This window comes from Gopherus flavomarginatus, chromosome 20 (genome assembly GCF_025201925.1).
Source record: "Gopherus flavomarginatus isolate rGopFla2 chromosome 20, rGopFla2.mat.asm, whole genome shotgun sequence".
NCBI lineage: Eukaryota > Metazoa > Chordata > Testudines > Testudinidae > Gopherus > Gopherus flavomarginatus.
The window spans coordinates 2,405,797-2,462,961 of NC_066636.1; the positions used below are offsets into that span (position 1 = coordinate 2,405,797).

The following is a 57,165-nucleotide window of genomic DNA, read 5'->3' on the forward strand; positions in this document are numbered from 1 at the left end:
TGATTGCTCCTTTACTATCTTGATAATTCAGTGGCCCCACTGGTTGTTCAGGAGGCTTCCTCCTTCTGATGTACTTAAAAATATTTTTTCTATTACTTTTTGAGTCTTTGGCCTTCCTAATTACATTTTTACACTTCATTTGCAGAGTTTGTGCTCCTTTCTATTTTCCTCAATAGGATTTATCTTCCACTTTTTAAAGGTGTCTTTTTGCCTCTCAGAGCTTCTTTACTCAGTTGTTTACCCACAGTGGTTCTCTTACTATGTTTTTTAATTTTGTGTATACATTGAAGCTGAGCCTTTATTATGGTGTCTTTAAGAAGTTTCCGTGCAGCTTGCAGGGATTTCACTTTTGATGCTGTGCCTTTTAAGTTCTGTTTAAGTAACCGCCTCATTTTGTGTAGAATATAGATTCAAGGCCTGTCTGTAAAGCCTATACTTTAAGAACTTAGATGTATTTTCATAATTTAGCTAGTTATAGTCCCATCCTGAGGTAATATCTACCCAGTCAATATGGGGACCATTGAAATCCTCCATTATTATTGAGTTTTTTATTTTAATAGCATCTCTAATCTCCCTGAGCATTTCACAGTCGCTATCAGCATCCTGCTCAAGTGGTCGGTTATATATCTCTACCGCTATATTCTTATTATTCAGGCATGGAATTACTATCCATTGAGATTCTGTGAGACTGTTTGGTTCATTTAAGACTTTTACTTCATTTGACTCTACACTTTCTTTCACATATAGCGCCACTCCCCCACCAGCACAACCTGCTCTGTGGTATATTTTGTAACCTTGTATTACTGTCTCCTGTTGATTATCCTCAACCTCCAAGTTTCCGTGATGCCTGTTGTAATGATATCCTCATTTCATATGAGGCACTCGAATTCACCCATCTTATCATTTTGACTTCTAGCATTTCTATATCAGAACTTAAATGTCACTTTTGAGCTGTCTGCCACTACGTGATGTAATTGAATTGACTGAAGCTTCTACTGGTGAGATTTTTCAAAAGCTTCAATGGGAATTTGGCACCTAACTCCCTTAGCCACTTTTAACAGTCTAGTCCTGTCTCTTCATTGCCAATTCTGAGCCTTCAAACCTCCTGAGCCACCCTCTAGAACATCATAAGGTTGGTTTGAAATTACAGACATTTGGGTTCTTTTTTTTTTTTGCCTCCTTGGCAGGGGGCTGGGGGGAGACCATTTCAAGCTTTTCTCGCAATAATAAAGGGTGGAAATTTACCTAAAATGAAAAACAATGCAAAAAAAAAAAAGGCTGAAATTTCCACCTAATCATCTGATTCCAAGATCTGGGGTTTGGAGGAAAAGGACAAGCATGGCGAATGACACAACCAAATTGTTAGAATCGATGACGCTACAAAACTCCACCGAAAATTTCAGAAAACTAGAAATATCCAGCTCTGTTTTGGAAGGCAATGAAGTGAGGAGGTGTTTAAAATATTGGAGACTTTAAATAAAATGTGAGTGGCTGTGGCACGCTGTACCTCAAAACGGCACCCTGGAACCCCCATATTCACCACTGTCATATCAATATGAACAAAGTCTGCCTTGTGAGGTATCATTAAAAAAGTCTTGATCTATTGATTATCAATATCCTGTTGAATTGTATGTATGACAATGCAGGAGCTAGATAATGTTACTGGCTCATCAGCACCCATCCAAGAATCTACTATGTCAGGAACTGTACAAAATGGAGATTTCTCAGAAACAGCACTTAGACAATGGAGACTGTTTGACCCACATCATAGCAAAATATATTTCCATCAAGATGGAAGAAACTACAAAAGAGGGTAAGTGACATCACCACTTGGCCTCACTCCCCCCACAACTCAACATATGGAAAAACATCTGGAGGACAAAGACACTGAACTGCAGAAGTTCAGTATCGGGTTGAAAGAAAAGTCCAGCCTGTATATTGAAGGATTGTCACTTGCTTGTACCATCTGCCAGGTTGAGACATGGCTTGATTCAAATCCTGTCTTGTTTATTTAACTCGGATTGGGAATTTACTTTACTTTTCTTTTGTAACAAACTGTGATCTCTACGCTGGCTGCTGCTAATCTCAGCTCAGTTTACAAAAACTGGCGTTTGTGCTCTTCACATCGCGGGGAGGCTCAGACTGCGTAAGGAACTTACACTTGCCAGGCTTCTGACGAAGGCAGGATGGTACATTTCTGGGCTGTAAGGCCAGTGAGCCGGGGGGGAATTGACTGGATCCTCCCTACTGATGATCCATGAGTGGCTAGGAGAAGCATTCATGGTGTGTCACTGCCTGAGGATGGCTCTGGAAGTACAGGACCTGCCGGAGGTTTGCAGCTTGACACAGTATCACAGTGTGAGAGGGACACCCAGGTTGGTGGGACAGAGGGCTCAGCAGTCCCACAGGCCAGGTTGCAGGCCGGGAACCCCATCACAGTGGCTTTTTAAACCAGTGTCTCAATAAATCCTGATGTTCCCAGCCAAATTCATGAAGCTTTCACCTTTTGGTACGTCGCTGGCCGTTCTCCAGCATCCAACCAATACACCAGCCAGTCGTGGAACAGACACAATGTCGTATGGCTCACAGCCAATGACGAGATTCACCATCCACTTGCCACCTGTCAGGATGTTTGAGGGGTGGCCGGGGGCGAAGGGAGGCAGGGCCCACCCATGAATCACTCCTGACCCAGAGGCACTTCAGGGGCCCAAGCTGTGTCTGGTTTTTCTCCAGGTGTTAACAGGCTGAATTTTTGCAATGACGCATCTGCAGCTTAGCTTCTGCTCTCGGGCTGTGGCTGCTGCAGATGTGGGCAACCGTCTCTACAGACAGGATCCGACAGCCTTCATCATGTGGGGTCCCAGAGGTGAGCTGAGCTGTTTGAGCCTTGCTTGGAGCTGGCTGCCTCGGAGGCTTTGCAGACCCAGCTTTGTGAGCATCTCCCACCCCTGCTGAGCCACCCCCCCATGTTCACCCCCAAGACGACAGCTTCCTGCCCCCAGACAGCATCCGTGGGGTGGAGGGGTGAGCTGCAGGTGGTGTATGTGTATTGGGAGAATCAATTCTCAGCCCCCGTGTCTGATTCCCCCAGGACATAGGTAAGAATGTGAGATTAAACCTTCCACCTTCAATGCTAGCCTGAAATCCACAATGCCTCCCCTCACCCAGATCTGTGTTTCTTCCCCCACCCATTACTGCAGGTTCTTCTCTGCCCCCACAGCAGCCCCCCCCAGATCTTTAATTGCTCCCCATATCAGCCTCCTCTAATCCCTCCTGCCCCTCACATAGGTGCCGGACCCCCTGGATTGAAATGCTTTCCATCATACACAGGGTTTACAGTTCGATTCAGTGGCTCTCATCACCCTGTACTGTATACATTTTTCCAGAAACACTGACCCCATCCCACTCCCCACAGCAGCTCCCCGTCTATTCTTCCCTGTTACCTGTATAAACAGCCCCCATGCCCCACCCCAGAGGTGGCCACATCTCAGTGGGAAAAGGCCCTATAGACCATTAGCTCTCAACCTTCCCAGACTGCTGTAACTCTTCCAGGAATCTCAACTGTCATGTACCCCCAAGTTCCACCTCACTTAAAACCTACTTGTTTACAAAATCAGACATAAAAAGAAAAGTATCACAGCACACTAGTACTGACAAATTGCTATCTAATTTTACCATATAATGATAAAATAAATTGTTTGGACTATATATATATTATCCTTACATTTCAGTGGACAGGATATAGAGCAGTATTAGCAAGCCATTGTATGAAATTTTAGTTTGTACTGACTTGGGCAGAGTCCCAGCTGAGGTCTCTGATCCTGGGACCTCACCCGGTGGAGTTGGCTGGATGTGGCTCACTCAGCCCCTGCTCTCCACTGGGGATCCCACCCGCCTGTCCCCAGATGTGGGCAGCTGAATGCAGACACCTGGCTAGACACCTGCAAGGTGGTGGGGGCAGCTTGTGGTTTGTGTCACATCTGCAGGTAGCAGTGGGAGCCGGAGTCATTCCAGTCTTTGCAGATGTGATTGGACACAGCCACATCCTGTGATCGCCCTGCATTGTCCCCCCCACCCCGCCTGAGATATACCCCCACATGAACAGCTTCCTGCTCTGGGGCTGAGCCAGTCTGGGTGAGCTGCAAGCGTCGCATTGGGGACCTGGGCCAGGGTCATCTCTGAGATCCTGCATCCCCAAGACTGAGGTAAGGAAATGATCCAAACCCTCTAGCTGCCCCCTGGATCTCCCCCATCAGCTCCCCTCACCTGCTCTGAATAGAGCTGGTTGAAATTATATGTGGGTTCTGTTGTCAGAGATCAGGGTGCTGAACAGACCGTGACCGAGCTCCGGGGTACCATCACACCAGGCAGTGCACAGCCCCACAGGGAGAAACAGGCCTGGCCACAGCGAGCTCACACTCTAAAGTTTAACAGAGAAATGTTTGGAGGGGAAACTGAGTCACGGGGCCATGACGTGACTTGTCTAATCTACCCAAGCAGATCAGTGGCAGAGTCTGGAATGCAACTCAGGAGTCCTGACTCCATGTCTGTCCACTACAATAGACTCTTGCAATATCCTTCTGTCATGGTATAAACCCTCACTCTGAACCTTAGTGTCCAAAAGATGGGGTACCAGCATGAATTCCTCTGAGCTCAATTACCAGCTTAGAACCTGTAGCGCTGCCACCAACCAGGAATTCCAGTGCCTGGTACACTCTGGTCCCCCCAAAACCTTGCCCGGGGACCCCCAAGACCCAGATCCTCTGGATCTTAACACAAGGAAAGAAAACCCTTTCCCTCACGGTTGCCTCTCCCAGGCTTCCTCTCCCTGGGTTACCCTGGAAGATCACTGTGATCCAAACTCCTTGAATCTAAAACAGAGAGGAAAATGCACCTTCCCCCCTCCTTCTCTCTCCCCCTCCCAGAATCTCCCTGAGAGAGAAAGTGATCCTAACACAGAGAGAAATTAACCTTTCTCTCCCCCTTCCCTTCTTTCTCCCCACCAATTCCCTGGTGGATCCAGACCCAGTCCCCTGGGGTCTCACCAGAAAAAAAACCAATCAGGTTTTTAAACAAGAAAAGCTTTTAATTGAAGAAAGAAAAAACAGTAAAAATTATCTTTGTAAATTTAAGATGGAATAGGTACCGGGTCTTTCAGCTATAGACACTGGGAATATCCTCCCAGCCCAAGTATACAAGTACAAATTAAAATCCTTTCAGCAAAATACAAATTTGAACTCCTCCCAGCCAAATACACATTTGCAAATAAAGAAAACAACCATAAGCCTAACTCACCTTATCACCTAGTACTCACTATTTTGAATCTATAAGAGCCTGTATCAGGGAGATTGGAGAGAAACCTGGTTGCACGTCTGGTCACTCTCAGAACCCAGAGAGAACAACCACCAAACACTTAACAGCACACACACAAACTTCCCGCCCTCAAGATTTGAAAGTATCCTGTCCCCTGATTGGTCCTCTGGTCAGGTGACAGCCAGGCTCACTGATCTTGTTAACCCTTTACAGGCAAAAGAGATATGAAGTACTTCTGTTCTATTAACTCTTACTTATCTGTTTATGACACCTTCCTTTAAAGAAAAAATCTTTTGACTTGTTACAGGTCTCTTCTTCCTCTGTTTTTTTTACGGGGTGGCTTTTTAATTGCTATCCTTGTTTCCATAGGGGGGTTCTTTCGGTGGGGATTTTCTGTGCTCCACTAACTCATCTCCCCAAAATGGCCTAAACCGCACAAAAACTTCACTTCAAAATGAAGCATGCGTGTGGGGAAGAATCACTTTTAAAAATTCTATTATTGGAAAAAAAAGGTGGGGAATGATCATTTATTATCTTTTAATTTTAATAAAGACGGGAATAACCTGCTCCTTCGGGAAACTAACAGCAAGAAGATTATTTGGGAATTTTAGTGATTCTTCGGGGGGCAGGGGTGTGTGTCATATCTCTGTCTCTACATCTGGGACACCCCACTCCCCGCTGTCCACCTTCCCCTTGCTTAGAAATCTAACTTTTCAGCAAGAAGCAAATGTGAGTTTCTTTAAATATTTGGTTAAGTAAAACAAACAATATTATGTAAAAACAAAAAATGTTCAGGCAGGGAATAGACACAACAAGTTCTGCATATTGGCAGGGTGCTAGACTAGATGACCCTTGTGGTCCCTTTTAACCCGCTGGCTCTATGCTTCTAAGGTTTTTGAACCATTGGTACCATGGGCCTACAAAGATTTGATCCTATTTGTGTTTAGTTCAGGATCTGGGGAGTTTATAAACTCTGAGGAGATTATAAACTCTGTGGCTGTCTCTCTCTGTCCTTGTCCTCCCCTGGAGCCCTTTTAATTGTTCTTCCTTCCCCTTCTCAGCACGTCTGCACCGTCCACACTGAGACCTGAGGAGGAGGAGGGGAAATTGTGACTGTACCTCTTCCAAGAATGGAGTACCTCCCAGTTCTCTTCCTGGTGCTGAGTGGCTTGGTCTTCCTCGCCAGGGTGTTGTTGAATGACTACATAACCTTGGTCACCTGCTGCCATGAAGAAGACAGCCAGCATCATATGGTTCCTGAACAATGCCATGGCTGATACCATCTTCATCATCTTCCTGCCCCTCAAATTCACCTCCATCTTCATAGTGGACTTAGATTGGGCCAAGAGGCTGAGCAACACCGCCACCTCTTTCCATATGTTCTCCAGCGCCTTCCTTCTCATGGCCATCAATGTTGATCGCTGCATCCTCGTTGCACGCCCTGAGTGGGCCCGAAACCATTGCACGCCCTCACTGGCTTTCAGGATGGATTTGGGCATGTGGGCCCTGTCTGCTGGGTTCAGGTTGCAGTACAGTGGTTTCTGGGAATCCCTGCTCTCACCTGCCAGCATCAGGATGAATTTACAACTGGATGAAGAGAGAGTGAAAGTCGCCGTTGCCTTCCAGTTCCTGGTAGGTTCTGATACCATTAACCTTGATCTTGATCCCAACCTTCCACATTGTTCTAGCTGCCAAGCTGAGAAGGAATAGGCTGGTCCAGCCACTCAAGATCCTTCTTGGCTTGATCCCGACCTTTTTCCTATGCTGGCTGACATACCACCTCTTCTTCTTCCTGCTGATCTCAGCTAAGTACCCTCTGCCTATTCTGGACCAGGGAAGTGCTTATGTTTGGGTCCTGACATATTTCAGCAGCTGCCTCAACCCCATCTTCTACTTCACCAGGGAGGAAGAGTTTTTGAGGTACCAGCAATGTGCACGAAACATCCAAACCACCGACAACTCGGGACCAGAGCTGGCTGTATAGCGGAATGGAAGGATTTGTTGATATTTACATGGAGAAAGAATTTTGTTAGCTGGGATCCAAAGCGTCCTCTTGACTTGAATTGTCTTTTTTAGAAAGTTAATTTTTTGGCCTTACTCAAAGAAGAGCCTTGAGAATGATTGTGGGACAGAAGGTGCTAAGTCTATTTAGCTTAACAAAGAGAAGGTGAAGGGGTGACTTGATCACAGTCTGTAAGTACCTACGTGGGAAACAAATATTTAATAACGGGCTCAGCAGTCTAGCAAAGGAAGGTTTAACATTATGCAGTGAACAGAAGTTGAACCTAGACAAATGCAGATTGAAAATGAGGTGTAAATTTGTAACAGTCTGAGTAACTGACCATTGGAGTAATTTCCCAAGGGTCCTGGTGGATCCTCCATCACTGGAATTTTAAATCAAGCTGGGATGTTTTTCTAAAAGCTCTGCTCTAGGAATTTCTTGGAGGAAGTTTTCTGGCCTGTGTGATCTAGACAAGATGATCACAATGGTCCCTTGGAATCTGTGAATCTATCATTTTAATGAAATATCTAACATTTTGATTTTGTTCATTCTTAGATCATTTTGGAGCGGTTGGTTCTTTATGGTCTGTCCTTTGCTGGATCTTCATGTCATTATTCTTCTCATCATGTCATCTTCGCTCCCAGTGGAGATTTCTTTCCTGTGTTTGTTGAAGATCAATGGGTCTATGAAACAAAGGCTAACATTTTCAAAATTATAAATCCTATTATTAAAATTGCTTAGGCCCGTAGGAACCTCTCTGAGAGTCAATCATAACATAACATATCATAACCCTGTTTTAGTCTTGGGCTTTACAATATGCTTTGGCAAAAAGTTCCACATGTTGACTGTGTTGTGTGAAGAAACACTTCCTCTTGTTTGTTTTAAACCTGCTAACTATGAACTTCATTTGGTGACCCCTAGTTCTTGTGTTACGGGAAGGAGTAAATAACACTTCCATATTCACTTTCTCCACAACAGTCACGATGTTATAGACCTCTATCGTATCCCCCTTAGTCGTGTCTTTTCCAAGCTGAAAAGTCCCAGTCTTATTAATCTCTCCAGAGTTTATGCTGCTTTCTATTTTCCTCAACAGGATTTAACTTCCAATTTTTAAAGGATTCCATTTTGCATCTCAAAGCTTCTTTACTTAGTTGTTTACCCACAGTTGCACTTTTTTATGGTTCTCTTACTATCTTTTTTTATTTGGGTTATAAATTTAAGTTAAGCCTCTATTATGGTGTCTTTAAAAAGCTTCTATGCAGCTTGCAGGGATTTCACTGTTGGCGCTGTACATTTTAATTTCTGTTTCACTACCTTCCTCATTTTTGTGTAATTCTCTTTTCTGAAGTTAAAGGCTACCTACCGTGTTGGGATAGTGTGCTGTTTCCCCCACGGCAGGGATGTTAAATTTAATCATATTATGGTCACTATTACCAAGCTGTTCAGTTATATTCACCCTTTACACCAGATCCTGTGCAATACTTTGGACTAATTTCCTCTTCCCTTGTAGGTTCCAGGACTAGCTGTTCCAAGAAGCAGTCAACTAAGGTGTCAAGAAACTTTATCTCTGCATCCCGTCCTGAGGTGACATGTTGCCAGACAATATGGGGATATTTGATATCCCCCATTATTACTGAGTTGTTTTTATTTTAACAGCCTCTCTAATTTTTCTCGGCATTTCACAGTCACTATCACGATTTCTGCTCAGGTGGTCAGGTAGTATATCACCACTGCTATATTCTTATTATTCAAGCCTGGAATTCCTATCCATAGAGATTCTATGGTAAAGTTTAGTTTATTTAAGAGTTTTACTTCATTTTGACTCTATGCTTTCTTTCACGTATAGCACCACTCCCCCTCCAGCACGTTGTGTTCTGTTCTTCCGATATATTTTGTACCCCAGTATTACTGTGTCCCACTGATTATTCTCATTCCACCAAGTTTCTGTGATGCCTGTTATATCGATATCGTCATTTAATACGAGGCACTCGAGTTCACAAATCTTATTATTTAGACTACTAGCATTTGTATATAAGGACTTAAAAGATTCACTTTTTTGCTTTCTGCCATTATATGATGTAATTGAATTGACTTAGGCTTCTGTGAGTGAGTTTTCCAAAAGCACTTATGTGAATTAGGTGCTTAACTGCTATTGAATTTCAATAGGAATTTGGCACCTATCTCCCTTAGCCACTTTAAAAATCTAGTCCTGTCTCTTCATTGCCAATTCCGAGCCTTCAGACCTCCATGAGCCACCTCCTAAAACATCATGAGATTACTTTGAAAAGAAAGACATCTGGGTTCATCTTTTTTGTCATATGATTGTTTTGGGGTGGGGGGCATTTCAAACTTTTTTCTGAAACAAGGAAAGCTGAAACTTACCTAAAAATTAAAATAAATCTGAAATTCCCATCTAAACATATGATTCCACAATTTGGGCCACGGCAAATGCTGCAAGTAAATTGTAAGAGTCTACGATGCTACAAAATTCCACCGAAAGTTTCAGAAAACCAGAAATATCCAGCTCTATTTTGGAAGCCAATGAAGTGAGCAGGTATTTAAAATATTGGAGACTTTTAATAAAATGTGTGGCTGTGGCACTCAGTACCTCAAAACAGCACCCTGGAACCCCCATATTCTCCACTGTCATATAAATATGAACAAAGTCTGCCTTGTGAGGTATAAATGAAAAAGTCTTGATCTGTTGATTATTAATATCTGGTTGAATTGTACGTGCTGTCATTGTATGGGGAGTTATGAAGTTTTGCTATATGTGTTACTGAAATAAGTTGTGATGTTGGGAACACCCACAACTAGCCTTTCAGGTACGACAATGGAGGAGCCAGACAGTGTTACTGGCTCATCAGCACCCATCCAATAACCCACTATCTCAGGAACTGTATAAAATGGAGATTTCTCAGAGAGAGCACGTAGACAAGGGAGACTGCAAGCTGGAAAAAACTGTAAAAGAGGGGAAGTGACATCACCACTTGGTTTCACTCCCCCTACAACTCAATACCCGGCAACATGTCTGGAGGACAAAGACTTTGATCTGGAGAAGTTTGGTATCAGGCTGGAAGACCAGCTCAGCCTGTGTCACCTGCTTGTACTATCTGCCAGGGTGAGACCCGGCTTGATTCAAATCCTATTTAGTCTGTAGAACTCAGATTGCAAATTTCCTTTTATTTCTTGAGTGACCAACTGTGATCTCTACCCTCGCTGCTTATAATCACTTTAAATCTGTCTGTAGTTACTAAACCTGTTTTATATTCTACCTATTTTGATTGAAGTGCTTGTGCAATCTCAGCTCAGTTTCCAAAGCTGGTGTTTGTGCTCTCCACATCAGGGGAGGCACCGACTGGGTAATGAACTTACACTTGCCGGGCTTCTGAGCAGTGCAGGATGGTACATTTCTGGGCTGCAAGGCCAGGCACCCGGGGGAAATTGACTGCAGCCTCCATATTGTTGGTTCATGAGTGGGTGGTATTATGGTGTCCCATTGATTATCCTCATTCCACCAAGTTTCTGTGATGCCTGTTATGTCAATCTCCTCATTTAATACAAGGCACTCTAGTTCATGCAGCTTATTAGTAGACTTCTAGAATTTGTATATAAGAACTTAAATGTCACTTTTTCACTGTCTGCCATTACATGATGTAATTGAATTGACTTAAACTTCTATGGGTGATGTTTTCAAAAGCACCTATGTGAGTTAGGTGCTTAACTCCTAACTTCAGTGGGAATTTGGCACCTAACTCCCTTAGCCACTTTTTAAAATCTACTCCTGTCTCTTCATTGCCAATCCTGAACCTTCAAACCTCATGAGCCACCTCCTAAAAGATCATGAGATTGGTTTGAAATTACAGACATTTGCGTTCTCTTTTTGCCTTCTGATATTATTTTTTTGGGGGCGAGGGGCAGCATTTCAAGCTTTTCTCTGCAACGACAAAGGCTGGAAACTTACTTAAAAAAAAAAGACAGAAAGCTGAAATTCCCACATAATCATCCGATTCCAGGATCTGGGGCTTGGAGGAAAAGGACAAGCATGGCAAATGCCGTGACCAAATTATTAGAATCGGCAACACTACAAAATTCCACCAAAAGTTTTAGAAAACAAGAAAAATCCAGCTCTGTTTTGGAAACCAAAGGAGTGAGGAGGTGTATAAAATATTGGGGACTTTAAATAAAATGTGGTTGGCTGTTGCACTCTGTACCTCAAAACAGCACTCTGGAACCACCATATTCTTGACTATGATATAAATATGAACAAAATCTACCTTGTGAGGTATCATTAAAAAAGTCTTGCTCTATTGATTATTAATATCCTGTTGAATTGTATGTGCTGTCATTGTATGGAGAGTTAGGAAGTTTTGCTATGTGTGTGTTACTGAAATAAGTTGTGATATTGGGAACACCCACAACCAGCCTTTCAGGTACAACAATGGAGGCGCTAGACAGACTTACTGGCTCATCAATACCCCTCCAAGAATCCACTGTCTCAGGATCTGTAAGCAGTGGAGTTGTCTCAGAGAGAGTACGTAGACAATGGAGACTGTTTGACCCAAGTCATAGCAAAGTGGATTTCCAGCAAGCTGGAAGAAACTATAAAAGAGAGGAAGTGACATCACCACTTGGCCTCACTCCCACCACAACTCAACACCTGGAAACACGTCTGAAGGACAAAGACTTTGAACTGTGGCAATTTGGCAACAGGCTGGAAGATAAGCCCTGCCTGTGTATTGAGGAACTGTCACCTGCTTGTACCACCTGCCAGGATGACACACAGCTTGATTCATTTTCTGTCTAGTTTATTTAAGTCAGACTGCAAATTTACTTTTCCTTCTTGTGTAACCAACTGTGATCTCTATGCTTGATGCTTATAATCACTTTAAATCTGCCTGTAGTTAATAAACCTGCTTTATATTCTACCTAGAACTGTGTGTTTTGATGGAAGTGCTTGTGAAATCTCAGCTCAGTTTCCAAAGCTGCTGTTTGTGCTCTCCACATCTGGGGAAGCGCAGACTGGATAATGAACTTACATTTGCCAGGTGTCTCGCCAATGCAGGACTGTACATATTGGACACCAAGGCCAGGGAGCCAGAGGGATTTGACTGGAGCCTCCCTATTGGTGGTTCGTGAGTGGCTGGGAGGTCAGTCATGGAACTCAGCGGGGTGTGTTCCTGCCTAGCTACGGCTGTGGAGTGTAGGATTTGTGAGAAGTTTTCAGCTTGACACAGCATCACAGTGTGAGAGGGACACCCCAGGCTGGTGGGGCACAGGGCTCAGATGTCCCACAGTCCGGGTTGCACGACAGGAACCCTGTCAAAGTGACTTTTTAAAACAGTGTCTCAATGAATCCTGATATTCCTGGTCAAAATTCATGCAGCTTCTGCCCTTCTCGACATTGCTGGCCATTCTCCAGATTCAAACCCATCCACCAGCCGGTTTTGGAGCAAACACAATGTCATGTAAAAGCAGCAAAGAATCCCGTGGCACCTTATAGACTAACAGACATTTTGGAGCATGAGCTTTTGTGGGTGAATACTCACTTCACCCACAAAAGCTCATGCTCCAAAATGTCTATTAGTCTATAAGGTGCCACAGGATTCTTTGCTGCTTTTACAGATCCAGACTAACACGGCTACCCCTCTGATACTTGACACAATGTCATGTGTGTCACAGCCAACAAATCACATTGTCAGCCCTGAGCCTTTGGATAAAAGTCTATAGCAGTGGTTCTCAACCAGGGGTACATTTACCCCCGGGTTTACACAGAGATCTTCCTGTGGGTACATCATCAGCTCATCTAAATATTTGTTTAGTTTTACAACAGGCTACATAAAAAGCACTGACATAGTCAGTACTAACTTAAATTTCATATGATGACTTTTTTATACTGCTGTATATACTGTCCATTGAAATGTAAGTGCATTATTTATATTCCAGTTAATGTATTTCATAATTATATGGTAAAATGAAAAAGCAAACTATTTATCAGTACTGGGGAAACTTGTATATTTATGTTTAATTTTGTAAATAATCAGTTTTAAAGTCTGGAGAAACTTGGGGGTACACAAGACAAATGAGAATCCTGAAAGGGGCACAGTAAAACACCTGGCCAGTTGATGGCAGCACACGGGCAATTCAGTTGCTTCTCAGAAACTGGCAATCAAGTCACCACATCACCTTCCTTTTCACTTGATCTACATAAGCAACTCAGTGCTGGAGATAGCTGAATAGGGGAATGGATGGAATTGTGGATATTTGCATGAAAAAAGAATTCATTTTACTAGGACCATAGGGTCCTCTTGACCCCAAAATTGTATTTTTTAGCAATTGAATTATTTGAACTTTTTCAGAGAAGAGTCACAAGGATGATTACTGGATTTGAAAACCTGCCTTAGAGTGAGAGAATCATGAAGCCCCATCTATTTAGCTTAACAAAGAGAAACTGAAGGGGTGACTTGATCACAGTCTGTAAGTACCTACGTGGGGAACAAATATTTAATAACAGGCTCTTCAGTCTAACAGAGGAAGGTCTAACATGATCCAGGGAACAGAAGTTGAACCTAGACAAATTCAGACTGGAAATGAGGTGTAAATTTGTAACGATCAGAGTAACTGACCATTGGAGCAATTTTCCAATGGTCCTGGTGGATCAACCATTACAGGCAATTTTAAATCAAGGTGGGATTTTTTAAAAAAACCTCTGCTCTAGGAATGGTTTGGGGGCAGTTCTCTGGATGGTGTGACCCAGATGAGATGATACACTGGTCCCTTCCAGCCTTGGAATGTAGGAATCTGTCATTTTAATGAAATATTTAGATTTTTGTTTTTGTTCATTTTTAGATTATTTTGAGGCATTTGTTCTTTATGGTCTGTACTTTTCTACATCTTTGTTTCATTGTTTTTGTCATCCTGTCATCTTTGCACCCGGTGGAGCTCCAGCTCTTCTTCTGTCCAGTCGTTCCTGAAGATCAATGAGTCTATGAAACAAAAGACAACATTTTCAAAAGGGTCAAAGTCTTATTTTTAAAAATGTTTTGGCCCGTAGGATCCTTGCTGAGAATCAATGAGAACTTAAGGTAAGAACATAAGAACATCCACACCGAGTCAGAGCAAAGGTCCATCTATCCCCATGTCCTGTCTTCCGACAGTGGCCAATGCCAGGTTCTCCAGAGGGAATTATCAAGAGATCCACCCCCTGTCGTCCATTCTCAGCTTTTGGAGAACAGAGACCAGGGACACCATCTCTGCTCCTAGTTCTTATGTTATGAGAAGGAATAAATAACACTTCCCTATTTACTTGCTCAACACCAGTCAGGATTTTATAGACTTCTATCATATCCCCCCTTAGTCATCTCTTTTCCAAGCTGAACAGTCCCAGTTCTCCTGATACAGAACCTGTCCCATACCCCTAATCATTTTTGTAGCCCTTTTCCAATTCCAATATATCTTTTTCGAGATAGCATAACCACATGTGCACGCAGTATTCAAGGTGTGGGCATACCATGGATATATATAGAGGCAATATGGCATTTTCAGTCTTATTGTCTGTCCCTTTCTTAAAGATTCCCAGCATTCTGTTCCCTTTTTTGACGGCCGCTGCACATTGAGTGGATGTTTTCAGAGAACTATCCACAGTGACTCCAAGATCTCTTTCTTGAGTGGAAACTGCTAATTTACATATGTGTAGTTGGGATTATGTTTTCCAATGTGCATTACTTTGCATTTAATAACACTGAATTTCATCTGCCATTTTGTTGCCCAGTCACTCAGTTTTGTGAAATACCTTTATAACTCCTCACAATCTGCTTTGAACTTAATTATAGTGAGTAGTTTGGGATCATCTGAAAATTTTGCCACCTCGCTGTTTATCCCTTTTTCCAGATGATTTATGAATATATTAAATACCACTGGTCCCTTTACAGACCCCTGGGGGACACCTCTATGTACATGTCTCCATTCTGAAAACTGAGTATTTATTCCTACCCTTTGTTTCTTATCTTTTAACCAGTTATTGAAGCATGTGAGGACCTTCCCTCATCTCATGACAGCTTACTTTGCTTAAGAGTCTTTGGTAAGGGATCTTGCCACAGGCTTTCTGAAACTCCAAATACACTATATCCACTGGGTCATCCTTGTCCATATACTTTTTGACCCCCCAAAAGAATTCTGTTAGATTGCTGAGACATGATTTCCCTTTACAAGCATGTTGACTCTTCCCTAACAAATGATGTTCATATATGTGTGTGATAATTCAGTTCTTTACTATAGTTTCAACCAGATTAGCCTCTTTGTTGCTTTTCCCAAAATTATTGCGTGTTTTATTTTTATAGCCTCTCTAATCTTCCAGAACATTTCACAGTCCTATCACCATCCTGGCGAGGTGGTTGGTAGTATATCTCTACTGCTGTATTCTTATTATTCAAACATGGAATTACTATCCAATGAGATTCTCTGGTACAGTTTAGTTCATTTAAGATTTTTACTTCATTTTCCTCTACACTTTCTTTCACACATTGTGCCACTCTCCCATCAGCACGGCCTGTTCTGTCCTTCCGATATATTTTGTAACCGGGTGTTACTGTGATTATCCTCATTCCACCAAGTTTCTGTGATGCCTGTTGTATCAATATCCTCATTTCACAGAAGGCACTCGAGTTCACCCATCTTATTGTTCAGATTTCTAGTATTTGTGTATAAGAACTTAAATGTCACTTTTTAGCTGTCTGCATTACGTGTCGGGAGGACAAAGACTTTGAATTGGGGATGGGGTCCCAGGCTGGAGGAGAGTCCCAGGTTGTTCACTGAGGCTGTGTCACCTGCATGTACTATCTATCAGGGTGAAACATGGCTTGATTCAAACTCTGTTTAGTTTGTAGAACTCAGATTGTGAATTTACTTTTATTTGTTGGGTAACCAACTCTGATCTCTACTCTCGCTGCTTATAATCATTTTACGTCAGTCTGTAGTTAATAAACCTGTTTTATATTCCAGCTAAAACTGTGTGTTTGGTTGAAGTGCTGGGAAATCTCAGCTCAATTTACAAAAGCCGGTAAGTGTCATCTCCACATCATGGAAGGGGTGGACTGGGCAATGAACTGGCCAGGCTTCTAACCAAGGTAGGATTAGTTAGATTCTGGTGTGCAAAGCTGGGGAGCTGGAAGAAATTGGCTGGAGCCTCCCTATTGATGTTCATGAGTGGCTGGGAGAAGCATTCATGGAACTCAGCTGGGTGTGTCCCTGCCAGGGGATGGCTGTGTCAGTGCAGAGCCTGCCAGAGATTTGTCACTTGATACACCTTTGCAGTGTGAGAGGGACATCCCAGGTTGGTGGGACAGAAGGCTCAGAGGTCCCACAGCCCAGCTTGCGCGCTGGGTACCCCCTCACAGTGGCTTTTTAAACTAATGACTTAATGAATCCTGATATTCCTGGCCAAAATTCACACAGCTTTCGCCCTTTGCAACGTCGCTGGCCATTCTCCAGTGTCCAACAAATCCACCAGCCAGTCGTGGACCAGACACTATGTTGTGTGGCTTACATCCAATGAAGCGAGAGATTCACAATCCACTCGCCACCTGGCAGGGTCTCTCCTGGATGTGGGAGGGTTGATCGGGACCAAAGGCACACCCACGAATCATTTCTGACCCAGTGGCACTTCAGGGGCCCAAACTGGGTCTGATGTGTCTCCAGGTGTTATCGGGCTGAATTTTTGCAATGATGCGGTCGCTCCTGTTCTGGGGCTGTGGCTACCCCAGATGTGGGCGATCGTCTATCTGCACAGAGTGTCTCAGACCCTTCGTCAAGAGAGGCCCCAGCGCTGAGCCGAGCTGTTTGAGGCTTGCCCCAAGATGGCCACCTAGGAGGTTTTGCAGACTCAGCTTTGTGAGCATCTCTCACCCCCGCTGAGCCACTCCCCTGGACTCTCTCCCCCAAGGAGACAGTTTCCTGTCACCAGACAGAGTCCATGAGCAGGGCAGGGGGAGCTGCACATGGTGTGTGTGTGTTGGAGCAATCAATTCTGAGATTCCGTGTCTGATTCCCCCAGGACATAGGTAAGAAAGTGAGATTAAACCTTCCAGCTTCAATGCTAGGCTCAAATCCACAATGGCCTCCCCAGATCTGTCTCTGCCCCGAACCCCACCTCTCAAAGCAGCCTCCTCAGATCTCTCCCTGTCCCCCCCACAGGTGCTGTACCCCCTGGCTTGAAGTGGTTTCCATCATATACAGGGTTTATGGTTTGGTTCAGTGGCTCTCAGGCCCCACACTGTACAAATTGTTCCAGCAACCCTGACCCCACCCTACTTCCCACAGCAGCCCTCCCCTGTTTCTCCCTGTCACCTATATAAAGAGCCCCATGCCTCACCCCAGAGGTGGCCACATCTCAGTGGGAAAAGACTCTTTAGATCAGTGGCTCTTAACCTTTCCAGACATCTGTACCCCTTTCTGGATTCTCATTGGTCTTGTGTACCTCCAAGTTTCTCCTCACTTAAAAATGACTTGTTTACAAAAGCAGATATAAAAAGACAAGTGTCACAGCACACTAGCACTGACAGATGGTTACTTCCTCATTTTGCCATGTAATTATAAAATAAATTGATTGGAATGTAAATGTACTTTCATTTCAGTGTACAGTAAATAGCCGTGCTTTTCAAACTTTTTTTCTGGGGACCTAGTTGAAGAAAACTGTTGATGCCTGCAACCCAATGGAGCTGGGAATGAGGGGGTTGGGGTGCGGGAGGGGCTCAGGGCTGGGGCAGAGGGTTGGGGTGCAGGGGTGAGGGCTGCAGAGTGGGGCTGGGAATGAGGGGTTCAGGGGGTTGGGGTGTGAGGGGGGGTCAGGGTTCTGGGCTGGGGTGCAGGCTCTGGGGTGGGCCTAGGGATGAGGGGTTTGGGGTGCAGGATGGGGATCTGGGTTGGGGAGGGGGCTCAGGGCTGGAACAGGGAATTGGGTTGTGGGATTGGGTCGTGAGCTTACTTCGGGCAGCTCCCGGTCAGCAATGCAGCAGGGGTGCTATGGTAGGCTTCCTGCCTCTCCTGGCACTGTGGACCGCGCTGAGCCCTGGAAGCAGCCAGGAGCAGGCCTGGCTCCTAGGCAGAGGTGTGTAAGTGGATCTGTGGGGCTCTTGCCTGCAAACACCGCCCCGCAGATCCCACTGGTCCTTTTCCAGCCAATGGGAGCGCGGAGCTGGTACTTGGGGCGAGGACAGAATGCAGAGCCCATGGGTCCCTCGCCTAGAAGCCGGACCTGCTGCTGGCCGCTTCGGGGGAGCAGCGCGGTGTCAGAACAGCTAGGGACCAGCCTGCCTTAGCCGGGACTTTTACCGGCCTGGTCGGTGCTGCTGTCCAGAGCAGCCACGACCCAGCGCCTGACATTCTGCGACCCAGAAATGGGTCGCAACCCACAATTTGAAACCCACTGGCATACAGAGCAGTTTAAAGAAATCACAGCCTGTGTGAAATTAGAGTTTCTACTGACTTTGCTCGTGCTTTTTATGTAGCCTGTTGTAAATCTAGGCAAATATCTAGATGGCTTGAGGTACCCCCAGAAAGACCTCTGGGTACCCCCAGTGGTACACGGACTTCTGGTTGAGAATCACTTCTATAGACTGCTGTCCAAAGGCCCAGGGCTGACGACGGCAGGAAAACCATCTGGCCCGTAGATGGCAGCGTAGGTGCAATTCAGGTGCTCGTGTAACAGCTGGGAGGGCTGGTCCCAGACTATAGATTATTACACTGACATTTACAGTGTAAGGGGCTATGGACGCAGGGCTGGGCTACCAGGGGGCTGTGGGTCAGGAGTGAAAGGCACCAACAGAGCTAGGGGTGGAGGGAGCCCAGGGCTGGTTTAGCACCTGGACGGTGGAAATCAGGTTGAACAAAGGGGGCAGCTGAAGGTCATGCTGCGAGGAAGTGTCTGGAGCGTTTTCTGGTCGTGTGCATTGAAAGCCGGTCACGGAGCTGCTAAGACAACGACCTTTACCTGTTCAGCACCTGTAACCCAACACCCGGCCAGCACAGACGGTGCCGAGAGACTGAAACCCAGCCGGCCTCTGGCACCTGCAGATAGCAACAACCTGTTAATTTCTCACCGTCTGGCCTCAGCGCCCCAGGCTGGCTCAGGGGGGCAGGGAATGGGGCATGGTGGCCTTTCCCCTCTAGGGAGCTTTAGCTCTCATCCAGCCCCAGGGCAGGGACTGGCTGGCTCGGGGGGGGGGGACGGGAAGGGGGCAGGGAATGGGGCATGGGTCCGTTTCCCTCTAGGGGGTGCCGGCTCCCACCAGGCTCCAGGCCAGGGACCGGCTGGCTCACAGGGGGGTCATGGGACATGGGGCCTGTCCCCTCTAGCGGGCACTGGCTCTGATCCAGCCCCAGGGCAGGGACTGGCTGGCTTGGGGGGGTGGTCAATCGGGCATAGGGCCTTTCCCCTCTAGGGGGCGCAAGCTCTGATCTAACCCCGGGGCAAGGGACTGGCTGATATCAACATTGGCCCATTGGACATAATGGGGCCAAATCCCCACCTGGGGTCAATTGGCTGTATCTCCACTGGTGTCAATGGGCCAGATTCAAGTCAATGGAACTGTCCTGATTTGGTCTACCTGGGTCATGTAACTTTGCATGCCCCGTGCCACCAGCCATATCCCTTCAGATGTTTACCCCCTGCCCTGTAGCCCAATAAAACATTGGCAAAAGTTGAGTCTGAGATTTCACGTGCAGACAAAACCAAGTCTGTCACAAGTGCTACTTATAATTCTTTACCTGAGAGACTGTGTAAACTCAGTGACTCTTTACAACATCCAGCTACGTGAACAAACCAGATCGCACATTTCATCTGAAATCCCCAGCTGCTGGAGGCATGTGACTGGGGAAAATCTCAGCCCTCACTACCACAAACAAACAGTTTCTAGCCCTCATAGTTTGAGGCGAGGAGCTGGAAAACATGAATCCAAAAGAACCAGAAATTCAATAGAAGGATCTCAAACTGATCATTATTATTCAAATCTCATGATTTTTAAGGCAATTTTGTGATTTTTTTCAGGGGGGCTGAGCTCATGATTTTTCATCCTTTTGGGTTGGCAACAGGAGCCGGTTGGAATTTGTGTCCCATGGGAAATTCTGATGGGTCCAAATTTTCTTTCACCCAAAGCTGAAATTTCAAAATTCCCCACAAACCCAGCATTAGTTCAGAAATAGCAAAACGGCCTTTACAAAACATTTTGCTTTGATCACATCGAAGTGCTTCATTGCAGTGTTTTTTTTTAATCTATTATATTAGAATCATAGGAAGAGGCTCCCATAGTCCATCCCCAGTGCTCAAGCAGGACCAAGTCAACTTAGACCGGCCCTGACCGGTGACTGTCCAACCTAGTCTTAAAATCCTCCAGTGACAGGGATTCCACAACCTCCCTTGGGAGCTGATTCCCAAGCTGAACTGCCCTGAGAGACAGTTTTTCCTAATATCCAACCTCCACCAACCTTGCTGCAGATTAAGCCCATTGCTTCGTGTCCTACCTTCAGTGGACATGGAGAACAATTGATCCCAGTCCTCTTTACAACAGCCCTTCCCACCACTGAGAACTATTATCAGATCCCTCCTTAGTCTGGGAAACTGAGGCACAGACTGGTGACTACTTTCCCCAAGGACACCCAGCCAGCCAGAGGCAGACGTTGGAATAAAATCCAGGTCTCCTGAATCCCTATCCAATATATAATGGTGTACATTTTTCACAGTGAGGGCAATTCACCATTGGAACAGTTTACAAAGGGTCATGGTGGAGTCTCCATCACTGGCCATTTTAAAATCAAGATGGGATTTTTTTTTCCCTAAAAGATCCGCTCTAGATTAACTACAGATCAATTCAGGACAGTTCTCTGGCATACGTTACAAAGGAGGTGAGACGAAATGACCACAACAGGCCCTTCTGGCCTTGAAATCTGGGAGTCTATAAAGATGTATTTTATTTAGGCTGAGAAGGATTCGGTTGTTATGGGCCATTGTCGGTAAATGTCAGTTTCACTGTACAGACACCAGAAAATATTTTCAGCCGTAATCATTGAAATGTACAGATGGGCAAAGTCAGAAAAACACTGCTTGTGATCTACTTTGAGTTTGGTTGAAGGCGATTTACTTTGCATAGTCTGTCATGTGATGTTGATTTGTATTTGAACGGCTGTAAAGCTTTGAACTTCGTGAATCCCATTATCTACTGCCATTAAATAGTCATTGTCTCCCCGCCCTCCCCATACTTCCCTGCCACGGTGAGATGCGAAGTCGATCAGAAAAAGTCTCACATGGGTATTTAAAAACAAACCGTGTCATAAAACAATAAAACTGGAATCCTCCCAACTCTCCTTGGATATTAATTATATAAAAATCAACACAATAAAGACACAGTGAAACGCCTCAGCCTTAACTGTTTGATAATTTTGCTTCAAAAATTCCAACAAAAATTGATTCCTGCCCCAAAATGTCTCCATGTTGTCAAATCAGTGATTTCTGATGGGAAACTGCTCCGCTGGAAAATTTTAAACCATCTCCCTTGGCAACAGTTCAGCTGTCACCTGCCTTCTACCAGTCGGGGTCCATCTATACTGCAGCTGGAGGTGAGATTCTCAACTCGGGGAGACACCCCCCTGCTAGCCATGTAGCCCAGTGATGTGATCCTGTCCCAGACCCTAGGTACATCCTCAGGGCAACCAGCCCCACTAGCTGTGGCTAAATCGTCTATTTTAAGCATGCTACCTCCATCGAAGCTAGCGCAGGTATGTCTACCCACATTGGGAATTACACTAAGGGGTACAGGGCAGCCCAGTACCCTGATTTTTCTGGGAACTCTTTGTTCTTTTGAACCCAGCGGTTTGCTAATATCCTGGGCCTGGTGGGGTTGCAAGTTCCATTAGGAGGAGAAATTGATGCTCTGAATCAGGTCCATTCTTTGGTATAATCTTGTTTATTTACTGAGAACACACACACACTCTCCTTATTCTCCAACTGTTGTAGAAACAAGGGGCAGCAGGCAGCTTCCTTGCACCACAATGCCCATGCCTGCCTCTCCAGTAGGCTTTGTGCCCAAGAAACTGCCTCTCTGTTCCCTTTCTGGGTCTCACATAGATCTCCTGTTCAAGACTCCCTGCCTCTCATGCAACTTGTGACTGTCTCACACACAGTTCCAACTCCACAGGAAGCCGTTCTGAAATAATCTGTAGATCTGAGCAGCTATTTCCTGGCCTGCAACATTTTAAGGGGAGATTTTGAAAAATTTGCCAGTGCAAAATGGAGAGGAAACATAATAAATCTCAAAAATATTCACAAACATGAAAATCAGGGGGTGGGGGATTTCAATTTGGGTCGATCAAAATATTTTGGTTTGATCATTTCAACATGTTTCATTTCAAATTTTGACCATCTGAAAACTTTAAAAACACAAGTGAGCCTAAATTTAAAAAGAAAAAAAAATTGGGGGCCAGAAATGTGGAATTTTCATTTTGGACATTTCAAAACATGAGCTGGCGACAACTTTGAAAGTTTTCTTCCAAAACTTTTTTGAGTCAAGAAACTCCACAAAACTGAGCCATTCACACAAGGACCAACAGTTTTGATGAAGCTGTCTCATAATCTCTAACATAGATAGACCCCGAATGAGATCAAAGCCCTCCGTTGTGCTGGGCACTGCACAGACACACAGTGAGTGACTGTCCATGCCCCACTGTGTTTACAGTCTGAATAGACAACAGAAGGATTACTACCCTTATTTTATAGATGAAGAAATTGAAGCAGAAGGTGAGAGACTGATTCGGAGATTGGTCTTAGCTCACACACATAACGAAATAACGAGAGACCTGAAAAATAGAATCCAGGAGTTCTGACTCCTCGCTCACCCTGCCCTAACCCACTAGACTCTGTTCCCTTCCCAGATCTGGGGATAGAACCCAGGAGTCCCAAGTCCTCCACTCTCAGCTAGTCCGTCTAGTGCTCTGCGATGCCTTCATCTCACTCGATCCCTCCTCCTCCTCAGCCAGGGCCCTGCGGAAGATGCCCAGGAAGGAGCCCCTCCGGCGCCCCTTGCTCCGGGTGAACCCCACCAGCCCATACAGTACAGGATTGAGACAGCTATGGAGGTAGGCCAAGGCGTTGGCCAGCTTGAGCGCCACGCCCCAGATCTCCTTCTTTTTCTGGTACGTACTGAGCAGCACCAGGACGTGATGGGGCAACCAGCAAACAAAGAAGAGAGCCACCACGGCCAGCACCAAGGCGAAGGTCCGCTGGGAACCCACCCAGCTTCTTCTCCTCAGCTTCCAGATCAAGACCACATAGGACGTAGCAATGATGGCAAAAGGGATCAGAAACCCGCCCAGGAACCGGCTCAACCTCAGGGGCATCTCGACGAAATGCCGCAGGTCTGTCCGGTAGACGCAGAAGGATTCCCCCCGTTTGGTCTCCACGTCCCTGACCACCAGGTAGGGGATGCTGAAGCAGATGGCCAGGATCCAGGCCCCAGTGATCAGCCAACACCCAAGCCTGGGCCTGTGGTGGTTCCGGACCCAGACGGGCTGAGCCACCAGCAGGCAACGATGGAGGCTGATGAGGGTGAGCACGAAGACGCCGGCGAAGACGACCAAGTAGCGAGTGAAGGAGTGAAGCTTGCAGAGGGCTCGGCCGAAGGGCCAGCGGGACCTCAAGACCTCCTGGACGATGGCGGGGATGCGCCCAGCGGAGAAGAGCAGGTCGGCCACAGCCAGGTGGAGGTAGCAGGCTGAGGGGAAGGTGGGTGGCCCGGCCCGGCCGGCCGTGGTGATCCAGATCACCAGTCCATTGCCGGCCAGGCCCAGACCCAAAACCAGGGCATTGGTGCTGATGGCGATGAGCCGCATGGCATCCTCCACAGCCCCTGTGGCGTTGTGGGGGGCACGGGAGCCGTTCATGGCTAGGAGGTGAGGGAGGCTGCTGGGGGTGTGTGAAAGAGTCCCAGTGAGACACTGGCCACAGGACCCCCTCGTTCCCTCAAACTGCCACATCTCCTATGGCCCCAGCCTCCTCACACTTCCACCCATCTCCCACCTCCCGAAAATCCCCCCTCTCCCTGGACTCCCAGTCCCTCCTCCCAACCCCCCCACTGCTCCATGCCCCCAACCCCTCATTCCCCAGCTTCCCAAACTCCTAGCCCCCTCATTCCCCCATCATGCTGCTCCTCCCCCGCAAACTCTATCCCCATCCCCCACCCACACTCGCAGCCTCCCCGTCCCGGAAAAAGTGTTGGGAAACCACACGGCTCTGTGGTCTCAAAGTCACCACCACAACATCCCTTCTTTTGGGCCTAGATTACCAGATTCCGACCCCAAGGGCACTGAGCCCACCCCTGCCCCCACCCCTCACAAGCAGGGGAAGGGACCACCACCCAGCTGTGCAAAGTGCACCAGCGCTCTTACGAAACCTGGGAACTGCCAGTTATGCAGGTGCTCTAACCACTAGGATCTCCTCCCTCCTCTTCCCTCCCAGAGCTTGGGAAAGAACCCAGGGGTCCTAGCTCCAGCCAGCCCCTGCTCTAACCATTAGACCCCACTCCCCTCCCAGAGCCACGGATAGAACCCAGGAGTTCAGACTCCCAGCTGCCTCCCCATGCTCTAACCACTAGATACCACTTCCCTCCCTTCCCAGAGCCAGGGGTCCTGACTCGTAGCCCTCTTTGCTCAAAGAGAATCCAAGCTTACCTCCCTATGTATTGGGTGGGCGGCAGGGGAAAGGCGCAACCTCTTCCCCTACCACCGCCGGAGCTGTTGAGGGCCCAGGGCAGCTCAGCTCCCTCGTGGGGTTGGGTCCCACATCTGAAGGGTTCCTCTGAGCAACGGGCACTTCCCCTTCCAGAGCCTGGCGGAAGGACCCAGGTCACACATCTTGGTTCCCACCACAGCAGTTTCCCAACCTGCGCTGCACCGGGCAGACGGCCTCTGCAGATCCCTGACCTGGCCTTGCCCTGCGCAGATCCCAGCTCCCCCTCGGCAGATCCCTCAACTAGTTTTACCCTTCACAGCTCCCAGCTTGTCCCCGAGCTGGATCCCAGCTCCTCTTCCCCCCACCCCATGCAGATCCCAGCGCCCCCCACCTCGGTAGACCCCAGTGGCCGATGTGGAACCAGTCCATTTCTGGAGCCCAGCGAGCAGGTGGCCAGCAGCTTCCCTTGCACATGGCTCTGCCCACAGCGGGGAGGGGGTGGGGGGAAAGTGTTCAGACACCTGCTTGCAAAAGAGACTTCCGGGCTCATCGCAACGCTGCAGGGTGTTGCACAAAGATAGTGTTACAGGGAAGTGGGGTGGGGCTGTTGTAGCAGAGGCTGGCCCTCAGTGTGTTGCTGGGATCAATGACCTGGAGAGGTCAAAGCATGGAATACAACACTCCCCTCTTAGAGCCAAAGACAGAACCCAGGAGTCCTGGCTCCCAGCCCCCCTTGCTCTAACCACTAGACCCTACAACTCTGCCAAAGCTGGGCAGGAACCCAGGAGTCCTGGCTCCCAGGCCCCCCTGCTCTAACCCACTAGACTCTATGACCCTCCCAAAGCTGGGGATGAAACCCAGGAGTCCTGCACCCCATCTCTGCCCCCAACCACTAAACCCCTCTCCTCTCACAGAGCTGGGAAAAGAATCCATGAGTTCTGAACTGAGGATAATTGAGCTATACTGATTTATATCAACACAAGATCTGGCTTGTTCACTCCATGCTTCCACTGGATTTTGGGATCAATTTCCCAAACTAGTGATTTTCAGTGTCTACATGGTTGGGGGTGGGGTGTCCATCTTGACACCACTTACAGGGGCCAGGTTTTCAGAGAATCACGACTCAGCTCTTTCTGAAAAGCAGGGTTCTTTGAAGGAGCTGCATGTCAGGAACCTCCAGAATTTACAGGCAACCAAAATGATGGACCACTTTAGAAAGCGGAGGTCTGTAGCCCTTGGTGTTTTTGTAAGAATCTCCTGCAATGAAGCCACAGAACTTGGACTTCTGAAAAAACACAGCTATAGAGAGATCATTGGTCCATGCACTTCATCAGCAGAATGGAGAGTCTTCTCTATTTTAGATACAGCAGCAGGAGGGGTTTTCTTTTAATTAGAGCACTGTTCTGGATATTTAAAAACATTGATAGACCTAGAACCATGAGGTTATACAACCAGACAGGAGCCTAGAACCCCACCATTAAATCATTGACTGGCTTTAGAACTGATGACATTCTAGAACAAATGGTATCTGATCAGGTTTTAATATTTTGAGAGCACAGAAGTTTCTAGAAACAGACAGGATTCTGGAACGCCACAAGACACCACAAAGGTTTAAATCATTCAGAAATCATGATTTTAGTACTAGTCAGAAACCTAGAGCCCACAGGACTGTACCTGGCTTTGGCACACTGAGAGATCTGGAACTCATGGGATATTATGCTGTGCAAAACTATCTGGATATATAAAAACTACAAAGATTGTAGCCCCAGCCTGGAATCTAGAACCCATGGGAGCCTATCGAGTTTAAAACCATTTGTAGACATGGCACCTCCTGGGTTCTAGAACCAAACAGGGACATGGAACCTTCTGGATCCTACTGGGTTTTTTAAACAAACACACATGATTATGATGCCAGCTAGGAATCTAGAACCCAAGGGACTCTATTAAGTTTTAAAACATCGAGACACCTGGAACTCATGTCCAGAATATCCAAGTCTCTAGAACCCACAAGATTCCAAGTTTTTCTCCATTTCCATGGTGTCAATTTCTGGCCCATGTCTCCCACTAGATTCTGGTCCAGACCCATCACTATTGAGATCCTCATCAACAGCTGCTTTGACCAGAGCAAACAGAGATGTCCTTGCTACCTGCTGGAACGTCCCCTCTACAAAAAGGTAGAGGACTGGAGTGAAACACGTTGAAGCAGAACATGATGATGATGACGACCTGTCATTGACTGTGGCACGTTTCTGTAGAACATCAAGCCATAGTAGAGGTGGTAGGGCAGCCAGCAGAGGAAGAAGGACACCCCCACAGCCACCATTACTTTGAAGGGCTTCCCACTCTGTGCCAGGCCTTTCACCTTCAGCTCCAGCCCCACGCAGACGTAGCAGCCCGCGACGGTGCAGAAGGGCAGCAGGAAGCCCAGCAGGAACCGGATTGTGGAGATGGCCAGGTGGAACTGTCTGCCCAGGTCCTGCATCTTGGCTCCATTCCAGTCTCTGGAGAGGGTGTAATTATTGATGCAGGTGATCCTGCCCGCATCCACATGGGTGTCCCGGAAAGCCAGGTAGGGAGTGCTGAGAGTGAAGGAGACCAGCCACACACCTGCAACCAGTTTCCGTGCCTGGGGCCAGAGTGCAGTGATACCGGGACCAGATGGGGTGGCAGGTGAGTGTGTCGCAATGAGACTGATGAGAGCAAGAAGGAAGACAGAGGAGAACATGTCCATAGAGATGCAGGAGCTTGCACATGGCCATGCCGAACACCTAGTGGAAATCCAGGAGGACATAGACAGCGAAGAAGGGGATCAGCAGGGTGAAGAGGAGGTAGCAGGAAACCAGGTGGAGGAAGAAGAGCTTGGTCACCATCCTCTTCATCTTCAGCCCGAGCACCTACAGGTACAGCCCGTTCCCCACCACACCCACTGGCAAAGTGGTGAAGAGCAGCATGGCCACAGCCAGGTGAGTGGCCCTCATGGCTGCTGGGGTCTGTCTGGAATTCACCCCCGTGATTGGTTGGAGAGTTGTGTTGCCCTGGTCCATGGTGCCCTGGGGAGAGACAGAAGAGGGGTTGGAAGGGACGACAGAAGAGGGGAAAAGGGGGAGGGGAAGAGGAGGAAGGGAGAAATAAGAGGGGGTTAGGAAGGCACCATTGGAGTGGGCCTCTCTGGGTACCCTCTGGTCCTCCAGAATATCCAGACTTGGTATTCTCAGCAACTGGGCCATGGCTGGTGGAACTCACTGCCACAAGATAGAGCTATGGAAGGGGGCTGGGGGAACAGAGTGATAGTGAAAACGGGAGGAGAGGAAGGAGTGGGGGAAGGGAAATAGTCTATGGGCTGAAACCCACAGCTACACAGAGAATGCTTCGTGTTGTTAATCTGGGGGGACTGGCTGGCTCAAGAGCATGGGGCACATGTTCTCACTTACCATGTAGTCCGGAGGTTATTTTCCCCAGAAAGTTGGGTTCCCCTCAGGGGGTTCAGGGTTCCAGGGCTGAGTAATGAAACTCTGAGGAGGGCTGCGCATTTCACCTAGAACAGGAAGTGGAAGCATTTCACCTAGGGACGCACCCACAACATGTTGATAACATACAGGAGCCTTCGATTCTCTTTTTCTGGCTCCCAGTCGCCCACTGCTCTAATCCCGTAGACCCCACTTCCCTCTCAGAGCTAGGGAGAGCACCCAGGAGTCCTGGATCCCAGCCTCCCCCCTCTTCCCCACCCCCGCTCTAACCACTAGACTCCCTTCCCCTGCTTGGGCAGGAGTTTTGTCCTGGTGATTCAGCCTTTGGTGAGAGTTTCTCTCTGTGCTCTTCTTCTGTTCCCTTGGGAAAGGATTTTCTGGAATTATGGGCCCTTTCTCTTCATACAGGCATGTCCCAGTAGATGAGCTCCTGGCCAAGAATCTAGTGGTTAGAGCAGGGAGGGCTGGGAGGCAGGACTCCTGGGTCCTATCCTCAGCTCTGGGAAGGCAGTGGGATTTAGTGGTTAGAGCAGGAGGGGCCGGGGGTCTGGAATCCTGGATTCTATTCCCAGCTGCACAATCTCCCCCATAGTCCCCGTGGCACTCTCCCATCATCCAAGAGGTTGCCAGCCTCCATGTGGTTTTCGAAGCAGTCTGAAAAAATTCAGAGAAGCACTTTGGGATGGGGGCAAGGGAAGCTGTATTAAAGGGCCTCTTGACCAAATGGTCCCAGAAGGTCCTAGTGCACTATCCCCCCAGTGCTGAAGAGGCAACACACATTTCAAGACAATCCGACTGCACCCGTGGATTCGAGAGGCCTTTGAAACATCGGATCTTCAAGCAAACCTTTGTCCTCAGGAGAGGAGGAGTTTGCAGAGCAAAACCTGCCCAGAGCAGGACTCAAAAACTCACAGGTCTGGGGCATTTCCAGGGTTTGAAGATGGTTGCACTTGCTGAGAGGATACAGCACCCCTCCCCTCCAGTTCAAGGACCCAAGGCTCTGCTAAGCTGCAACCTCAGCCGGGTTTTTAAGCAGCTAAACTTTCTGCTGTGGGTTTTGCTGCTAAGTCAGAGTCTGAGCTGTGGCTTCCATTTGTGGTTGACCTAGTCCAGATCCAATATAGCAACTGGAGGCAGGTGTGTGTGTGTGTGTGCAAACAAGATCCAACCATAACAAAGTGTGACCTCACCACACAGACGTGGGCTGGAGGGGACGGCGGCTTTTCTTATAACAGCTGGTTGGCAGCACTTGTTGCTGTGGTGTCAGAACGAAACGAAAAGTAAGAAAAGAGGAGAACGAGCAAGAACCGGCCAACGAATGTCTTCTGCAACGTCAGCGTTCGAGAAAACGGTGTTCCCGACTCTAATGGGTCCATCGTGGGTCACATGATCTGTATTGTTTTCCTTAAAGCCCCAGCTCCTGGCATCAGTGGATCTGTGACGATTTCAGCCTTTCCTCTTAAAAAAAAAAAAAAAACAGAGGAAGTTTCTAACCTTCATGGTGGTGGAGAAAGCTTCCAAGTGTGTCCCCAGTGCCCCCTAAAGGCTCAAAGAGCAGAAGGCAAATAAATAACCCCCCAATCTACTATGGTTACATGATCTCGTGATTTTTTGGGGTGCCCGACTCAGGATTTTTGGACATTTGGGGATGGCACTACGGAGAGAACCGGAGAAGAAGAAGCCGAGATTTGAGCGGGGCAATGTGCAGACAAAGAGATGAACGGCTGCAAACAGCTTGGTTTCCCCAGGTGGCAGGCGGGAGAGGAAATTGAACAGGTTTCAATTTGATAATGTGACAGAGAAAAATATACAACTCTTAAGGAGTGAGTGGTGGTGCTGTGCAGGGTGGAGAAGCATTCACAGCTGAAAGGCAGGAATTTTGCACTGGAAGTCAGCCAGATGGGGAAAGTATAAATCAGTCCGACATCTGTCTAGAACTGTCAGCGTGATCTTGTGAATGTGGAGACGTGTGGGACTCTCGCATTAAGGACTGGGTGTGGCATGGTGTGAGACTCGGCGTGAGCTAGGGCAGTGACAGAGACTAACTGAACCCCTTGAACGTGCTGGGGGCTGCTGAAACCACGGCAAGGCACTCGAAAAGGCCCGGTGAGCCAGAAAACCACGTGCGTAGGTTGCAGTGTAAATCTGCCTTTTGTAAGCACGCGCTCCTGCGGTCACGGGCTGCGGGGCGTCCTGCTACTCATAAAAGCCTGCCATCAAGAGCCGTGAAAACAGGAAAAGCCAGAGACAAGGAAGGGTTGTTATAAATGCCGTCGTAGCGAAATGGAACCATCCTGCGTGTGGGCCTGAATGCCCAGGGTGTGGCAAACACAATCATTTTGCCAGTGGGCAACTCCAGAAAGGAAAAGTCCCAGGGCAGATAGATGTTTTTCCTCATGAAAGCAGATGCCCAATCGCAAGATCTGTTCCTCAGTGTGGCTAATCCATGGGATCCCCCTGCTTCTGGACACAAGCGGCATTAACCTAGGGGACCCCCCCCCACCACTGGACACAATCAGGGTTAACCCACGGGATCACCCACCACTGGACACGAGTGGCATTTACCCGTGGGTCTCTGGTGCCTGCTACACGAGTGCCCCCTTGTGGCCAGAGGTCGCTCTGCAGCTCCCTTCCTCACTGCTACAAGACGGGATGGCAGGTGGAGAGGGGAAAGGAGGACAGTGCGAGTGGGAGGAGCGGAGAAGGGGGAAATACTCTACAGGGTCAAACACAGAACCACAAAGAGAACACGATGTGGCTCTGATCTGGCTGCTTGGCTGAATCAGGAAGGTGGGGAAAGGGACAAGGGGTCTTTCCCCTATAGGGGGTGCTGGATCCAGCGGAACCACAGCAAATACCAATGTACAATAGGAGGAGAACAGGGGGCTGAGAACCAGGTAGAGGAACCACTGGCTGGTCACTGCTCCTCATCTTCAGCCCCAACACCTGCAGGTCCAGCCCCTCACGGCAGGATGATGGCAAATAAGAATACACGCAGCTGTGAACTGATTTCCCCTCCCACTCACATGAGGATGGCCAGAGATGGATTCTCTGCTGGCGTGGGGGTCGATAGCAGTGTCAGGGCAGGGGAGATCCTTGGCGTAGGAGAGAGGGACCAAAAGAGGTTGAGGAAAGGAGGGCAGACAGAGATACAGGGACCCTCCTGCCTCAGCAATGGAAGAACAGTATCTTCTTCACCATCCAGCCAAAGACATCCACTTTATCAACAGAATAGAACCCAGGAGATCAGGCTACTGGCCCCTCCCCCATGTTCTAACCACTAGATACCACTCCCCTCCCAGAGTTAGAGAAAGAACCCAGGAGTCCTGACCCCCCCTGCTAGTATGTAGACCACTAGACCCCTGCTAGCATCCTGTGTCCCGTTCCGGTGCCCACAGTCCCAGGGGGATGGTGACCATCAGAGAGGAGTCAGAGAAGAGCCAAGAGAAGGATTAAAAGCTTGGAAAACCTCCCTGATGCATTTACAGGAGCACATAGAGAGCGGACAGAAGAGGGGTTGGAGGGACAACGGAGGTGGGGAAGAAGGAGACTGGGGGAGGAGGATGGGGAAATTAACAGAGGGGGTTAGGAAGGCACTATGGGATCGGACCTCTCTGGGCACCTTCTGGTCCTCCACAATGTCCAGGCTGGGTATTCTCAGCAACGGGCCATGGCCAGAGGAACTCACTGCTACACAGAGCTATGGGCAGCAGGGCAGGGAAAGTGGGATAGCAGATGTGTGGCAAGTGGGGAAAGGGACAGGGGGATGTTTGGCTCAACGGGGCAGGGAATGTGACATGAGGCCTTTCCCCACTAGGAGGCACTGACTCTGAAGTGGCTTCAGGACCTAAGACTGGCTGGCTAAGGGAGGTGGGATCGGTGCTGTTGGCTCCTAGCATGCTGCAGCTGATGCCTGTGGAACTCACTGCTACAAGGTAGAAAAAGCCACTCCACCCCCACCCATCTTGTGCTCATCTGCCTGTCACAGGAATTGCCACTACACCCTGACTCGAGAGAGTCTGCAGGATCCTTATCACCTCATTGTAACACAGGGAGCCACAATCCACCGAGCTGCTTCTCTACCCCACAGCCTTGCTGCAGCTCTGCACGAGGGACCTCTGGGCTATTGCCTCTGTCACAGAATGTGCCCCTCCCAGATTTGTTAGACTGGCAACCTCTGTACTCTGCTGAATGGCCTAATGGCTAGAGAAGGGGGTGTGGGAGCCACGACTCCTGGGTTTGGGGAGGGGTTGAGCAGGGATGGGAGGTCAGAACTCTTGGGCTGTGGGAGGGACATGGGGTCCTGTGGCTTAGAGATTCGTAAATAGGGAACACCTCATCTGATGAACATGAAACAAGGGAGAAAAATTCACCCAGGCACAGATCCAACCAATTATCTCTGTCTATTGAGTCCCCATGTTAACCCCATTAATACCCACTGGCAGGGAGTCCCACAGGCTAATCCCACCAATATCCAGTGGCAGGGAATCCCACAGGCTAATCCCACTAATACCCAGTGGCAGGGAGTCCCACTGGTTTGCCTTGGTAATAGCAAATGTCTGTGGCTTCTAGGTAGGTTTAGCAAACAAATTCCCCATCAGACCCAAGGAGGGGCCTCTGCCCATTGTCTCGACTCACCTGGGCAGCGCAGGACCCAGCGCAGAGAGAGACTCGGATGATGTGTGTTTGCCTAGCAGAGTGTCTGTGAGTCTGTGCTGCCCTGTGTGCTGAGGACTCTCCCCTTAACTCTGTGTCTTCTACACGCTCCACCTCCACCTGCTCTGTGAGCTGGAGAAGCTGCAAACCATAAATGGAAATGATCATTCAGACACTGTCTTAGCAAAGAAACCACCTAAGAAACAGCCATTGCTTTAAAATTAGCCCCCTCTCCCCCGCCAGAGCCAGGGATAGAGCCCAGGAGCCCTGGTTCCCAGCCCCCCCCACTTTCTCTAACCCTCTTGACCCCACTCTCCTCCCACATCTGGGTCTAGAACCCAGATGTCCTAAGTCACCCCTCCCCTGCTCTAACCACTAACCCTGAGGTCTTGGTAGAAAGCAAGAGCCCTTCAGTCCCAGGGCTGCAGCAGGGGTCTGGGCACTGGGGCTTTCCCCACTTTGCCAGGCACTTCTGCCAGGGAGTGGTGTTGGGGCACAGGGGTTTCCCCCACCTTGCCCACCTGGTGCTTCTGCCAGGGCTGTGGAATTTCTGCTGGGGTGGGACGTCCATTTTTCTGGGGGCCTCCAATTGTCCAGAGCCCCTGGGCACAGACCCCGTCAGTCCAATGGATTATCCACTACTGCCCAGCTGGGCTCCTTAGACCAGTCAGGCATGGAGGGCCAGGGATGCACAGAAATGTGGGGTCCAGCGGTATCCCCTGTCCAAATATCAATTCCACCCATCGCCCCTGGGAGGCAGTCACGTGTAAAGGGGCTGGAGCTTCGACGGGGCTCTCAAAGAGGCACGAGCCCCAGAGACTCGGTGACAGTGGCTGGCATGAGTGCGGCCGGGCTGATGTCCCGAGGTTGGACGTGAGTGTGCAGAGAGAGGAAAGGGCTCTTGGATTCAAGGGGCCGCTTGCAACCAGGTGCTGCAGACGCTGAGCTCAGAACTGGGAGCCCGAGTCCTGCCCACGGCAGAACTGCTAAGGGCACCCCTTCAAGCGGGGCTGCGGAGAAACCTCTTCCTGTCAGGACCGACGAGCTAAAGTTCTCTGAAATCCACTCGCCCACTCGGCTTGGCTTGAAATTGGCCGTCTCAGAGCAAGGCCAAGGGCAGAGTGAGTGGGGCAGGTTCAGAGGCTTGTGATCCGGGGCTCTCAGTTAAAGCCTCGTGAAAAAGGAGCTGCTCTTAATTTTTTCACACCGCTCTGAAAAACACTTGCAGACTCTCATGGACTTGGAAAGTGGCACCAAGCCGCAGGGGCTCTGCTGGAGTCTGCGAGAGCAAAGGGTGGTCATTTGACGGGAGATGTGAGGAGATGCAGCCCCCTGAAGATGATCTGCTGTTAATATTCACACATTGCACCGACGCCCCTGTGCAGGGGGCAACTGCCTTGAAAACTAGCACTCAGCAATGGAGGCAGGAGTGGGGTTTGTGATGCAAATTTGGGGTCATTTGGTCCAGGGGTTCCCACGATACTGGCCCCTCCCCACACGTGCTGTGTGAACATTTTCGGATGGTTATCATTTTTTTTTGTTTGGAGACACTGCAGTACCAGTTTGATGCATGGGGTGGACAGAGCAAGCTCCTACTCCATCTCCCTGTTTCAAAAATCAGTTTAATATACAGTCCTCAAATTAAGAACATATCAGATATTAAACTGATAAGAACAGATATAGCTTAGATAATGTTCCAAGAGACCCAGACAAGGTTTTCATCTCGAGGCCAAAAGACCAAAAACATCAAGACATTTGATCACGGCCTTTGACAGGCCACGAGACTACTTCCACTTCACCTGAGCTCCGAGCAGAGCAAGGGGGAAAAGGAAAGAGGTCGAACTTTGGGAAACGTAGAGCCTGGTTGGCCCCTGAGTTCAGCTATGCCACGGGACAGAGGACCGGTGTAGCCATATTGCAGAACTGAGTCCACTCCTCGAGCTGTTCACACCTGTGCTAAATAGCAGTTCACACCTCTGCAAGGTACGGCTTCCACCGGAAATTGAGGGTAACACCCACGTTGAGCTGACACTTGGGGGCTTAGGGACACAGCCACTGCTCTTTTGATCTAAACATGGAGATGTTTGAGTTCTCGGCCCTATTATCATCTTTGACCTGGTGTCTTCAGCCACAAGGGGGCTGAATTGGGACCACAGATGGCATGTAAGTCTTGTGCCAATAACCAATTCTTTGCGTCTCTGGTTGCTCTGAACAATTGGGGGTAGTGGGGGTTGGACTTCTGGACTAACTTGGAACCCAGGAGTTTCTAGAACTAGCCACAAATCTAGAATTCACAGGACACTATTGTTTTTTCACACATATAGATGCTTGGATCCCTTGAAGTGCTAGACCATGTCAGATCTGATTGGGTTTCAAACATTGTCACACCTAGAACTCAAGAGGTTCAAGAACTAGCCAAATATCTAGAACCAAGGTGTAAGGCTACAATGTTGTCATAGATATTTTTAGTAAAAGACATGGAGAGGCCACAGGCAATAAACAAAATATCATGGAAGCTGTGACCTGTGCCTGACTTTTACTAAAAACATCCCTGACAAAATGGGGAGGGAGGAGGGTCCAGCACCGTGCCCCACCCTCTGCAGTGGCTGGAACCTGCAGGAGCCCCATTGCCCAGTAGCTGGGAGAGATCCCCCTGCCATCCTGCGGGGCTGGAGCCGTAGGGATCCCTCACACTCACAGCCACTGAGCAGCTCCGGGGTCCCTCTGCCACCGATGGTGGCAGCTGGGAGCAGCGAGGGGCTCTGGTTGCTCACAGCAGCTGAGCCACTGCTGGGGGGAACTTTGCAAGCAGTGGTGGCTCAGCAGCTCAGGGGTCACCACTGTCAGTTGCTGGAGGGTCCCCTGCCACCACGGGGAGCTGGGCTGCTGCAAAGTCCCCCACTTCTGGCAGTGGCAGGTCAGCTGCAAGGCTGCCAATGTCATGAAGGTCGCTGAGTTACGGTTTCTGTGATTTCCGTCACCTCTGTGACATAATCTTAGCATTACACCTGCAGTACTATTGTGTGTGTGCGTGCGTGTATTTTATGCACACACACACACACGCACAAACATTTAAAAAGCCCATTAGAACACCATGAGGTCTAGACATTTGAGTGGTTCTTGAACCTCTTGGGTTCTAGGTCTGTCAAAGATTTTGGAAACCCAAACTAGTCCTATGTCATCTACGATATCATATATGAGGTTGGAAACTAGAATGTCCTAGACCGCATAGGATCTGTCTGGATTTTTATACTTTGACAGACCTAGCACCCGAGCTGTTCAAGAATCAGCTGTATGTCTAGAATACATAGGACTCCATTGGCTTTTGAAACACAGCGGCTTGGAAAACATGATGCTCTAAATCTAGCCCACATCAGAGCAGTTCAGATTCAAAACACTGATAGACCTGAGACCCCAGGTGTTAAGAACTGGCTCAGGATTCCTAGAATCCATGAGATCCTATTGAATTTTGAATCAGCAAGAGGTGTTATCTGTCATGCTTGGCAGTCTTGTTTCATCTGAGCAGCTGGAATGGAAAAAAGATTGTTGAACTAGAGGAGTTAAGCACATGTTTAACTTATCTACAGCCTCCAGCCGGGGTTGGTGGCCCACATAGGCCTGGCTTCCTCAGATATCCCAGTGGGTTCAGGTGACAACTGGTTCAGCTCCCTGACAACATCTGCCTGACCTCTGGATAGAATCAGAGATTCCAAGGACTGAAGGAGCATGGTGGTCCCCTAGTCTGACCTGCTGCAGGTCGTCACTGAATTAGTTCCTGGTTGAACTAGAGCAGACCTCTTGGAAATATCTCTTCACCACCCTGAATGTTCATGATAGGTGGTTTCTCTGGAGCTGCTCCTTGCCCTGCTGGCTTGTTTTACTTACCAGTTGCTCTTAAAATAAGCCAGAGCCTCCCCACACGACATATCCCAGTGAGTGGGTCATTTGGTCTTTGTAAATTATGTCAGAGCCACCCCACAAAACATACAGAATCGATGTAGTTCAAGGAATGTCCAGGAAGGTTTATTTATTGCTATTTTTTTTTTCGGTAGCACTGGGAGCCCGAGTCCTGACCGAAAAGACAGTCCCTGTCCCAGAGAGCTCACAATCTAAGGGGATCCATGGACAGAGACCTGGACTGGGACACAGCTGACATGGGTTTGTTCCCAGTTCTGCCATTGGATGGACCAAAGGTTCTACTGGGTGACCTTGGCCTAGTCACTTCCCTAGTCTGTGTCCCAGTTTCCCCATTTGTAAAAACTGGAAGACTGCTACTAACCTCCTTGTAAAGTTCTTTAAGATCTACTGATGACAAGCACTAGAGAACAGCTAGATATTGCTATGATAATGCAGACTCTTCTACATCTAATGGATTTAAAAACATTTGGAAATCTAGAATCACAATGAAACTTTCAGCAAACAATCTGGAACCTGTTAGACTCTATGTGGTTTGAAAACACTCTAGAATCCAGTGATGTCCTAGATCCAGATGGGAATCTAGAACCCATAGACTTTGAGTTTGAACACATTGAGAGACTTACAATAAATGAGATTCCAGAGCCACCTAGTGATGCAGAAGCCAAGAGAGTCAATTGAGTTAGAACACATTGAGAGATCTAAAACAAACAAGATTCTGGAGCTTGCTACTAATCTGGTGCCATTGATGACCACTGAGTTTGAAAAAATTGAGTGACCTAGAATGCATTGAATTCTGGAGAAAGCATGGAATCTAGAATCCAGGGATACTACAGGCTTTATGAACAGTAAGATACCTGAAAACCATTTGGATTTAGAACCATCAGGAATCTAGAACAAATGGGATGGTAAGTTTTCAACTCTCCCTAAGTCTGGGAACCTTCAGGCCATCGACTGTATTGTGTTATCGACTTCTGACCCGTGTCTTCCACTAGACTCAGAGGCACTGCTTCCGAGATCGTCGATAAAAGCCGCTTTGACCAGAGTGAGAAGAGATGTCCTGAAGACCTGCCAGAACTTCTCCCCCACGAAAAGGTAGAGGATGGGGGTGAAGCAGGCATTGAAGCAGGATGTGAAGGTGTGAATGACCAAGACAGCATCCATCACTGACTCTGGCACCTCTTTCTTGGAGAGCTTCAAGCCGTGGTAGAGGTGGTAGGGCAGCCAGCCCAGGAAGAAGGAAACCATCGCGGCCAACATGACTTTGAAAGGCTTTCCAACCCACACCAGCTTCTTCTCCTTCATCTTCAGCCCCACGCGAACATAGCATATCACGATGGTGCAGAAAGGAAGCAGGAAGCCCAGCAGGAACCGGACAATGAAGATAGCCAGGTGGACCCGTCTGCCCAGGTTCTGTGTCTTGGCTCCATTCCAGTCTCCAGAGAGGGCGTAATTATTGATGCAGATGATTCTGCCCCCATCTACCACCCGGGTCTCCCGGAAAGCCAGATAGGGAGCGCTGAGACCGAAGGAGGTCAGCCACATGCCCACGACCAGCTTCCCAGCCCGGGGGAGGGTGCGGTTATGCCGGGACCAGATGGGATGGTGAGTGAGGATGTAGCGGTCCAGACTGATGAGCGTGAGAAGGAAGACAGAGGTGAACATGGCCACAGAGATGCAGGTGTTGAGGAACTTGCACATGGCTGTGCCGAAGACCCAGTGGAAATCCATGAGGAGGGAGATAGTGAAGAAGGGGATCAGCAGGGTGAAGAGGAGGGAACAGAAGACCAGGTGAAGGAACCAGAGGGTGGTCACTGTCCTCCTCATCTTCAGTCCCAGCACCCACAGGTACAGCCCATTCCCCAGCACACCCACCAGGAAGGTGGGGCAGAGCAACACTGCAGAGGTCAGGTGAGCGGCGCTCACAGCTAGAGAAGTCTGGCTGGAATTCACCTCAGTGGTTGGTGGGAGGGGCGTGTTGCCTCGGTCCATGGTGCCCTGGGGAGAGACAGAAGAGGGGTTGGAAGGGACAACAGAGGAGAGGAAAAGAGAAAGCGGAAGAGAAGGAATGAAGAAATAACAGAGGGGGTTAGGAACGTACTATTGGACAAGACCTAACTAGACATCCTCTGGTCCTCCACAATATCCGGGCTGGGTATGCTCAGGAACTGGGCTATAGGGGTGGAACTCACTGGTACAAGGTAGAACTATGGGCAGCCGAGGAGGATATGAGGGACAGAAGACATGGGAGCAGTGGGGAAGGGGACAGTCTGGTAGGTCAAATACAGAGCTATACTGTCGCAGTGATCTGGACAATGGGCTGGCTCAGAAAGAGGGGGAATGGGACACAGGGTGTTTCCCCCTAGCAGACGCCAGGTCCAACCTGTCTGCAGGGCAGGGACAGACCAGTTCAGGGATGTGGGGAATCAGCCTCTTGACTCCCAGTATTCAGGTGCTGATGATGGTGGAGCTCAGTGCTAGAAGCTGGAAAAAGCCACCCCAACCCCTGAGCTCATCTGCCTGCCACAGGAATTGCTGCTACACCCTGACTCTTGAGAAAGGGCAGCGTCCTTCTCACTCTCATTGTAACACAGGAAGTCTCAATCCACTGACCTACTTCTCTGCCCCACAGCCGTACTGCCAGCCCTGCACAATGTGTTCCGTCCGAATTGACTCTCTTGGGTTCTGCATCACTAGCTGGCTCTGGAATCTCATTTCTTGTAAGCCTCTCAATGTGTTCAGACTCAAAGTCTATGGGTTCTAGATTCCTGGCTGGATCTAGGACCTCTGGGTTCTTACCTCTGCCTTGGACTGTGTCCCCCCCACGGCCTTGTTAGATTGGAGTTCTTTCTGCTCTTTGGAATTGCCTAATGGGACTCCTGGGTTCTATTACTGGCTCTGGGAATGGGGTGCAGGGAGGGGGTCAGAACTCCTGGGTTGTGGGAGAGACATGGGGTCCTGTTTCTTAGAGATTTGTAAAATGTGAAAAAGAGAGAAAAATTCACCCATGTCACAGATCTCACCTCCTACTTCTGTCTGTTGAGTGCTCCAGCTTAACCCAGTGCTACCCAGTTTCACAGGCTAACCCCACTCATAGCCAGTGGCAGGGAGTCTCACAGCCTAACACTACTACTACCCAGTGGCAGGGAGTCCCACTGGTTTGCCTTGAAAATGGCAAATTTCTGTGGCTTCTAGGGGGCCTTAGAAAGGAAATTCCCCTTGAGACCCAATGTGGGGCCCTCTGTCCATCGTCTCGACTCACCTGGGCAGGTCAGAACCCAGCACAGAGAGAGATTTGGATGGCGTGAGTTTTCCCAGTAACGTGTCCATGAGTCTGTACCCAGCACACAAGAGCCCTCCCCTGTGTGTTGAGTTCACTCCCCTTAACTCTGTATCTTCTACATGCTCCACCCCCATCGGCTCTCTGAGATCCACACGCTGCAAACGGTGAACGGAAATGATCATTGGACACTGTCTTAGCAGAGAAACCACCTAAACAACAACTATTGCTTTAAAACTGGGCCCCACTTCCTCCCTGAGCCTGGCACAGAACCCAGGAGTCCTGGCTCCCAGCCCCCCACTCTAATGCACTAGATGCTTGGCCAGCAGCTCATCTATTGAGCTGTGCCCCCGTGAAGAGGAAGGGCCTGTATTTTGCATAAGCTCTTTCCTGACAGGGGCTGCATCCAGAGATAACCCAGCCCCGTTAGCTCACAGCAAAGGCTGAATCACAAATAATGCTACTCCCAGATGAGGAGTGGGGGGTCTTGTGGGTTAGAGCGGGGGGAGGGGGCACTGAGAGCCAGGGCTCCTGGGTTCTGTCCTCAGCTCTGGGAGGGGGGTGGGATCTAGGCGTTAGAGCAGGTCAATAGCCGTGAGGGGTCCTGTGTTATCTACATGTTGTGGGTACATCCCTTCATGAGACAACTCATGTGACATCCTGATCCTTCCTGTTCTAGATAAAATGTCAGTCACACCCAGCCCTCCCCAGAGTGTTCGTTACACAGGCCCCATCCTCAGAACCAGGACCCTGAAACCCCTGATGGGAACCCAGTGCTACTGGGAAAACAGCCCCCAGTGGAATAGTACACTAGACCAAGGTCGAAATCTGAGAGGAGTGGGGTCTAGTGGTTAGAGCAGTGTACTGGGAGCCAGGACTCCTGGGTTCTAACCCCAGTTCTGTTTGGAGTGTGGGGTCTACTGAGTTGGAATGGGGAGAGTGGGGAGGAAGCCAGGACTCCGGGGTTATATCCCTGGCTTCAGGAGGGAATAGGGTCCAGTCAGATAGATCAGGGGGCATTAGTGTTGGGAGCCAGGACTCCTGGTTTTCCCTGTATCGGGCTGGGGGACTTGCTGGGTTGTGTAGGGAGGAGAATGAAATGCAGGGATTGTCAGTACAAGGGCTCCACACTTCTGTCTCTCTCTCTCCCTCTTCTCCAATCCCTTTTGTGTTCTTCTCACACCTCCTCAGGGTTTCATGGCCCCTTCACCTTCCCAGCCACCTCTGCCCCTCCGCCTTGCCCACCAGCCCAGCAGCCAATGGGAGCAACCCCCAGCTGGACGGGAAGGGAAGTCAAGTGGCAGCCGTGCGTGGCACCTCCTGCTGGGGGTGGCTGGCTGTGGGTCTGCCTGTGGGTTCTGGGGCTGAGGATGAAGATGATGGTGACCTTCCTCTTGTCCTTCCATCTGGTGCTCACCTACCTACTCACATCCTGCTTTATAACTCTGTTCACCTATATCTACATCTGCCTGGGCTTCTGCTGGTTCTTCGGCACGGCCATGTGTGAGCTCCTCAATGCCTGCCTCTCCCTGAGCATGTTCTCTGCCATCTTCTTCCTCACCCTCACCAGCCTGGACCAGTGCACTCTCCCCTGCTACCCCATCTGATTCTGGCATCACCGCACCGTGGCTCCGGTCAGGAAGCTGGTTGCGGTCGTATAGCTGGTCTCCTTCACCTTCAGCGTTCCTAACTGGGATTCCGGGATCTCCTGGAGATGGAGGAGGCAGGTTCACCTGCACCAATAGTTACACCTCCGAAGAGTGGGACAGAGATGAGACCCAGGCCTGGAAGACACGTCTCCATCTGGTCCTGTTCGGGGTGAAGTTCCCGCTGGGCTTCCTGCTGCCTGTCTGCACCAGTATGGGATGCCAAGGCTGGACGGGGCTGGCGATGAAGAAGAGGGGATTGGTGAGGAGTGGGAAGCCTTTCAAAGTCATGGTGATTGCGGTGGTGTCATTCTTCATCTGTTGGGTGCCTGATTGCCTCTATCATGTCCTGCTGCTCTACAAGAATGCAGTGCCGGTGTCGGTCACAAACGCTTTCCTGCTTCTTTACACCCTCTTGACTTGTTTAAACATTTGCTGCACACCCATCCCCTACATCTTTGTGGGGACAGGTTCCAGCAGGTGCTCAGGATGTCCCTCATCACTCTGGACAAGGCAGCTTTTGTTGATGATCTCGGCAGCGAAGCACCTGAGATCAGTGGGAAACAAGGGGCAGAAGTTGAGGGATCAGAACTGGATATGGTCTGAGATTGCCTAGAGTAAGAGCATTGGAAACTTGCCATTCCACCTGTTCCTTCATCCCTGATTGAACTAAAAACGTGCTTGGCTCCCGATATCTCAATGTTAATAAACCGAGCAGTGTCCTTAGGATTCCAGATTCCTTGTCACCTGCAGAATCCCATGTGTTCTAGGTCTCTCAATCTTTTCAAAGTCAATATGTCTTTAAAGTTTCTAGATCATTATCCAGCTCTAGAACCTAATTTGTTCTTGGTTTTTCAATGTTATGAAACTCAATGGGTGATCAAGGGTTCAGGATCAACAGTTGACTCCAGAATCTCATTTGTTTTAGGTCTCTCAGTGTGTTCTAACTTCACTGATTCTCATGGGTTCTGCATCACTGGCTGGCTCTGGAATCTTCATTTTAAGTTTCTCAATATGTTCAAACTCAATAGGGTCGAGTTCCAGATTCATGACTATTGCCAGTGCTCCCATTGGATCCTAGAGTGTTTTCAAACCATATAGAACAACAGGTTCCAGATTCTGTGCTTGATGCAAAAATCTCATAGGGAATCTAGATTTCCAAATGATTTAAAATCCATTTGTCGTAGTGTATTATAGAAGAATCTGTTATAATAGCATTATCTAGCTCTTCTCTGGTGCTTCTCCTCAGTAGATCTCAAAGTATTTTACCAAGGAGGTCAGTAGCAGTTATTACAAATGGGGAAACTGAGGCACTGTGTGGAAGTGACTTGGCCAAGGTCACCCAGAGAGCCAGTGGCAGAGTCAGGAATAGCACCAAGGCCTCCTGGGACTCAGTCCTGGTCTCTATCTATCCTGCCTCCCTAGACAGGGAGCTCTCTTGTGCAGGGACTCATTTTTTTGCTCTTGCAGGCATTGCAGACACTGAGAAGATTCTCCACCCTAATGGTGAAGGGAATGGAAACAGAACAGTGTGTGACATTGCACACCGTATTCCTTATGGAAATATTCTTACGATATGGGTATGAAATAACTGAGATGTACTTTATGCAAGATGGGTCTTGTAAGATATGATTGGAAAGGTTATAATTTACTGAATGTGATTATCCAATTCGTATGCATGTATCATTTCTGTACCTAAAGTAAGGAATATGGACTATGTAACCATTACAACTAGGTGTGTATTGGGAAGACACCCACCAGATGACAGGCCCTCAGATTTGATGAGCCAGAGGAAGGAACCACAAAACCATGAAGATACTAATCTCTCTCCCTTCTGGGAGGTGTCCAGGGAAGTAACTGTGACACCACTAGCCAGGTGGTCTTGTCATCTAATAGTAAACATTACCTGGGACTTCTTGTAACTTTCCACCAGAAGGGAAGGGGGGGTCAAGTTTGGGAAAGAAAGGACTCCTGCCTTGTGTAAATCTTATTTAAGGGTGGGGAGGAAGGGAAATGAGACTCCTCCTCTCCATGGCCTGTCTGCCCAAGAAGAAAGACTGCTAACGTCACCTGTAGAGAAGGTGTGCGGGAGGGTGGGGGGAGGCGTCCAGACTGAGACAGGGGTCCAGTCTGAAAAGAAATATACCTGGAACTGTGAACCACAGAAACTTTGCAACCAGCCTAAAACAACATGTAGGATAAGCAATTACATGTTGTAATGTGTTTCTTAAATATATTGAGCTTAGCTTGCGTACTCTGCTTTATTTGCTCAGTAATCTGCTTTCTTCTGTCCGTTGTCTCTTATGATCACTTAAAATTCACCTTTTGTAGTTAATAAACTTATATCTTATTTTTAATGTAACCCTGTGTGCAAGTTTCATAACAAAAGGGAAGGGAGACAGGGGGAGGAGGCTGTGCATACCTTGCACCGCATTGAGGGAAAAGGTGGATTTCATAATATACGTTTGGGTTTGCGCTCCAAGGGAGGTGGACACCTGAGTGCTGGGGCAAGTCCCTTAAGTTGAGCCTTCCCTGAACTGATCTCAGTGTCTGTTTTGTTCTGCAGTTTGGTGTGGCCCTGCCTCTGTGTGTGCTGGAGGAAGCTTAATATCTTGGCTCAGCAAGACAGGTATAAAGCGTGTTCAGGTTGGCATAACAGGCAGGCTCAGTGGTATCTCAGCACTTCTGGTGGCATCCTAATGGGGATAGCCCTTCATACTGTGTATCTAGGGCAGGTCCCAGCTCTGGAAGGAGCGTTCCTTGGAGGTTTATGGCACAAGACACTTGTGCAAAGGGCCAAGGGCTGAGGATCTGAGTTTCCCAAAGTGGCTGGTCATGCTTGGAGCTTCAAGGTTTTGGGTGCCTCCAGCTTGAGTGGTCTGATGTTCAGAAAGTGTCAAGCACCCTTGTTATGGACAATCAGGTCTCTTTAAGGGTGTTCATCTGGGAAACATCCCAAAACCTAGAAGCACAAAAAATTGCCAAAATTTTTGGGAGACTAAGCCTGAAAATCACTAGGCAATGGAGTGAACAGGCGAGATTGTCAGCTGGTGAAAATCGGTGTATGTCTATTGACTTCACTTCATAACTTTTGAGTAATTCTCCTGCCTCTGGCTGGGGTCTGGTGTGTTAGAGCAGTGTGGTTTGGGAGCCTTTACTCCTGGGTTCTATCCCCAGCTCTGGGAGGGGAGTGGGGTCTAGTGGTTGGAGCAGGGGATGCTAGGCATCAGGACTCCTAGGGGTCTATCCCTGGCTCTGGCAGGGAAGTGGGGTTCAGTGGTTAGGGTAGGTGAAGAACAAAAACCAACGATTCCTACATTTTGCTGGTGCATCGAATTGTGAACAGATTCCTGTGAAAAGCTCATCCTCCTGTTCTAGCTAAAAGGCCCTGGTAACGTCCAGCCAGCTGGGACATCTCACAAACTGCAGGTTGGATGTGCTAAGGTGGAGGCGGAAAACATCAGATTCCTCATCTTTAGGTGCAAAGACTAAGAACGGTCCCCAGGGTCCACCCCGTGCTAGCACAAAGCTCAGCGCCTGTGTTTCTCACTGCAGACTTCCTGCACAAGCTACAGCCTACAGAGGTGTGAAGTGCCCGTGAGCCAAAGTAAAAACACTTTAGTGGTGGAACAACTTTTGAAATATTTCTGTACCAGTTCCTCCCCACCTTCAGTAGTTGAGTTCAGGGGCTGTCCATGCTCCGCATTTTATGAAGGTCCAGGCCTTCGATTTTTCCCTGGCTCTGCACCAACAACATCCTCACACTCTGAAAATGAGAAATCAGCTCATATTTTCAGGAGAGGGGCTGAATCCTGGGAGCTCGTTGACCCAACGATCCCAAATTTCCCACACAAACCCCACCCAGCCTCCATTGCAGAGTGCTGGTTTTCAAGGCAGTTGCCTTACACACAGGGGTTTCCATTCAATTTGGATATTATCAGCACCTTACATTCAGGGGGCTGCATCTCATGAACTTCCCAATCTAACGGCCACCCATTTCCCCAGCAGACTCCAGCACAGCCCCAATGGCAGCGTGCCAGTTTGCAAGCCAGCTTGAGTCTGCAGCTGGTTTTGAGAGCAGTTTGAAAATAGGATGTGAGGGAGATTCCCACATGGGCCATTCTTTTTAGGTGCTAAATGTGAGGAATTGTACCAGACTGAAGGTGTCATTAGGAATGTGCCACTGAGATGACCTCTCTGGGCCCCCTCTGGTCCTCCACAATGTCCAACCTGGGTATTCTCAGCAGGTGGGCAATGGCCAGTGGAACTCACTGCTACAAGCTAGAGCTATGGGCACTCGGGAAGGACAAGAGGGATAGGAGATTGGGAGAAGTCAGGAAGTGGAAAGTTTAGTAAATCAAATACAAATCTATGCAGAGACCACCACATGGCTGTGACCTGGAGGGCCTGATCACTCAGGGGGTCATGGAATGGCACATGAGACTTCCCCACTAGGAGGCTCTGGCCCTGATCTGGCTTCAGGGCCTGGGACTAGCTGGTTCAGGGAGGTGAGGATCGGGGGTGTTGACTCCTAGTATGCAGAAGCTGGGGGCCAGGGGAACTCTGTCACAAGTTGGAAAAAAAATCCCTCCCCCACCTCATCTCTTGTACTCATCTGCCTGTCATAGGAAATGCTGCTACACCCTGACTTGAGAACGTGCAGGGTCCTTCTCACCTCACTGTAACACAGGAAGCCTCAATCCACTAGCCTGCTTCTCTGACCCTCAGCCATGCTGCAGCTCTGCACCAGGGACCTATGGGCTGTTGTCTCTGTCAGGGACTGCACACCTCCCCGCCCCCGGCTTTGCTAGCATGTTGTCCTCTGTGCTCTGCAGACTGGCCTAATGGTTACAGCGGGGAGACTGGAATCCAGGACTCCTGGGTTCTATTCCTGACTGTGACAGGTGAGATAGGTCTAGTGGGTTAGAGATGCAGGGGCTGGAAGGTAGGACTCCTGGGCTGTGGGAGGGACATGAGGTCCTGTGGCTTAGAGATTCGTAAACGGGGAACACCTCATCTGATTAACCTGAAACAAGGGAGGAAAAAAAAATTCACCCAGGTCCCAGATCTAGCCTACTAACTGTCTATTGAGTCCTCCTATTAACCCCATTAATACCCAGTGGCAGGTAGTCCCTCTGTTTGGCATGGTAATAGCAAATGTCTGCGGCTCCTAGGTAGGATTAGCAAAGAAATTACCCTTCAGACCAGACGAGGGGTCCCTCTCCATCATCTCCACTCACCTGTGTAGTGCAGGACCCAGCACAGAGAGAGACTTGGATGGTGGGTGTTTGCCCAGCAAAGCGTCCGTGAGTCTGTGCTGCCCTGTGTGTTGAGGTGTCTCCCCTTAACTCTGTGTCTTCTACACGCTCCACCTCCACCTGCTCTGTGAGCTGGAGAAGCTGCAAACCATAAATGGAAATGATCATTTGGACACTATCTTAGCAGGGAAACCACCTAAGAAACTACGGTGACCAGATGTCCCAATAAAATCAGGACTGTCCCGATATCAAGCAGTTTGTCCCACGTCCTGACCGAAGTACAGTCATGATGCCATTTGTCCCAATATTTTGTTTTGGGAGCCTTCCCCCCACCCCGCCACACACACACCTTGTTGCTTAGGCAGTGGTGACTGGCAAGGGGGAGTGCCTTTTCAATTGTTACACTCACCCGGCACATCCGGGTCTTCGGTGGCACTTCAGCGGCGGGTACTTCCTTCTTTCACGGCAAGGTATATTACCCGCCACTGAAATGCCACCAAAGACCGTCAGCGACTAAAGGACCCTCCGCCGAGGTGCCGCCGAAGACTCAGATGGGTGACTGTAACAATTGAAAAGGCGCTCACCCTGGGGTGGTCCCGAAATTTTAGAATTCTCATCTGGTCACCCTATAAGAAACAGTCATTGCTTTAAAATTAGACCCCATTCCCCCGCCAGAGCCAGCGCTAGAATCCAGATGTCCTGAATCACCCCTCTCCTGTTCTATCCACTAACCCTGAGGCCTGGGCAGGGAGCAAGAACCCTCCAGTCCCAGGGCTGCAGTTGGGGGTCCAGGCATTGGGGCTTCCCAGAGCTGAGGACCCATATCCAGCTTCTCATTCACTGTAATCCCCAGGTTCTTTTCTGCAGAACTGCTGCTTAGCCTGTCGGTCCCCAGTTTGTAGCAGTGCTGGGATTCTTCCGTCCTAAGTGCAGGTCTATGTACTTGTCCTTGTTGAACCTCATCAGAGAACCGGAGAAGAAGCAGCTGTGATTTGAGCGGGGCAGTGTGCAGACAAAGACATGAACGGCTGCAAACAGCTTGGTTTCCCCAGGTGGCAGGCAGGAGAGGAAATTGAACAGGTTTCAATTTGATAATGCGACAGAGAAAAATACACAAGTCTTAAGGAGTGAGTGGTGGTGCTGTGCAGGGGGGAGAAGCGTTCACAGCTGAAAGGCAGGAATTTTACACTGGAAATCAGCCAGACGGGGAAAGTATAAATCAGTCCAACATTTGTCTACAACGGACAGCATGATCTTGTGACTGTGGAGACGTGTGGGACTCCTGCATTAAGGACCGTGTGTGGCATGGTGTGAGACTCAGCAATGACAGAGACTAATTGAACCCTTCAAATATCATGGGGGCCATTTGGCAGGCAGCTGAAACTACAGCAAGACAATCGAAAAAGCCAGGTGAGCCAGAAAACCATGTGCGTACGTTGCAGAGTAAATTCACCTTTCGTAAGCGCCCAGACCTGCAGTCATGGGCTGGAGGGCGTCCTGCTGCTCATAAAAGCCTGCCATCAAGAGCCGTGAAAACAAGAGAAGCCAGAGGCAAGGAAGGGTTGTTATAAATGCTGTCATAGCCAAATGGAACCATCCTGCATGTGGGCACGAATGCCCGGGGTGTGGCAAACACAATCATTTTGCTAGTGTGCAACACCAGAAAGGAAAAGTCCCAGGACATATCTGTTTCAACGAGGAAAAACATCTGAGAAATTGCAAGATCTGTTTCTCAGTATGGCTAACCCACGGGACCTCCCTGCCACTGGACAAAAGTGGCATTAACTCACATGATCAAGGTTAAGCCACAGGACCTCCCCACCACTGGAAATGAGTAGCATTTACCTGTGGGTCTCTGTGACACGGTGCCTGTTACACAAGTGCCTCCTTGTGGCCAGAGGTCACTTTGCAGCTCCCTTCCTCACTGCTGGAACTCACTGCTACAAGAAAGGATGGCAGGTGGAGAGGGGAAAGGAGGATAGTGCAAGTGGGAGGAGCAGAGAAGGGGGAAATAATCTACAGGGTCAAACACAGAACCAAGCAGAGAACACGATGTGGCTCTGATCTGGCTGCTTGGCTGACTCAGGGAGGTGGGGAAAGGGACAAGGGGTCTTTCCCCTCTGGATGCAATAGGAGGAGAACAGGGAGCTGAGAACCAGGTAGAGGAACCACTGGGTGGTCACTGTGCTCCTCATCTTCAGGCCCAGCACCTGCAAGTCCAGCCCCTCATGGCAGGATAATGGCAAAGAAGAAAACTCACAGCTGTGAAGTGAGTCCAGAGGGTTCAGTTGCTGAGGACAAGTCACACACAGTCTGTATGTGAAATACAAACCAAACTTTGTCCAAGGTACGAGTCCAACCAGAGCCTGTCTCGGTGCCCTCTGGCATGTCGATCTGCAGCTCTGTCCCTGGATTCCCACCTCACTCCATCACAGCCCCCTGGTTCAAACTGGCTCCCAGCCCCTTCTGGGCTCTCTCAAGTTGTCCCTGCTCTGGTATGGAGCAATTGCCCCACGGCTCCCTCCCTGGAGGTGATGTCTTCACCCTTTCTTGGCCTTTCTTGCCCCAGCTCTCCTGCTGCACCACTAGAAGTTCAGTTCCACCTTCTGGGGTGCATCAAAAGTCCAGGGCAGTTGCCCAGTGGGATCCAGGCCCACTCACTACTCCAGATCTCAGCCTAGGGACCTCATAGATATCAGCCACCAGCCTTGTCTCTTTAAATAAACTGTGTCACTGCTACAATTCACTGGGCCACTTCCGCAGAGCCGCAGCACATTCTTCACCCACACCTCAGGGTCATGTCCTGGTTGAGTCCCAGAAACCACCCCAGAGCCCTTTCTTGCTCCCCCGGGTCTCTGCAAGCACTGCTCTATCCCAGAGCCTTTAGCTCAGCCAGAACATCCACACTCCTCCAACTCCAGCAAAGAGCTGCACCCAGTACCTTTTATATGGGCCTGCTGGACCTGGATTGGCTGCTCCCTGCAACCTCTCTGATTGGCTGTGTCCCAAACAGCCACTCTAGGCAGCTTGGAGGACCCTCTCCACTGCCCTTTTCTGGGTCAGGATGTGGCGGGCCCTCAGGGCCTCCTCCACTCTGCCACAGACCTAATAAATTGGCTCCCAGAAGGGGAGTGTGTTAATTCCCTTTGGACTGAGATGTGGAGTTCTATACCCTGCCCCCAGTGTGGACAGTCTTAGACAGACTCTAGGAGTCCACCTCTGTAGCTTAATAAAGAGAAAGTTAAGCAGGGACCTGATACCCATCTGTCAGTATTTCCATGCAGTGCAAATATTTGACCATGGGCTCAATCTAGCTGAGGAAGGTCTAACATGACCCAGTAACTTGAGGCTGAGGTTAGACAAATTCAGGAAGGAAATAAGGTGCTTATCTTTAACAGTGAGGGGAATTTATCATTGGGGCCATTGACTGAGGTTTGCGATAGATTCGCCATCACTGGCTATTTATAGTCAAGGTTAGGAGTTTTTCTGAAAGATCTGCTGTAGAAATTAGTTTGGGGAATTTCTCTGGCCTGTGTTATACGGAAGTCAGTCTTCTTATATGGTCACAATGGTCAATTCTGACCTTAGAATCTCTGAATATAAGAAGCCACCGAAATCTGATATCCTTAGGGTTAACCTGTGGAGCTCCCTGCCACTGGATATGAGTGAAGTTAACCTGTGGGACTCCCTGCCACCAAACACAAGTGGCATTAACCTAGGCGACTCTGTGGTGCTGAACACAATTCTATCAGATGAGCCATTCCTAATTTAGGATGCTTTAACCTACCAGACCCCACTCACCTCCCAGAGCTGGGGATAGAACTCAGGAGTCCTGAAATAAGCTCAACTGAGCTATGCTGGTTTACGTCAGATCACAATCTGACCCATTTTCTCCATGCCCCAAAGTAACTAGTGATTTTTGCTTACTCCATTTGGGAAGGGGTGATTACTCCACCATGAAACTGGTTTTAACACCAGGCACTTCAGGTGAACAAGGTTCCAGAGAAGACTGGTTTGTAAAGTTTGAGAGTGGTCAAACCCAGGAGGTTCTAGAATGCTCAGATTCTAGAACCTGTGAAATACCACTGGGAATAAAATCCATACCCCAAGTGCAAAATTCTGGAACTACCCAGGAATCTAGAGCCGAAGGGACCCTACCAGGCTTTAATAAACTTGGAATCCATGAGGATCTACCAACAGCAATAGATTTAGAATGCATGGACTTTTATTCAGTTGAATAGCATTGACATCTAAAACTACACCATTCCAGAGTTAGCCTAGTATGAAACTCATGGGATCATATGGAGTTTTACACTATTTATACCCATGACAGCTATAGAGTTCTAAAACCAAACAGGAATCTAGAACCCTCTGGACCCTAGGGGGTTGTAATTAAGGCTATGTTTTAGTCATGGGTATTTTTAGTAAAAGTCATGGACAGGTCACAGACAGTAAACAAATATTCATGGCCTATGACCCGTCCATGACTTTTACTATATACCCCTAACTAAAGCTTGGGCAGGGGGCCACAGGTGCTCTTGGGGGGGGGCATTCTGGTGGTGCTGCAGATGCTGGGTGAAGTGGCCCGCATCCTGCTGGTGGTGGGGTGAGCTGCAGCACATGGCCCGGGACCCCTGACAGGTGCTGGGGGAGAGTCAGGGCTAGCAAGGGCTCCCGACCTGGCTCCACATGTCTCTGCAGCTCCTGGGTGGAGGAGGGGTTAGGGGGCTCCGCACGCTGCTCCCACCACAATCACAGCTGCATAGCTCCCATTGGCCAGGAACCACAGCCAGTGGGAGTTCCAGGGGTGGAGTCTGCAGGTGCAGGCAGTGCCCATAGCCCCCTGGCCTCTCCTCTGACTAGGAGCAGCAGGGCCATGCCAGTGGGAGCCAGGAAGGCCCCATCCCAAAGGAAGTACCTCCCCCCCGACACTCTACTTCTTCCCCTAGTCCTGAGCAACCCTCCCAAACTGCTACTGCCGGCCCTGGGGATGCCCGGCACAGGCAGCCCCAGAACCAGCACCAGTAGCTGCAGAAGTCATGGAGGTCACAAAAAGTCACAGAATCCATGACCTCTGTGACAGACTTGGAGCCTTAATTATAATATGCCAAGAGACATAGAACACACGAGAATCTAGAGCCAGCTGTGAATCTAGACCCAAAGAAACTATTCAGTAAGGACATATTGAGATACTTTAAAACAGATTGGTTCTAGGTAACAGGTTTCTAGATTTTGCAGGAGTTCAAGTTTTAACTCTACTTCCATGCAGTTAGTTTCTCGCCTGTTCTCCCTCTAGAATCGGGTCCAGACACATCACTACCGAGATCCTCATGAAAAGCCGCTTTGACCTGAGCAAAGAGGGACGTCCTGAGCACCTGATGGAATGTCTGCCCCACAAAGAGGTAGAGGACTGGAGTGAAGCAGACGTTGAAGCAGAACGTGATGATGCTCACGAGCAGGAAGGCATCAGTCAATGACTGTGGCACATCTCTGATGAGCGTCAAGCTCTGGTAGAGGTGGTAGGGCAGCCAGCCAAAGAAGAATGACACCACCGCAGCCACCATGACTTTGAAGGGCTTGCTGCTTCGTGCCAGCCCCTTCTCCTTCATCTCCAGCCCCATCCGGCTGTAGCATACCGCGATGATGCAGAAGGGCACCAAGAAGCCCAGCAGGAACCGGACCACGAACAGCACAACATATGCGTGTATCCTCCAGGCCTGCACCTCAGCTCTGTCCTGGTCACTGGAGAGGATGTAATATATTGTGCAAATGACCCTGTGTCCCTCCACCTCCCAGGTCTCCTGGAAAAACAGGTAGGGAGCACTAAGGGTGAAGGAGGCCAGCCACACACCCACGACCAGCTTCCTGACCCAGGACATGGTGCGGTGACGCCGGGACCAGATGGGGCAGCAGGTCAGAGTGTAGCGGTCCAGGCTGATGAGGGCAAGGAGGAAGACAGAGGAGAACAATCCCAAGTGGGTGCAGGAACTGAGGACCTTGCACATGGCTGTTCCGAAGACCCAGTGGAAACCAAGGAGAACATGGACAGTGAAGAAAGGGAGTATCAGGGTAAAGAGGAGAGAACAGGACACCAAATGGAGGAACCAGAGGGTGGTCACCGTCCTCCTCATCTTCAGCCCCAGCACCCACAGGTACAGCCCATTCCCCACCACACCCACTAGGAAGGTGGCAAAGAGCAACACAGCAATGGCCAGGTTAGTGCTCTTCATAGATGCTGGGGGCTGGGTGGAGTTTGTCCAGGTTACGGGCAAGAAGGTCATGTTGCCTCAGTCCATGGTTCCCTGGGGAGAGACAGAAGAGGGGTTGAAGGTACAACGGAGGAGAGGAAAAGGGAAAGTGGAAGAGTAGGAAGGAAAAACAGAAGGGACCCTCTCTGGACACACTCTCGTCCTCCACAACGTCCAGGCTGGGTATTCTCAGCAAAGGGCCATGACCAGAGGAATTCACTGCTACAAGATAAGCTATAGGCAGCAGAGGAGGGAAAGCAGGATAGCAGAGGTGTGGCAAGTGGGGAAGAGGACAATTGTCTAATAGATCAAATTACAGCTATGCAGAGAACATCACATTGGCTGTGACCTGGAGGGCCAGTTGGGTCAACGGGGCAGGGAATGGGACACAGGCCCTTTCCCCACTAGGAGGCACCGACTCTGATCTGGCTTCAGAGCCTAGGATTACCTGGCTAAAAGAGGTGGGGAATCGGTGCTGTTGGCTCCTAGCATGCTGGAGCTGATGCCTGTGGAACTCACTGCTACAAGACAGAAAAAGCCACCCCACCTCCACCCACCTTGTGCTCATCTACAGGAATTACTGCTCGTGCAAGCGTGTAGGGTTCTTCTCATCTCATTTTAACACAGGAAGCCACAATCCATCGAGCTGTTTCTCTACTCCACAGTCTTGCTGCAGCTCTGCACGAGGGACCTCTGGGCTATTGCCTGTCACAGAATGCGCCCCTCCCAGACTTGTTAACTGGTGACCTCTATACTCTGCAGAATGGTCTAATGGTTAGAGAAGGGGGTGGGGGAGCCAGGACCCCTGGGTTTTATCCCCAGTTCTGGGATTGGGGAGGGCTTGAGCAGGGGTGGGAGGTCAGAACTCCTGGGCTGTGGGAGGGACACGGGGTCTTGTGGCTTAGAGATTCGTAAATGGGGAACACCTCTGATGAACATGAAACAAAGGAGAAAAATTCACGCAGATCACAGATCCAACCAATTAACTCTGTCTATTGAGTCCTTGTGTTAACCCCATTAATACCCAGTGGCAGGGAGTCCCACAGGCTAATCCCACTAATACGCAGTGGCAGGGAGTCCCACTAGTTTGCCTTGCTAATAGCAAATGTTTGTGGCTTCTAGGCAGGATTAACAAAGAAATTCCCCTTCAGACCCAACGAGCGGCCCCTGCCCATCGTCTCCACTCACCTGCGTAGTGCGGGACCCAGTGCAGAGAGAGACTCGGATGGTGGGTGTTTGTCCAGGAAAAGGTCTGAGTCTGTGCTGCCCTGTGTGATGAGGTCACTCCCCTTAACTCTGTGTCTTCTACACGCTCCGCCTCCACCTGCTGTGTGAGCTGGAGAAGCTGCAAACCATAAATGGAAATGATCATTCGGACGCTGTCTTACCAAAGAAACCACGTAAGACACAGCCATTGCTTTAAAACTAGCCCTCTCTCCCCTGCCAGAGCCAGGGATAGAGCCCAGGAGCCCTGGTTCCCAGCCCCGCAGCTTCTCTAACCCACTAGACCCCATTCCCCTCCCACATATGGGGCTAGAACCCAGCTGTCTTGAGTCACCCCTTGCCTACTCTAACCACTAACCCTGAGGCTTTGGCAGGGAGCAAGAGCCCTCAGTCCCAAGCCTGCAGTGAGGGTCTGGGTGTTGGGGCTTTCGCCACCCCATCCAGTGCTTCTGCCAGGTCTCTGGGATTTCCACTGGGGTGGGACATCCATTTGTCTAGGGGCCCCCAGTTGGCCTGCACCCCTGGGCACAGGTCCCCTTGGTCGATTGGATAATGCACTACTGCCCAGATGGGCTCCTTGGACCAGTTGGGTACACGGGGAAAGGGATGAACTGAAATGTGGAGTCCAGCAGTACCCACCGGGCTAATATCAACGCCACGCACTGCCCATTGGAGGGGGTCGTGTGGCCAAAGGGACTAGAGCTTCGACGGGGCTCTCAAAGAGGCACGTGCCCCAGAGACATGGTCACAGTGGCTGGCATGAGTGTGGCCGGGCTGATGTCCTGAGGTTGGACATGAGTGTGCAGAGAGAGGAAAGGGCTGTTGGATTCAGGAGTCGCTTGCAACCAGGTGCTGCAGACCCTGAGCTCAGAACTGCCCAAGAATGGTTAGAAATACCATGCAGCCCTGTGTTAAAAATTGCCGGTGATGGAGAAACTGGGTTGGTCTTTTTTAGTCGTTATCTTTTGTATCTGCTGGCCCTCCAACCTTGGCCAAGGTTTTGTAACTTAGCTGGAGCTTGCAAGTGAGGTCTTCACAGTTACTGGACCTGGGACCGGAGGTTAACCCCTGTGAACCCCCCCCCCACACCACTGGACACAAGTGGAATTTACCTGTGGGTCTCTAACACGGTGCCTGCTACACGAGTGCTCCCTTGTGGCCAGAGGTCACTCTGCAGCACCCTTCCTCACTGCTGGAACTCACTGCCACAAGACAGTATGGCAGCTGGAGAGGGGAAAGGAGGGCAGTGCGAGTGGGAGAAGCAGAGAAGGGGAAAATGGTTGTGTTTGACCCTGTAAACCAAGCAGAAGACACGATGTGGCTCTGATCTGGATGTTTGGCTGACTCAGGGGGGTGGGGAAAGGGACATGGGGCTGTCGAAGAAAAACAGAGTTCTCACTCTCCGGTTGGGTGCAGCAAGTCAGATACTAGAGAAAATAAAGTGTAATTGCATGCAGGGGGAGAGAGCAAAACAGATCTCCCCCAGGTAAACAATTACAGCAAGCATTTACACCTTTGTTACATACAATAATAAGCAAGAGCTGTGTTTTGTTTACACATAGGTCATCCTGATATCTTATTTTTCTCACTTCTATTTAGATTCTAGTCTACATTCCATATCTTACACAAGGTTGCAGCAACTTTTCACGCAGTTCTTTCCCACTTACCTCACACAATCCTCACTTCTACAAATCTTGTGTTATTAGGGTTACAGCTAGCCTGACTCTTGCTCACATAAGGAAACTGGGTGGATCTGAAATCCCCTTCAAATTCCTGTCAGTTCTTTCTCTAATTCCACAGGGCCTTTCCCCTCTAGGGGGTCCTGGATCCAGCGGAACCGCAGCAAACACCAATATACAATAGGAGGAGAACAGGGGGCTGAGAACCAGGTAGAGGAACCACTGGCTGGTCACTGCTCCTCATCTTCAGCCCCAGCACCTGCAGGTCTAGACCCCCATGGCAGGATGATGGCAAAGAAGAAAACTCGCAGCTGTGAACTGATTTCTCCTCCTACTCACATGGGGGTGGCCAGAGATGGCTCCTCTGCTGGCTTGAGGATTGATAGCAGTGTCGGCAGGGAAGATCCTTTGCATAGGAGGGAGGGACCGAAAGAGGTTGGAGAAAGGGGGGCAGACAGAGATACAGGGACTCACGTGCCTCAGCAGTGGAAGAACTGTATCTCCTTCACCATCCAGCCAAAGACAGGCCACCTTATAAACAGAATAGAACTCAGGAGATCAGGCTACTGCTCCGTCCCCCTTGCTCTAACCACTAGGCACCACTCCCCTCCCAGAGCCAGGTAAAGAACCCAGGACTCCTGACTTGCAGATCCCCTGGGGTTGCCAACTAGACCCCACCCCCTCACAGTTCACCCTTGTTGTCTCACACCATCTGTTTTCCCAGTAGTGTTGGGTTCCCATCAGGGGTCTCTGGGTTCCAGCTC

The 57,165-nt window shown here is 49.2% G+C and overlaps 3 protein-coding genes and 4 pseudogenes across 4 annotated transcripts; 2 read left to right on the top strand and 5 right to left on the bottom strand.

Moving 5' to 3' along the window:
• Positions 1-6,443: 6,443 nt before the first annotated feature.
• Positions 6,444-7,297, top strand: LOC127038353 (chemerin-like receptor 1; annotated as a pseudogene).
• Positions 7,298-21,262: 13,965 nt separating this feature from the next.
• On the bottom strand, positions 21,263-25,318 carry LOC127038250 (C3a anaphylatoxin chemotactic receptor-like). 2 transcript variants are annotated; one of them, XM_050930771.1, is made up of 2 exons: positions 25,028-25,318; positions 21,263-24,260 (listed from the first exon to the last, which is right to left on the bottom strand). In XM_050930771.1, exon 2 carries the CDS (start codon positions 24,239-24,241, stop codon positions 23,273-23,275), a length of 969 nt encoding a protein of 322 aa, XP_050786728.1. In that variant the 5' UTR covers positions 24,242-24,260; positions 25,028-25,318; the 3' UTR covers positions 21,263-23,272. The 2 variants fall into 2 exon arrangements, with proteins under 2 accessions (XP_050786728.1, XP_050786727.1); XM_050930770.1 differs by having other exon boundaries at positions 21,263-24,263.
• Positions 25,319-26,568: 1,250 nt separating this feature from the next.
• LOC127038243 (probable G-protein coupled receptor 33) lies at positions 26,569-28,072 on the bottom strand (annotated as a pseudogene).
• A 6,604-nt stretch (positions 28,073-34,676) lies between these two features.
• LOC127038480 (uncharacterized) lies at positions 34,677-34,856 on the bottom strand (annotated as a pseudogene).
• A 3,063-nt stretch (positions 34,857-37,919) lies between these two features.
• Positions 37,920-40,399, bottom strand: LOC127038246 (probable G-protein coupled receptor 33). Its single transcript, XM_050930767.1, has 2 exons — positions 40,329-40,399; positions 37,920-39,064 (listed from the first exon to the last, which is right to left on the bottom strand). The coding sequence occupies exon 2, from the start codon at positions 39,056-39,058 to the stop codon at positions 38,009-38,011; it is 1,050 nt and encodes a 349-aa protein (XP_050786724.1). The 5' UTR covers positions 39,059-39,064; positions 40,329-40,399; the 3' UTR covers positions 37,920-38,008.
• A 1,206-nt stretch (positions 40,400-41,605) lies between these two features.
• On the top strand, positions 41,606-42,598 carry LOC127038355 (probable G-protein coupled receptor 33; annotated as a pseudogene).
• Positions 42,599-52,492: 9,894 nt separating this feature from the next.
• LOC127038247 (probable G-protein coupled receptor 33) lies at positions 52,493-54,743 on the bottom strand. The gene is made up of 2 exons (XM_050930768.1): positions 54,687-54,743; positions 52,493-53,552 (listed from the first exon to the last, which is right to left on the bottom strand). The coding sequence occupies exon 2, from the start codon at positions 53,529-53,531 to the stop codon at positions 52,506-52,508; it is 1,026 nt and encodes a 341-aa protein (XP_050786725.1). The 5' UTR covers positions 53,532-53,552; positions 54,687-54,743; the 3' UTR covers positions 52,493-52,505.
• Positions 54,744-57,165: the final 2,422 nt, after the last annotated feature.

Coding starts and splice junctions, on each gene's coding strand:
- LOC127038246 (XM_050930767.1), bottom strand. CDS start 39,058: ATGGACCGAGGCAACACGCCCCTCCCACCAACCACTGAGGTGAATTCC.
- LOC127038250 (XM_050930771.1), bottom strand. CDS start 24,241: ATGAACGGCTCCCGTGCCCCCCACAACGCCACAGGGGCTGTGGAGGAT.
- LOC127038247 (XM_050930768.1), bottom strand. CDS start 53,531: ATGACCTTCTTGCCCGTAACCTGGACAAACTCCACCCAGCCCCCAGCA.